Source organism: Schistocerca piceifrons, chromosome 4, assembly GCF_021461385.2.
Source record: "Schistocerca piceifrons isolate TAMUIC-IGC-003096 chromosome 4, iqSchPice1.1, whole genome shotgun sequence".
NCBI lineage: Eukaryota > Metazoa > Arthropoda > Insecta > Orthoptera > Acrididae > Schistocerca > Schistocerca piceifrons.
In genome coordinates, this window is record NC_060141.1 from 520,354,767 (window position 1) to 520,426,855 (window position 72,089).

General features: G+C 43.1%; 1 protein-coding gene across 1 annotated transcript; it reads left to right on the top strand.

The window, feature by feature from the left end:
* The first annotated feature begins 24,000 nt into the window (after positions 1 to 24,000).
* Positions 24,001 to 39,319, top strand: LOC124795973 (juvenile hormone acid O-methyltransferase-like). The gene is made up of 4 exons (XM_047260054.1): positions 24,001 to 24,371; positions 27,516 to 27,648; positions 27,899 to 28,046; positions 39,138 to 39,319. The coding sequence occupies exons 1-4, from the start codon at positions 24,001 to 24,003 to the stop codon at positions 39,317 to 39,319; spliced, it is 834 nt and encodes a 277-aa protein (XP_047116010.1).
* The last annotated feature ends 32,770 nt before the right edge of the window (positions 39,320 to 72,089 follow it).

Consider the following 72,089-nt stretch of genomic DNA (forward strand, 5'->3'; position numbering starts at 1 on the left):
TTTTTACGACTGTTCGAGAGGGGGATCTTAGGAATACATCGCAAAAATTTTACTCATTTTCTTTGCATAACCGTCTTGGAATCCGCATGCTTTTCGGGTATTTCTATATAACGGATAAAGGTTGTAGAAAGCGGGAGGATGGCACGGCCAGATTTTTTCAAAAATTGAGTAATATGCTGGAGTTGGTTATTTAGATATCCGATGCTCACGGCGAAATATGGTGAACTACGCTTTTTTCGGGTTTTCTCACGAACCACCTACGAAACTTATTGTGCCTCCGCAAGCCCCGTAAGGCGCACCATATACCATAGCTAATGCAAAGAGAACCAATCTATTTGCTCCATTTGCCAAGGCTGGAGGAAGTGTGTGATATTCAGATTTTGACTTTGTACTAAGAGATAGTACAGTAAGAGCATACAAATGGTCCGTAGCCAAAGAGCTCCAAAGTACCTGACACTACCTATCGCAGATAGGTTGTCATTTACCGTCTTGTAAAGTCATCAGATGATCAAAACGACTTGCAAAATGATTTAGATAAGATATCTGTATGGTGCGAAAAGTGGCAATTGACCCTGAATAAAGAAAAGTGTGAAGTTATTCACATGAGTACTAAAAGAAATCAGCTAAATTTCGATTACGTGATAAGTCACACAAATCTGAAGGCTGTAAATTCAGCTAAATAGTTAGGGATTACAATTACAAATAACCTAAAATCGAACGATCACAAAGATAATATTGTGGGTAGAGCAAACCAAAGACTGCGATTCATTGTCAGAACACTTAAAAGGTGCAACAGGTCTACTAAAGAGACTGCTTACTCCACGCTTGTCCGCCCTTTTCTAGAGTATTGCTGTGCGGTGTGGGATCCGCATCAGGTGGGACTGACGGATGACATCGAAAAAGTACAAAGAAGGGCAGCTCGTTTTGTATTATAGCGAAATAGGGGAGATAGTGTCACCGACATGAAACGTGAATTGGTGTGGCAATCATTAAAACAAAGGCGTTTTTCGTTGCGAGAGGATCTTATCATGAAACTTTAATCACCAGTTTTGTCCTCCGATTACGAAAACATTGTTGCCACCCACCTACATATGGAGAAATGATCATCACGATAAAATAAGAGAAATCAGGGCCCACACAGAAAAATTTAAGTGCTCGTTTTTCCCGCGTTCCTTTAGAGAGTGAAACGGTAGAGAGACAGCTTGAAGGAGGTTTATTGAACCCTATGCCAGGCACTTCATTGTGAACAGCAGAGTAATCACGTAGACGTAGATAGAATCCGGAAAAATCCCGTTTTTATGTACGGCGTTTTGGAGTTCATTGCTTGGAAGTACGTCGGGCACACTTCCCTAGTTACAAGTTTCCACCTAAGACGAACTAGCAACGATATTCTCGAAGTCCGATAAGAGTCCTACTTTGGTCGAGGCTAGCGAAATAAACTGAGTCCAGCCCAGACTGATGAGCGTCATGCAGACGGCGTCATCTGCTCGTTGCTCCTACCGCTCTCTCTCTCTCTCCAGTATTGTAGATGGGCTCTATTTACACGGCTCCATTTGTATGCCGCCCTGCTAGAAGGTTCGGTGAAGCTGCCCTGGGTGTAACGATTGATGAGACATTCACTCGTCGTGACAGCGGTCGGATGAAAACCATATACTCTTAAAGGACCTTGTTATTTGTACATTTTGAAAACGAGCTACCAGCATTGTTAGAAGAGGTTTCTTTAGCAAAAGGATGGCTATGTTCTTCCAGCACGATGGTGCCCTCGTACATACACACTTCGTTGCCAGGTGACATCTCCTAAACCTCTTCCCGGAAGATGTGTTGGTGGAAATAGTCAGGTTTCTCAGCTAACAAGGTCCCCGGAAATTGCCCCTTTACGTTTTTTTCCTGTGGCATGGTTGAAAGGCAAAGTCTAAAAAGAATAAGAAAACACATTAGACAAATATTGATCGTTTTGATTATGAATAATCCTGTCCCCATGAACATCGTGGTACAACTAACAGATTCCCCCTTTTTTGTTCCACTCGCGGATGACGCGTGAGACAAACGATCGTTTGTAAGTCTCTGTATGAGCTCTAATTTATCGAATTTCCTCGTCGTGGTCATTACGCGAGGTGTGTGTAGGAGGAAGTATTATGTTGTCAGACTATTCCCTTGAAAGTACTCTCTAGAAATTTCGATAGTAAACCTCTCCGTAATGTGCGAGGCTTCTCTTGTAGCATCTGCCACTTGAGTTTGTTCAGCATCTGTGTAACGCTACTGCGCCATCTAAATGATCCCGTGACGTCATAAGAGAACCAAAAGAGCACCTTGTAAGAGCTACTCTTGATACTGTCAAGGGAATTCGAAAGTACTTGGTCGGAAGTGAAATTTACGAAAATCACTTTTGAACTTAATCATTTACTTTGGTATTTATTTGGGCTACATTCTGATAACTGTTGGGGAAAGTCGGGAAAGAGTTCGCACTTAATATTTAACCGCTCATACTTAGTAGCTGAGAAGATTAAAATAAACTTTTCTTATAACTGATTATTGCTGGTTTATTTGGGAACAACATGTATCAGTTACAGCTGCTTAAATTTTAACATGAATCTCAAATGTCAACATATGTAAGATACTGATCGTTGTTCTCCTAGACGCATCGTCTGGTAAGAGTACGCGGAGTGTAGTCAAAGATTATGCTCTAATATAAATCAGAAGAAAATTCAAGTCCTTCAAAACCTGTGCATTCTTCATGCCACCACTGAGAGCAATTATCACAATTAATCCAGTCTTCCGTGATAGGCTTCTTGTAGACGTCACCACACCCTGGGCAATTCAAAATATCAGACCTCTTCTTGGATGTGGACTTGCGTGTTCCTGAAGATGATGGCGCGGTTAAGTCCAGATTAGCCCTAGAGATTCTCCTTTGTTTGTACTGGTATTTTGTCTCTTGTTGGTTTTGTCTGGTTTAGCTTTTTATGTAAGAATCCATTTTCTCAATTTTTTTTTACATTTTCTTCTTTGTTGTGGGTCGATCATATTTTGGCAGTGGATAAATACTGGATAAGCCTACACCTGTTCGTACACCAGCTCTCTGAACTTCATTTGTGTTACGTTCTTGGTTTTTCCTGGCGACTCCACAGACAAATCATCAGTCACTGAGGAGCAGCGTTTGTCCGTGGGTTCCTGTTAAACTCCTTTGCCTTCTTGAGTTGTTGAAAATTCGGCTCTCTGTGATTTCTGATGGAGCAAGGTCTTCTGCTGCGAAGACATCTGGATTAATGGAATCATTCCCGTTCACTCGAAGGATTCCTCAGCCGTTTGGATTGCGACTACTCTAGAATATGCAGTTAGAAATAAAGCACCAACATATAGTTTTCTTCCTGGATCACTAACAGAAACAGAGGGTGGGTGGGGGTGGGGGGGGGGTGGAGGGAAGGGTTAAGAGTATGCGCTTACTCTTTCCCGGTATCTTACAGCGTACTCTTAAGCGATGCGCCACACAGTTCAAAAAATACCACAAATGGCAGTCTCTGCATGGTTCTGCTGTTTATCGTGCCATGGTTTGTTCCTCACGGAACGATTCTTTTGACAAATAATTTTATTTTCTAGTGCATACTAAGAAAGTGCTTACTGCTTATGATATACACTTTAAAGATCACATAATTTGAAACAAAAACTTATATTTACCTAGTACAACAAATAAACTTGGTGGAGCTCTTCAAGATTACATCTGATGGTGTCAGAATAGAACCAACAGCTGAATTTAGTTTTTCGTTGTCGGTCAGTGCTGTAAATGTAGATAAAATTCCACAACAGACTCTTACCACACGCGTACTCTTACCCGACCTTACCCTACCTGTTGTTGTAGTCATCATCTTCAGTCCAGAGACTGGTTTGATGCAGCTCTCCATGTTACTCTAGCCTGTGCAAGCTTCTTCATCTCCGAATAACTACTGGAAGCTACATCCTTCTGAATCTGCTTAATGTATTCATCTCTTGGCCTCCCTCTACGATTTTTACCCTCCACGCTTCTCTCCGTTACTAAATTGGTGATCCCTTGAAGCCTCATAACGTGTCCTACCAATAGATCCCTTCTTTTAGTCAGGATGTTCAACAAATTCCTCTTCGCCCCAATTCTGTTCAGTACCTTCTCATTAGTTACGCGATCTACCCATCTAATCATCATTCTTCTGTAGCACCACATTTCGAAAGCTTGTGTTCTCTTCTTGTCTACATTATTTGTCGTCCATCTTTCACTTCCATACATGGCTATTCTCAATACAAATACTTTCAAAAAAGACTTCCTGACACTTAAATCTATACTGCATGTTAACAAATTTCTCTTCTTCAGAAATGCTTTCCTTGCCATAGCCAGCCTACATTTATATCCTATCTACCATGAGAATCATCAGTTATTTTGCTCCCCAAATAACAAAACTCATATACTACTTTGAGTGTTACATTTCCTAATCTGATTCCCTCAGCATCGCCTGATTTAATTAGACTACATTGCGTTATCCTCGTTTTGCTTTTGTTGATGTTCATCATACATCCTCCTTTCAAGACATTGTCCATTCCGTTCAAGTGTTCTTCCTGTCATCGGCAAACCGCAAAGTTTATATTTCTTCTCCATGGATTTTAATGCCTACTCCGAACTTTTCTTTTGTTTCCTTTACTGCTTGCTTAATATACAGATTGAATAACTTCGGGGAAAGGCTACAGCACTGTCTCACTCCCTTCCCAACCACTGCAACCCTTTCATGCGCCTCGATTCTTATAACTGCAGTCTGGCTTCTGTACAACTTGTAAATAGCCTTTCGCTCCTTTTATTTTACCCCTGACACCTTCAGAATTAGGAAGAGAGTATTCAGTCAACATTGTCAAAAGCTTTCTCTAAGTCTACAAATGCGAGAAATGTAGGTTTGCTTTTCCTTAATCTATCTTCAAAGATAAAACATAGGGACAGTATTTCCTCGTGTGTCCCAACATTTCTACGGAATCCAAACTGATATTGCCCAAGGTCAGATTCTACCAGTTTTTCCATTCGTCTGCAAGGAATTCGTGTTGGTATTTTGCAGCCATGACTTCTTAACACTGATATTTCGATAATTTTCGCACTTGTCGACACCTGGTTTGTTTGTGATTGGAATTATTACATTCTTCTTGAAGTCTGAGGGTATTTCGCATGTTTCAGACATCTTGTTCACCAGATGGTAGAGTTTTGTCATGGCTGGCGCTCCCAAGGCTATCAGTAGTTCTAATGGAATGTTGTTTACTGCCGGTGCCTTTTATTGTCTTTCAGTGCTCTATCAAATTCGTCAAGCAGTATCATATCTCCCATTTCATCTTCATCTACGCCCTCTTCCATTTGCATAATATTGCCCTCAAATACATCGCCCCTGTATAGACCCTCTACATACTCCTTCCACCTTTCTGCTTTCAAAAAATGGTTCAAATGGCTCTGAGCCCTATGGGACTTAACTTCTGAGGTCATCAGTCCCCTAGAACCTAGAACTACTTAAACCTAACTAACCTAAGGACATCACACACATCCATTCCCGAGGCAGGATTCGAACCTGCGACCGTAGCGGTCACGCGGTTCCAGACTGTAACGCCTAGAACCGCTCCGGTCCCCCGACCGGTTTCTGCTTTCCCTTGTATGCTTAGGACTAGTTTTCCCTCTGAGCTCTTGATATTCATGCAAGTGGGTCTCTTACCTCCAAAGTCTCTCTAATTTGTCTTTAGGCAGTATCTATCTTATCTCTAGTTATAGATGCCTGTTTATCCTTACATTTGTCCTCTACTCATCGTTGCTTAGCCATTTTGCACTTCCTGTCGATCTCATTTTTGAGACGTTTGTATTCCTTTTCGCCTACTTCATTTACTGCATTTTTATATTTTCTCCTTTTATCAATTAAATTCAATATCTCTTTTGTTACTCAAGCATTTCTGCTAGACTTCATTTTTTTACCTACTTGATCCTCTGCTGTCTTCCCTATTTCATCTCTCGAAGCTACACACGCTTCTTCTACTGTATTTCTTTCCCATATATTTGTCGATCGCTCGCTAATGGTGTCTCTGAAACTCTCTACAACCTTTAGTTCTTTCAGTTTATCAAGGTCCCATCTCCTTAAAGTTAAGCCTTTTCGCAGTTTCTTCAGTTTTAATCTACAGTTCATAACCAATAAATTGTGGTCGGAGTCCTCATGTGCCCCTGGAAACGTCTTACTATTTAAAGACTGGTTTCTAAGTCTCTGTCTTACCATTATATAATCTGTCTGAAATCTTCCAGAGTCTCCAGGACTCTTTCACGTACACAATCTTCTTTCATGGTTCTTAAAGCAAGTGTTAGCTATAATTAAGTTATGCTCTGCGCCCAAATTCACCAGACGGCTTCCTATTTCATTTTACCCCCGTTTTGTAATCACCTACTACTTTTCCGTCTCTTCCTTTTCCTGCTATCGAATTCCAGTCCCCCATGAATATCAAATTTTTTCTCCCTTCACCATCTGAATAATTTCTTTTATTTCCTCATACACATCTTCAATCTCTTTGTCATCTGCGGAGTTAGTTGGCGTATAAACTTGTACTACTGCGGTAGGCGTAGGCTTCGCGTCTATCTTGGCCACAATAATGTGTTCAAAATGCTGTACATAGTAGCTTAAATTTAACCTACCTGCCCGATTAGGGGATCTGACATTCCACGCTCCGATTCGTAGAACGCCTGTTTTCTTTCTCCTGATAACGACGTCTTTCTGAGTAGACCCCGCCCGGAGATCCGAATGGGGGACTATTTTACCTCCGGAATGTTTTACCTTAGACGACGCAGTAATCATTTAACCATACAGCAAAGCTGAATGCTCTTGGGAAAAATTACGGCTGAGGTTTCCCCTTACTTTCAGCCGTTAGCAGTACCAGTTCAGCAAGGCCGTTTTTTTTAATGTTACAATGCCAGATCAGTCAATCATCCAAACTATTGCCCCTGCAACTGCTGAAAAGGCTGCAGCCCCTCTTCCGGAACCACACACTTGTCTGGTCTCTCAACAGATAACTCTCCGTTGTGGTTGCGCCTGCGGTACGGGTACCTGTATCGCTGAGGCACGCAAGCCTCCCCACCAACGGCAAGGTCCATGGTTCATTGGTTGACGACGCTATCTGTATAACTAATAAAAACCACGTGTTAAACGCATTTCTTTTTTTTTCGAATTAGTCAATACCTCCACCTAAAATGTTTACTATTCCTCCTGAAACACCCTGTTTATCCCGAGAACAGTCAAGGTCTCACAAAACAGGTTAGGGACACGTCAAGAGCTGCTCCCATATCTAACAGTTACTCGCGTTGGGAAAGACGTACAGAGTCCTGCAACATATTGAACTTATGGGTTGTTCACATAAACTGTGGTAGTTGTGGAACCAAAGAGTGGTCATCTGTAATGGCGGTATCTCAAGACACACTCTACACCAGATCATCTGTGTTTTTTACATCATCACTATCAGATTGCTAGTAAAAAAGAGATGTTCTATCTAGGAAATGTGTACGCAGAGCTATTTAAATCTTCATTTCCAGGTTTCGTAAATATTTTTTTTAGAATAACTTTTCTAGACCCTGTGAAAGCAGCACGCTAAATATGCATCTGGTCTGGGAGACGTTAGCGACTGGAACTGTTTCGTGAATTACTACGTATACGTAAGTACTCTCAGATGTGTAAATTCGAAGCGGTTAGTCACAGTGGGTTTAAGTGGAGCTGTAAGAAGGTTCCTTTACAATGAACTGCGCGCGCTAAACTTATACACACAAAACGGAAGACAAGCGGGGGGAATAACACAGCCGATCCATCCACTGGCTATCAACGGCCTTTGGCGTAACGGAGCGGGTCTCATGACGTCACGCGGTCGACGGCCGTCACGGATTCGGTAAGCTGTGTGGCCACTCCGTTTCTGGTCACCGTTATCTAAAACCTCCGACTCTGGGGGGAACCACAACATGACACAATGTAGACGCCGTCGACCTGAATATTTCGTCAACGCACCGTCACTGCTTGTTCGTGAGAAAAAGTAGGAAACTGGAAACAGCGACGGGAAACCACTGGCAGGTGTAGACTGTGACACAGATAAATATATGAGGCAGCATACTCGCAATAACAGTTGCAGAGTATGTTCCAATTACGAGTAATTAGCGAGTGTACTCACTAAAACTGTTCAGTGCACAAAGACTGTGAGCTATGTTGCGGTAACGCAAAAATGAGTTAAACAATATGGAAAATTTGTTTTAGCAGAGAAAGGCCAAATACAAGTGTTAATCAATTATTTATGAATGTGTCGGGCTGGACAGTGCTGACATCACTTTAATATAAATGAATGTTTGCAGTTATGCACCACCACGATCAGTCTGTAAGGAAATCTAGTTGGGAAGCTACATTCTTGGCACACTACTTAAACCGTACACAGTTTTCCGTATGTTCTACGATTGTATTTCCAAAACATGCTGTTCAACGACAATAATTTCCAGAAAATGTCCGTAACGACTGAGAGAATGGTTTTGGAGGATAAATGTGACCACAAATTCTACAGCGCTGCTAGTACACTGAGTTGCCCATGTAAATAATGAAAATTAGTTACCATAATTACAAAGCTCTTACTGTGGCTCTTCGAATCACCTTTGTTTGAGGTATCGGTATGGAAAACAATAACACCTGATTCAATGCACACGAAGTAAAATGCTGAAGTTGAATGTCCGTTTCTGCCTCACACAGCGTTCTACGTGACAGAGTGAGAACATTTAGCATCGATATTGTTATCTACGGCACCGTTCTTCTTATCGATGTTCTGCTTTTATTCGGTTGTGAGAAATTGCGCTCACTGCGTAACAAAGAATTTGTGAAAAATAAAGAACGTGAAGCTCACTATGTGGTGTAAGCTTTTCCGTTTTGACACTTTCAAAACTTCTGTATCAGGATCTCCACTTATTACTTTCTGGTTTGGCCTAAGTGAGCTGAGCACACAACGTTCAAAAGCCTATCAGAAAAAAAAAAATAAAAGAACCTGCTCATCTGCCGGTATCTAGCCTTTTCCAGCATCTAGACCATGCAGGCAGTAGGAAAACTTGGGTAGGTTTGATTCATAGAAATAAATACACTCCAAAAGTGATGAAGTATGTGGTTCGGACAATGTGACTTCACATGACATCTCATCCACCGGAGTATTACAGTAAGGCGGCCTGCGTGGCGTTTGGGGGCTGGAGTTGTGAATAACAAAGTACTTAACGACTGGAACATGATGGTCGTCTCCACAGGTCTTTAGGACAGAGCACTGCGTTGTGATACATAGCAATCGTATAGAGATGAACGAGGTATCGTTAGAAAGTTTTTTTAAACTGTCTTCTGACATTACATAATGACTTTTCGCTAAAACTTACTATTTGTGGAAAATTTTAACATAAGAGACTTTTCACTACCCTATCATTTGCATAGGGGCAGCATGGATGCCCAGCTTCATACCTATATTTTACGAAGATAACTTATTAATCATGAATAAGAGACTCTCTTCATATAATCTTATTACAAGTACAATTTATTTCTGTTACCTACTAAGACTCGGGGCAAGTAAGGCTAGCAACCTGCTTCCCTGGTACTTTAAAATGATGCTGGCAACAATCAGAGCAAAATGCCTCGGACGTTTGGAGATGACGGAGTCCCACCTCTAACTGACAAACCAAGGACTCCTAAGATACGACTTGGCAAACAAATTGTAATGAGATGGGAAGCTATTAATATCAATGGGGCTACTCTGGGAAGAAGGTAGAGCTGGCAGAGGCTGCAAGTAAGATGGGGCTGGACGTTTTAGCTGTTAGTGACATTCGGGTAAGGGGTGAGAAAGAAGAGGAAGTGGGAGAATACAAGGTCTACCTGTCAGGAGTCAAAGCAGGAATAGCACAATGGGGTGTAGGGCTTTACATCAGGAAAGAAATGGAACCCAGCGTACTTGCAATAAGGTATGTAAACGAACGACTGATGTGGGTAGATTTGACAGTGTCTAGCAAGAAAATTAGGATTGTGTCAGTATATTCGCATAGTGAAGGGACAGATCAAGATAAGATGGATAGTTTCTATGAGGCACTCAGTGATGTAGTTGTTAGAGTAAAGGACAAGGACAGTATTCTGCTCATGGGTGATTGGAAATCGAACAGAAGGGTATGAAAAGGTTATGGGTAAATTTGGAGAGGATATGGAGGTCAACAGAAACGGGAAACAACTCTTGGATTTCTGTGCCAGTATGGGTTTAGTAATCACAAACTCCTTTTTTAAACATAAGAACATTCACCAGTATACTTGGGAAGGCAGGGGAACCAGATCTGTCACTAACTATATAATAACAGATCAGGAATTCAGGAAGGCTGTGAGGGACACACGTGTATTCAGGGGATTCTTTGATGACACTGATCATTATTTAATCTGCAGTTAAATTGGGATTGTGAGGCCGAAAGTGCAGGAGGTCAGGTCCATATGTAGGAGGATAAGAGTGGAGAAACTTCAGGATAAGGAAATCAGGCACAAGTACATAACAGCGATCTCAGAAAGGTACCAGTTAGTTGAATGTAGTCAATTACAGTCATTCGAAAAGGAATGGACAAGGTACAGGGAGACAGTACTAGAAGTGGCTAAAGAATGTCTTGGAACAGTAGTGCGTAAAAGTAGGATGAAGCAAACAGCTTGGTGGAATGACACAGTCAAGGCAGCCTGTAAAAGGAAAAAGAAGGCCTATCAAAAATGGCTACATACTAGAACTCAGGTAGACAGAGAAAGTTATGTTGAAGAAAGAAACAAAGCCAAACAGATAATTGCAGCATCCAAGAAGAAATCTTGGGAAGACTTTGGAAACAGGTTGGAGACTATGGGTCAAGCTGCTGGAAAACCATTCTGGAGTGTAATTAGCAGTCTTCGAACGGGAGGTAAGAAGGAAATGACAAGTATTTCGGACAGGTCAGGAAAACTGCTGGTGAATCCTGTGGATGCCTTGGGCAGAATATTTTGAAGAGTTGCTCAATATAGGTGAAAATACGATCAGTAATGTTTCAGATTTCGAGGTAGAATGGGATAGGAATGATGATGGAAGTAGGATCACATTTGAGGAAGTGGAGAAAATGGTCAATAGATTGCAGTGCAATAAAGCAGCTGGGGTGGATGAAATTAAGTCGGAACTCATCAAATACAGTGGAATGTCAGGTCTTAAATGGCTACACAGGATAATTGAAATGGCCTGGGAGTCGGGACAGGTTCCATCAGACTGGACAAAAGCAGTAATCACACCAATCTTTAAACATGGAAACAGAAAAGATCGTAACAACTACAGAGGTATCTCTTTAATCAGCGTTGTGGGTAAAATCTTCTCAGGTATTGTTGAAAGGAAAGTGCGAGTATTAGTTGAGGACCAATTGGATGAAAATCAGTGTGGGTTTAGGCCTCTTACAGGTTGTCAGGACCAGATCTTTAGCTTACGGCAAATAATGGAGAAGTGTTCTACGAGATTATGGAATAGGAGGCAAACTTTTGCAAGCAATTAAAGGTCTTTACATGGATGGTAAGGCAGCAGTTAGAGTTGACGGTAAATTGAGTTCATGGTTCAGAGTAGTTTCAGGAGTAAGACAAGGCTGCAACCTGTCTCCACTGTTGTTCATATTATTTATGGATCATATGTTGAAAACAATAGACTCACTAGGTGAGATTAAGATATGTGAACACAAAATAAGCAGTCTTGCATATGCGGATGACTTAGTTGTGATGGCAGATTCGATTGAAAATTTGCAAAGTAATATTTCAGAGCTAGATCAGAAATGTAAGGACTATGGTATGAAGATTAGCACCTCCAAAACGAAAGTAATGTCAGTGGGAAAGAGATATAAACGGATTGAGTGCCAAATAGGAGGAACAAAGTTAGAACAGGTGGACGGTTTCAAGTACTTAGGATGCATATTCTCACAGGATGGCAACATAGTGAAAGAACTGGATGCGAAGTGTAGCAAAGCTAATGCAGTGAGCGCTCAGCTACGATCTACTCTCTTCTGCAAGAAGGAAGTCAGTATCAAGACTAAGTTACCTGTGCACCGTTCAATCTTTCGACCAACTTTGTTGTATGGGAGCGAAAGCTGGGTGGATTCAGATTACCTTTATCAACAAGGTTGAGGTTATGGATATGAAAGTAGCTAGGATGGTTGTAGGTACTAGTAGATGGGAACAATGGCAGGAGGGTGTCCACAATTAGGAAATCAAAGAAAAATTGGGAATGAACTCTATACATGGAGCAGTCAGGGCGAACCGGCTGAGATGGTGGGGTCATGTTACATGCATGGGAGAAGTAAGGTTACCCAAGAGACTCATGGGTTCAGCAGCAGAGGGTAGGAGGAGTCGGGGCAGACCAAGGAGAAGGTACCTGGATTCGGTTAAGAATGATTTTGAGGTAATAGGCTTAACATCAGAAGAGGCACCAATGTTAGCACTGAATAGGGGATCATGGTGGAATTTTATAAGGGGGCTATGCTCCGGACTGAACGCTGAAAGGCATAATCAGTCGATGATGATGATGATGATGATGATGATGATGATGATGATCTACTAAGTGGATAATTTGTATACGGCGTTGTCATAGATCATAACTGTGACCAGTGCGATACTCCATTATCTCTACCCGTTGTACAAGCTGACTTTTTACACGAATACACATTCCACAACGACAAACATATGTCATTGTCGCCTTGCATTGTGATTTACCTATTGCTACAACGGCCTAACGTGCTTACTGGAATGGAAAATGTTTGTCAAGATAGTTTTAGTTTATATGGCCCCACTGATAGTTCCTGAACTCTGTACAGACATTCCGAATGCAAAATCCATTTTTGGACACATGGAAAAGCATATACAACTATGTATAATAGATTCATGATTGTTTCTTCTCGTTCGGTAAATTTTTAAAGATGTTTTCTCTTCATCCTTACAACTACCCCAACGACTATATTTATCCCAAATACTGTCGTTATTTAAAACTATAAAAGTGAGAAAGTCTCTCACGTGTCCGCTGATAGTATTAATATGTAACATGATTACAAAGATAGCGTTCGTAGCGTAATAAGTTGTAACAAAAAGGAAGATTCCATATCTGCCATCCCTAAGCACCACAAGAGGTATAAATCAGTTTTACGAAAGAATAAAGTTAATTTTCAAGAACAAGAAATAGATTACGAACAACGGAAAAAGTGACTAATGGCGGGAGACGTCGCATAGGTACACAATAACGTGAAGTTTTGAGTACAAACTAGTTTATGAATGTGTAGATAGAAAACTCGTATGGAATACAGTACCTACATTATTTAACGTAGTACCAGATAAGCCACCGTAACTGTTGCTGAAGAGAAACATGCCACATGATAAAAATAATAAAATTGTTTCCCGGCTTCAAAGAAACTAATTTCGTAATTGTTGGTGCATCAGTGCCACAAACGTCAGAATTTTTCCCTACGGACATCTTTTAAGCAAATATTCGTGAACTGGAAGCTCCAGTTTGTGCGACGATGAGACAATCTTCAGATTTCGCGTCAAACTCTTGTAAATCAAAGTGGCAATACAAAGAAGAGTAGGTAACTGAAATATATGCTTCTTATGGACGAAATACTGTGTTTATATTGTTTTGCATTCAACAATTTCGAAAGTATTTCATAATGAAGGTATTAAAGCTCATGTCATTTCTCTGATGAGTTTTGGCTCAGTTTACATTTATTTTACCATTATTCAGGTTTCTTTATATTATGTTGATGCTTGGAAGGCAAAGATAATGAAGTATTTCTTAATCTACGTAGAAAAGAATTAAAAACCAACATTAATCTTATGGCAAACATGATGTTAACCGTCTCTTTTGCGCTAGGTGCGCTGTGAGATTTCAACTGTCAGACGGTAACAACTTGCATAGGAGGAGTGTAACGACTGTATGTATTAGACTGTGGTAAAAGAACAAAGCGTTATTTGCATTTTTTAACCGTGACTGACTGTATGTAATGACTGTTGATTTTACAGTGGCCAGCTTATTGTATTTTTTAGGATCCATGGCGCTTTCACCAGAACTATCGGTTCACTTATCTACTTCGGAAAATCTGGAGCTCCTTCTTCCATATAAACTTATACAATATTGTAACAAAATTTTCACATTAATTCACAGTATGCAAGAATACACAGGTCACTTAATTAAACCAACTAAATTTATCACTCTATCATTTACTTGTACACGAGGTACCTTTCGTACGTGACGCATTTGGACCCGTCATAATAGGTAGTAAGTATATCAAGGAAATTATTTGCTTCTTTACACAACATAGGAAAGACCGAGATAGCGACACATTGGATGGTGGTAATACGAAATTAGGAGACATGTTAGAGCTTCGTGGATGCATGTACCTAAAGCCCGTAAGGCATCGAAATGTCTAGAGGCGGCTTTTGTCAAGCAGTGGATTTGAAATAGCTGATGATATTAGGAGTTGGAGGCGAAGCAAAACTGATCCAATTCCGCGAAAGATCTTTCCTCAAACTTAAATTCCCACATTCATACAGTACAGAAATTTGTGTAATTCAATCTCGTCTTTTTCATACATGAAGAACTGCAAATTACTTAAATGATTCAGAGCAACACTCACGACATAAGGTGCGGTGTGCCTGCACACATTTGCAGATTCAATATCCCAGGGAGCACTTACTTAAGAAATTAATTGAAAAAAAAACTTAGGTATGGTTATGTTAGCAAATAAAATGTGCAACTCAGGTTTTCTTACTTTGTTGCTCAACAATATGCAGCGCGGTAGCGGCTGAAAGCAGTATTGTTTAAGCTACACCCAGCAGTGACTGGCGAGCTTGATACAGCGTGAATAATGGCATAAGTGCCTTTGCAGGGGTCATGTTTATTAATGATGTTTAAAAAAATGGTGGAGGCTATTGTATTAATTTTTAGTTTATATGATAGGACTTGGCGAATTTTACGTTTGTTTTTATAAACAAATGTGTTAACCAATGACAGTAGTAAACATATGCAGTTATGACTGGGCATTTTCTGAAACTTGATGACAAGGTTCCCTCCAGACCTGTAGCATATTAATTCTTAAATATGCGACCGTGAGGATAGAACTACTAGACAATAGTTGGGACCTTAAAGCAAACAGTGTGATCTTTCTTGTAATAATGACACTTATTATCGAAACCTAAAGCTCAGTTCTTCTCACACAAAGGCTGCTAGAATTCGTCGCATGTCTATATCCCTTGTAACTTTAACTAATTACTAAAGAAAATATTCAATCAGCGTCTCGTTTCATCTAAAGATGCATCCAGTCGTCTGACATTACGAATGAGTCTTACTTGCACATGTACAAACATGAAGTAAAAACAGTATTATGTCTAGTCATTGTAAACACTCAGTGGAAGCAAATTTATGCTGAAGGGAGTCGAATATATATTGCCGTAGGCTCTAGCCAACTTGGAAAGAATTGTTGCAGCTGTCAGTCTAATGCAATAGACGATAAAACTTCCTTCGTGACGAGGAACGCTGGGTGATAACGCTTTGGACCGCCTCAAACTGGCGTTGTGTGATCTGGCCGAGAGAAAGTCCCGCGCGGGCGCGAGCGCGGTGAATCACCGCTGCAACGGATAGCTGGAATTTTGACTAGTCTCACCGTTACCAAACATCTTCGTTATAAGAACAAGCCGTAACTGCAGCAGCACCAGTAGAACTCTCCTCCGCGCAGCAGTAAGGAGCCTCAAAGGTGTGTACCCTGAGACTGTCATTGTGTTATTGCATGTTTTTTACATCTTAAAGACTAGCGATACGTAAAATATAACTGTCGTTGCCCGGTCCTTGATCACTGAGAGCAGCAGGTCCTTTTTAATTCTTATCGTTTTCGACACAATTACATGTGCGGTTCGCAATGCTGTTGCCAGTTTAGGCACGCAAATGGCCATCTTCAGACTGTCAGTCGATAAAAAGAGGAAAGAAAGAACTATCGCATAATCTACGAACTCTACGAAGTAGTTACCTACGAAATGATAAAAAGAATAAAATCATATCTAAATCCACCTGCTGCAAATGGTTTTCATTGTGTTGTCAACAGTACCTTGAGATCGGGGTTTTATGGGCGGAGTGAAACCTCCTTAGAATTATATTAATACCTTCAGCTGCTGACGGGCGTTGATATATATCAACGGGGAGAGGTGAAAATGTGTACCCCGGCCGGGACTCGAACCCGGGACATACAATGTGAGAATGTGGGTGTAACGGGAGGCATGTGCAAGATAGTCGCTGCAGTCGCACTATCCTCGGTGACTCAGATGCCTAGAACGTCTGCCATGCAAGCAGGAGATCCTACGTTCGAGTCCCGGTCGGGGCACATATTTTCACCTGTCCCCGTTGATATGTACCAACGCCCGTCAGCAGCTGAAGGTATTAATATAATTCTAATTTCGTTCTAGACGGCTGCAGATTATCAATGGTGTCTGTTCTTTCGGACATCTCCGAAAGAAGACACCAAATCCATATATGTATATGAAACCTCCTTGTCTGTATTCGCAAAAGGAATATCTACTACGACAGATTTTATACTTAAATTCAGTAATGTTGTACGATATTTTTAACAATATATAAGAACTTAAAAAATTCAAAACAGTTTTAATATCTGCAAAGAACTGTAGAAAAAGTAAAAAAAACAATCATTTTTGACCGTAGAAAATGTTAGAGATACTCACCGACATCTTGGTGGTGTTGCATTTGACATGATGTCCTCCGTCTACGCATCGCGAAAATAGTAGCGGCACCTATATGTCAATGTCTGTGCTCTAATTTTTACTAATGAAATGCGAAACTATATTTTTTTCTCTTTTCTGCATCCATATCTATAGTCTGCGAGCCATTTAAGGTGTTCGGCGGAGGGTAGTTTGTGTACCACATCACTTCCCTCTCTTCCTGTTCCAATCACGAATAGTTCGCGTGAAGATCGATTGCTGGTAAGCCTTCCGTGAGAGCGAATCTTTCTGATTTTACCTTCATGGTCTTTTGTTGACACATACGTAGGAAGAAGCAATATATTGGTCGACTCTTGTAGGAGTATACACTGTCGAAATTTTAACAGTAAATCACACCGTGGTACAGAACGCTACTCTTACAACGTCTTCCACTGGAGTTGACTGTGCGTCTGCGTGACTCTCCCGCGCTTACTAAACGAACCTGTAGAGACGGCGTGTTCTTCTTCGGATATGTCTATTCTCTCTATCAATCCTGTCTGGTACGGATGCCCGACTGACGAGCAATACTCAAACATTGGTCTAATGATTGTTTTGTAAGCTACCTGCTTTGTTAACTTACATTTTCTGAGGATCTTTGCAATGAACCATAGTCTGCCATCTACCTTTCCTGTAATTAGTTTGTGGTAGTTCCATCTTAAATCGATCCGTACGCATACTCCTAGATATCTTTATAGAAGTAACTGGTTCCAGTGTTTATTCTGCAATCGTGTTATCATACAATAACGCGCCTTTTCGTCTATGTTAATGTTGAGGTCAAGTATCCACGCGTGCATAAGGCGTCAACCCTCTGCAGGTCTTCCTGCATTTCGCCACCATTTCCTAGCGTTCAGACTTCTCTATATTCAGTACCATCACACGCGGAAAACGTCATGGAAGTTCCGACGTAGTGAACTATGTGATTTTTATATATTGTGAAAGCAAACAATCCTGTTGGAAGAACATCCGCAACTGAGCATTTTAACAGAGGTTGAAAATACCGCTTCAGTTGTAAATTTCTTTATTTTCACACGACCGGTTTCGGGCTGTTACAAGCCCATCTTCAGGTGTCTTAGCTGTGCTGTGGCCCCCGAGCGCCGCGTGTACCAGGCTCGGGGACCACAGCACAGCTACGACACCTGAAGAAAGGGCTTATAACAGTACAAAACTGGTAGTGTGAAAATAAAGAAATTTACAACTGAAGCGGTACTTTCAACCTCTGCTATATTGTGAAAGGTAATGGTCTTATAACACCCCCTCGAGGTACGGCCGAAGTTACTTTTATGCCTAAACATGTGTATTCCGTTGAGAATGACATGCTGTTCCCTCGATGCTAGAAGCTCTTCGGTCATGTACGAACGACTGTGTTGTAATTAGGTAACTGTTATGGCTGTCGGTCTAGTTTGTTACGCTCAGTAAGAGATTAATGCATACTCATATAACTCAACGCACAGTCTGCTAAGCTGTAGACTCGGATATTAGCAACAAACAGGATCTAATCCCTGCTGCTGATTGATGGCTATTGATCTGGTACATTAGCCAGACTACGTGTGGTTTTCACGCTGTCTTACACGCCCGTTTAGGAAAATTATGGGTGCTAGTTTCTAACCTTCGTCTTAGAAAGTTCGAGGTACAAACAGTTAAAATACGACAAAATATAGTACAAATTTTACAGTATTCAGATAGTTGGAGCACTCGAATTGCTTCCCCTAGATCAACTGACCACTGTAGCGATAGGAACGGAATCTTACCACGACAGTTAAAATAAAATACGAGTAAATTTGCCAAATCATTAAATAAACAAAAATGGTTCAAATGGCTCTGAGCACTATGGGACTTAACATCTACGGTCATCAGTCCACTAGAACTTAGAACTACTTAAACATAACTCACCTAAGGACATCACACAACACAGTCATCACGAGGCAGAAAAAAATCCGTAACCCCGCCGGGAATCGAACCCGGGAACCCGGGCGTGGGAAGCGAGAACGCTACCGCACGAGCACGAGCTGCGGACATTAAATAAACAGTGGAGCCAGTACGCTGGGATGGACGCAAGGTAAGAGGGACAGGCATTCTCTTCATACATAGCATTTCATATTAAAAGCAAGAGTGCACTAAACTTTGTATCTGACTTCTATCGTAATTCTCATCGTAATGCAACTGAAAAGTGTCTGTTGTCTCATAAGGCTATTCCGTCATAACAAAGTGAGTAGATCTACCAAAAGAACTGTAATGCAGCTAGAGACTTACAACACGGGCGTTGGTTTGTTTTGTCAAGCAGAGCAAGAAATTAATCATCATCATCATCATTTAAGACTGATTATGCCTTTCAGCGTTCAGTCTGGAGCATAGTTCCCCTTATAAAATTCCTCCATGATCCCCTATTCAGTGCTAACATTGGTGCCTCTTCTGATGTTAAGCCTATTACTTCAAAATCATTCTCAACCGAATAAAGGTACCATCTCCTTGGTCTACCCCGACTCCTCCTACCCTCTACTACTGAACCCATGAGTCTCTTGGGTAACCTTGCTTCTCCCATGTGTTTAACATGACCCCACCATCTCAGCCTGTTCGCCCTGACTGCTACATCTATAGAGTTCATTCCCAGTTTTTCTTTGATTTCCTCATTGTGGACACCCTCCTGCCATTGTTCCCATCTACTAGTACCCGCAATCATCCTAGCTACTTTCATATATGTAACCTTAACCTTATTGATAAGGTAACCTGAATCCACCCAGCTTTCGCTCCCATACAGCAAAGTTGGTCGAAAGATTGAACGTTGCACAGATAACTTAGTCTTGATACTGACTTCCTTCTTGCAGAAGAGAGTAGATCGTAGCTGAGCGCTCACTGCATTAGCTTTGCTACACCTCGCATCCAGTTCTTTCACTATGTTGCCATCCTGTGAGAATATGCATCCTAAGTACTTGAAACCGGCCACCTGTTCTAACTTTGTTCCTCCTATTTGGCACTCAATCCGAGATTAATGTTAACAGGAAAAGCAAACGAAAGTATGAGTTAATATAAAGGGTGTTACAAAAAGGTACTGCCAAACTTTCAGGAAACATTCCTCACACACAAAGAAAGAAAATATTATTTTAAACATAGCTGCGTAACAGCAACGGTTCCACGTAAGTAGATTTAAAACAGCCGACCCGTTGCAAAGGATAAAGTAATCTTTACCTAGGTTTCGATAAGTTTAAACCTATCTTCTTCAGAAGTCGGCCTGAGGAAAATGAACCTCGTGATTTATATGAAAGGTATACACGTAAGTCAAGTTTTTTTTTTTTTTTTCTTTATTGTGATTTTAACACCTTATACAAAGGCGGGCTGGCAGCAGCACAATACGCCGCTCTTCAGCCTTGAGTGTTACAACAAGTAGTACAGAAAGGTGGCACAGAGTAGACAGTAATAACGGTGGGCAAAAAAAAAAAAAAAAAAAAAATAAATGTAGACACTAAAAATCGAAAAAACATGTAGCCGTTCACGCTGGACGAGAAACATCACTAACACTGGGCGACACGATGCACAGAACATGGATGATGGCGACGGCACGTGAACGGTGGGGGCGTGACGGCGAACAACACTACACACAAACGAAGGCACACACACGAAACACTGACGGCGATGATCTCCGGCGCGCGAATGTTCACTGAGCGTGTACGAGTCCGGGGACCTGCCAAGAGAGGTGGTGGAGGAGGAGGAATGGGAAGGGGAATGGGAGAGGGGGGAGCAGAGATGCCATGGGCAAAGGAGAGAGGGGGAGGGAGGAAGGGGGAGGGGAAGCCCGGTGGAGAGGGGAGGAGGGAGGGGGGATAGGAAAGAGGAGGGAAGGGAAGGGAGGGAGGGAGGGTGCCTAAAGGAGAGGACATAGGAGGTAGGGGGGGAGGATCAAAGTTGATAAGAGGGGTAGATGGAGGGGACGAGGACATCATCAGGGAGGGGGAGCTGGCGGAAGCCACCTTGGGAGAGGGTAAGGAGGGTGGAGAGATGGAGACCGGGTGGGGCGTGGGAATACAGGCGCGGCAGCGGGCGGGGGTGGGAGAGGATCGGGGAAACGAGCGGGTGAGGAGGATCAAGTTTACGTGAGGTGTACAGGATACGTATCCTTTCAAGGAAAAGGAGGAGGTGGGGGAAGGGGATGAGATCATACAGGATCCGCGTGGGGGAGGGGAGACGGATGCGATAGGCAAGGCGGAGAGCATGGCGTTCAAGGATTTGGAGGGATTTATAGAAGGTAGGGGGGGCGGAGATCCAGGCTGGATGGGCGTAACAAAGGATAGGGCGGATGAGGGATTTATAGGTGTGGAGGCCATACGCCTAAACAGTTAGAAGACACGGTTATCCTACACAGACAAGTTAAAGGACGGAGACTAGATCTGTGGGAAGAGTTATTTATTTTTAAACATCTAGTGCTCAAAGACGGTAATATACTCAATGATCAGTTGAACCTTGCCTGTAGACAATTTTTTGAAGGCTTTAAACCCGTACTATTTAATTCATAACATTAATGTTGATAACCTCAGTTGTCTATTTCCTCAGGAAACTATAATGCATTTTTATATCTCTAAGCTCACTACCTTTTATGCAATGTGATTTACTTATGATGTATGGCTGCCACTACACTGGGCCTCATGTAATTCTCGCTTATCCTAAAACCTCGGATCCCAGTGAATATATATTAACTAGATTGTGGACCAGCTTCCATAATTCATGTCTTAAGATGCCATTACTGTTTATTTTAAAGTTTTGTATACGTTCTATGTGCTTCATTAATATGGTAATATAATTTTATTTTGGGCTGTATATGCCACTGCATGTAACTCATGGCGTATGCGCCACCTACCTTTTTGAAATATGTTCCTACGTTATTGTTTCTAAGGCTCCCACATTGTCATAATGGGAATGTTAAATGCTTTCCTCTTATTTACTGTCACTCTATCTAAGGACGTAATTAACATTTATATTTTACATGTTGCTTCAGTACCCTAATCGGCACATAGTACGCGACCTGAGCGCCACCTGCCCTGGTCGCAGTGCTACCACGCAGGCCGATTTTACTCAGTTGCTTATGCGCTCTTCAGCTTCCATGTACTTAATTTTATTTATCTGACATACCCTACTCTTAGGGCTATATTTGATTTTGACTAATGGAGCTACGGAGACGTTTGTAAAAATGGCAATGACGTATTACTCCATGTTAATATAATAGTGTAAGTACAAGAAATTCTTCTCATATTCTGTAACACAAGTTTCTCTTAATATATGTTAAACTCTAATCTTGACTTATGTGTATACCTTTCATATAAATCACGATGTTGATTTTCCTCAGGCTGACTTCTGAAGAAGATAGGTTTAAACTTATCGAAACCTAGGTAAAGATTACTTTATCCTTTGCAACGGGTCGGCTGTTTTAAATCTAAGAAAGAAAATATGTTACGTGCACACGTGTCCGGAAACGCTTATTTTCCATGTTAGAGCTCATTTTATTACTTCTCTTCAAATCACATTAATCATGGAATGGAAACACACAGCAACAGAACGTACCAGCGTGTCTTCAAACACTTTGTTACAGGAAATGTCCTCCATTAGCGAGGATACATGCATCCACCCTCCGTCGCATGGAATCCCTGATGCGCTGATGCAGCCCTGAAGAATGGCGTATTGTATCACAGCCATCCACAATACGAGCACGAAGAGTCTCTACATTTGGTACCGGGGTTGCGTAAACAAGAGCTTTCAAATGCCCCCATAAATGAAAGTCAAGAGGGTTGAGGTCAGGAGAGCGTGGAGGCCATGGAATTGGTCCGCCTCTACCAATCCATCGGTCACCGAATCTGTTGTTGAGAAGCGTACGAACACTTCGACTGAAATGTGCAGGAGCTCCATCGTGCATGAACCACATGTTGTGTCGTACTTGTAAAGGCACGTGTTCTAGCAGCACAGGTAGAGTATCCCGTATGAAATCATGATAACGTGCTCCATTGAGCGTAGGTGGAAGAACGTGGGGCCAAATCAAGACATCACCAACAATGCCTGCCCAAACGTTCACAGAAAATCTGTGTTGTTGACGTGATTGCACAATTGCGTGCGGATTCTCGTCAGCCCACACATGTTGATTGTGAAAATTTGCAATTTGATCACGTTGGAATGAAGCCTCATCCGTAAAGAGAACATTGGCACAGAAATGAGGATTGACACATTGTTGGATGAACCATTCGCAGAAGTGTACCCGTGGAGGCCAATCAGCTGATGATAGTGCCTGCACACGCTGTACATGGTACGGAAACAACTGGTTCTCCCGTAGCACTCTCCGTACAGTGACGTGGTCAACGTTACCTTGTACAACAGCAACTTCTTTGACGCTGACATTGGGTTTATCGTCAACTGCACGAAGAATTGCCTCGTCCATTGCAGGTGTCCTCGTCGTTCTAGGTCTTCCCCAGTCGCTAGTCATAGGCTGGAATGTTCCGTGTTCCCTAAGACGCCGATCAATTGCTTCGAACGTCTTCCTGTCGGGACACCTTCGTTCTGGAAATCTGTCTCGATACAAACGTACCGCGCCACGGCTATTGCCCCGTGCTAATCCATACATCAAATGGGCATCTGGCAACTTCGCATTTGTAAACATTGCACTGACTGCAAAACCACGTTCGTAATGAACACTAACCTGTTGATGCTACGTTCTGATGTGCTTGATGCTAGTACTGTAGAGCAATGAGTCGCATGTCAACACAAGCACCGAAGACAACATTATCTTCCTTCAGTTGGGCCAACTGGCGGTGAATCGAGGAAGTACAGTACATACTGACGAAACTAAAATGAGCTCTAACATGGAAATTAAGCGTTTCCGGACACATGTCCACATAACATCTTTTCTTTATTTGTGTGTGAGGAATATTTCCTGAAAGTCTGGCCGTACCTTTTCGTGACACCCTGTATAGGTCTGTCGGGCGATGTAAGATTTCCAGGTTGGATCGTCTGCGATCCTTTTCGTATTCCTTTGGTCACCGAGCGAAGTGACCAGAAGCTACGCACCATTTTGTAATCTTGTCCTATCCGAGGTTGAATTTATCTAGTCTCTAATGTCCCTGGGGGTACCAGCACAACAAACTCTGTCTCTTTTACTTGGTTTCTTCGTGTCCACATTGCCTACATACGCCCATCGCCTCATAATGACAACAGCTACGATGAGAATGACGTTACAGGTAAAATGAACGACGCAGATCTGTACGCCACATCTAGCACCCTTCAGCAGCAGTTCGTGAACAAGGTGCTACGGAAGCTGTGGCCGGCCCTGGACTGGCGTTGCGAGCAAGGCACTGTGTTGGACGTTGGCTGCGGTGCTGGCGACGTCACCAGGAACGAGCTGCTGCCGCGACTGCCACCAGCAGTCAGCGTCCACGCTGTAGACATCAGCCCCGCCATGGTAGCCAAGGCTGCAGACAGGTTCTCCGGACCACGTCTGCGTTTCTCTCAGCTGGACATTGGCACGCCGCGTATTGAAGAAACCGACGTCTGGAGTCTCGGACCGTTCCCAAAGGTGTTCTCCTTCTTCTGCCTGCACTGGGTCCAGGATCAGAGGTAAGCAGACTCATCACACACTGCACTAGCGACGTGACTGGTTGAAAAAGACACGTGAAGTACGTCCCGCTTGAAATTGTTTGATCTGTCACGAAAGAGTGCACTCTTATTTCTTTGGATCTTCTTTCTCTCTTGTATCAGTCCTATCTGATATGTCCCACAATAACAAGAATTACTGAAGCATCAGTCAAGAGTTTTGAGTTACCTCTTTTGCAGGAGATTAGCTTTTCTTTAGAATCATTCTAGTTAATCTCAATCAGGCATTTGTTTTCTCGGCAGTCAGTTTCAAGCCGTCATGTCGTTTTAAATCATTCTGAAAGCATAAAAGTAGGTATTTAACGACGCTGCTTGTGTGACATTCGTGTAACAAAATAAGAATGGGTCTTTATGCCTATAAAAGCAAAAATATACTACATTTGATTATGTACAGAGTTACTGTCGTCCCCTGCATCGACTGTCCATTGTCTGTGGGTCTTCATGTATTCGCTTACAATTTTCTGGTACAGCAACTTCCCTATATGAAGCGGCATTATCTGCGAATAGCCTCTCTCTGAGACTGCGATTGTTTGTTTGTTTGTTGTGGTCTTCAGTCCTGAGACTGGTTTGATGCAGCTCTCCATGCTACTCTATCCTGTGCAAGCTTCATCTCCCAGTACTTCTGCTACCTACATCCTTTTGAATCTGCTTAGTGTATTCATCTCTTGGTCTCCCTCTACGATTTTTACCCACCACGCTGCCCTCCAATGCTAAATTTGTGATCCCTTGATGCCTCAGAACATGTCCTACCAACCGGTCCCTTCTTCTTGTCAAGTTGTGCCACAAACTCCTCTTCTCCCCAATTCTATTCAATACCTCCTCATTAGTTACGTGATCTACCCATCTAATCTTCAGCATTCTTCTGTTGCACTACATTTCAAAAGCTTCTATTCTCTTCTTGTCCAAACTATTTATCGTCCATGTTTGACTTCCATACATGGCTACACTCCATACAAATACTTTCAGAAACGACTGCCTGACACTTAAATCTATACTCGATGTTAACAGATTTCTCTTCTTCAGAAACGCTTTCCTTCGAATGGCCAATCTAAATTTTATTACTCTCTACTTCGACCGTCATCAGTTATTTTGCTCCACAAATAGCAAAACTCCTTTACTACTTTAAGTGTCTCATTTCCTAATCTAATTCCTTCAGCATCACCCGACTCAATTCAACTACATTCCATTATCCTCGTTTTGCTTTTGTTGATGTTCATCTTATATCCTCCTTTCAAGACACTGTCCATTTCATTCAACTGCTCTTCCAAGTCCTTTGCTGTCTCTGACAGAATTACAATGTCATCGGCGAACCTCAAAGTTTTCATTTCTTCTCCATGAATTTTAATACCTACTCCGAATTTTTCTTTTGTTTCCTTTACTGCTTGCTCAATATACAGATTGAACAACATCGGGGAGAGGCTACAACCCTGTCTTACTCCCTTCCCAACCACTGCTTCCCTTTCATGTCCCTCGACTCTTATAACTGCCATCTGGTTTCTGTACAAATTGTAAATAGCCTTTCGCTCCCTGCATTTTATCCCTGCCACCTTCAGAATTTGAAAGAGAGTATTCCAGTCAGACTGCGATACTGCCTTGTTTTTTAATCACAGGGTGACAGTTCTGATCTTCTCAGTTTACAGAAGTCAAACTGCTGCTTTAACTCTTGCTTGTGGGAATATGGAATGTAATGGTTGTCGAAGGGGTTGCCTGCCCTAAGGCGCTGGATAAGCAGCGGTGCGCCACTCTCTTGAATGGGTGTCGAAATCTCTGTACAGGTACAGTTTTGTAGTACTCAAGAAATGTGTGCGTGCGTCATGTGACGATGTTTCGGAACTGCGGGTCTTTGAGGCTGCCTACCGGTTGCACCCTGTATACAAGGGCAAAAATTGCGATGGCACTACACTCTAAGTTAGGAAGACCACGTTCAATGACGTTGCAGAAGCATGATTTCCCTAGAGAAGAGATGAATCGGTTGCTAGCAGTGTCAGGACGTTGTCCAGAGCGTTGTTCCACTCCTCACCGTACTGCGAACTTTCGTTTTCGACCTCGAAGTTTGTGGGAATCAATGCCCCAAGTGAAGGAGTATTTTAATCGGACGGTCTTTGTGCCACTGCCGGAGGCGTTTTAGCGTCGATTCTGAGCGGCGGTGCATTTGAAAAAGTATGCCTGGTCACTCAGGCCACTTGATTTTAACGCTAGGCGTCCCGGTTCTGACCGCCGTTGCAGGGGCTTGAAAATAAGGATTGAAATTTATGTAAGATCGGGTGTGGGGAGCATCCCAGCATGTGACACGATTTTGCGCATCTGTCGCCTTGTTGTTTGAAGCGTTGCTGCGCTCGAGCGTAACATCGCAGGGTGCCACACATTTGCACCATTACAGAAGGAGGTTGTAGGCACGTCTGTGTGAAGTTTCGAACTTCTGATTCGTAGTGGAAGACAGCACGAGGTTTTAAAAAAGTGACCCTTTAATTGTGTTGCATATTGTATATTCGCGTTATTATGGTATAACAGGAAATGTAGTAAAATGTTTTCAGTCGCAGGTCTCTGATATGAAACAGGGGTGTCTATAAGAAAGTCCTGTATTAAGCTGTAAGGCATTGTACAGTGGGGAAATAATTACATATGGTGTCACACAAGGTTCCATCTTAGGGCCGTTACTTTTTCTTGTACACGTTAACAACGTTCCGTCAGCAACACTATCAGATGCCAAATCTGTTTTGTTCTCAGATAATACAAACATTGCAATAAATGACAAATCTAACATAGATCAGCTGATAAAAGATTCATGCACAGCAATAAATGGTTCCTAGCCAATTCTTTGCTGCTAAACTTCTAAAAAATACATTATCTGCAGCTCGGAACTTATAAGAGGTTTACTCCCAGCACGTAGCTAAAATACAAGTTTCACAACACTAAAATCATCGGATTACAGCTTGAAAATAAATATAACTGGATCGAGCATACCACAGAGGTGCTGAAGAGACAAATTCTTATTTGCAATGAACATGTTGTTAAGCATAGGTGATACACAAGTAGTTATTCTGCTACCTCTGTTCAGCTGACTGTTTAGAAACCAGGGTCATGCTGATATGAAGCTCTTCATTACAGAGTTGCCATTCAGAACATCAGCAAACTTCTGTCCCCCGGGGGTGAAACTGTTCTGATCATCGTGACCGGCGGTCCCATCTATATGATGTTCGAAACACTGGCCAGGTCTTCTCGTTGGAGTGCCTACATGACGGTGAGCTGTAATTTATGTTTTATTAGAGCAGTCTCGATAAGTTTTAATACTTACGTCTAGTGGATCATGGAGCTATGGAACTCCATCAAACTTTAACGGCTGTCTAACGTAATCAGTCACAGCAAACAAAATGTCGACTATTCCAACTTGAAATAAAGCATTACTGTGTGTGTGTGTGTGTGTGTGTGTGTGTGTGTGTGTGTGTATGTGTTGATCACATTTAAGAGTAAGTATGCTTGGTCCGTTGCAGGATTACCGTCAGTTCGAGCCACCCTACCTACGCACGCAGAATCCAAAGGCCGACCTGAGGAAATACCTGCGTGAAGTTGGGTTATCTGTAAAGACATGCTGCAGTGAGGACGTCAGCTACTGTTCTGTGGATGAACAAAATGTTATAAGTAAGTGATATACAGTTCACGGACGATTTGAGGGATGTATGAAAATAAAATGAGGATATAGTAGGGTAGTTCATTAACCGTTCATATGTTTCTGCTATCTAAATTCACTTATTTTGAAGTAGTGTATGGTACTACAAATAGCTACCTGCAAATAATTGCAAATAAAATAAATAATAGTAAAACGTATATTGGGTTAAAAGCTATATTGGACTTTAATGAAATGCGTATTGGATTTGGGGATAACTTGTGAATGTTATACATTAAATTACGTATCATCCACAAGCATTATTTTATTTTGTGGGCTATGCGAAAAGTAATCTCTGTTTGGCTATAAATAAAATACGGCAATAACTGCAGAATATTTATACCACAAAACTTCGCTCTCTCCTTTGTACCATGTTTCTCTACTATCGCCGCCCGGACTGAAATCGTCACAGAGTCCTCTAAGTAGTTGACAAATACCCTCTTCATCAATATACAATCCCCGATGTCACAGCCATCCCTTGATGACAAGCCGTATTTTTCTTCTCTATGGCCGCGCGGGATTAGCCGAGCGTTCTAAGGCGCTGCAGTCTTGGCCTGTTCGGCTGGTCCCGGCGGAGGTTCGAGTCCTCTCTCTGGCATGGGTGTGTGTGTTTGTCCTTAGGATAATTTAGGTTAAGTAGTGTGTAAGCCTAGGGACTGATGACCTTAGCAGTTAAATCCCATAAGATTTCACACACATGTGAACATTTTCCTCCTCTCTATGAAGAAAGTGTGCATTTAGAGACAATTCATCCTACAATGCGGATGTTGAAGGCGTCCTTCTGGAACTGGGAAGACAGTTTGTATTCACAGGGTGCAAAATCACGGCACTTATATTGCAGAGACCGCAACAGTTGCTGTGTATGCCTCGCCTCAGTTCTCGTAACGGTCGACAGCATGTTTCAGAAGTTCCGTTCCTCGTTCCATACGATTAACAAGCAAACTTCCTTTAACGTAACAGAAGCGGTGGTCTTAAATTTTATTACACAGTTTTGTTTATTTTATGCTGGAAGTATTACTCCGCAGCTGTCTGTCGATGCCGGCCGGAGTGGCCGAGCGATTCTGGGCGCTACAGTCTGGAACCGCGCGGCCGCTACGGTCGCAGGTTCGAATCCTGCCTAGGGCATGGATGTGTGTGATGTCCTTAGGTTAGTTAGGTTTAAGTAGTTCTAAGTTCTAGATGACTGATGACCTCAGAAGTTAAGTCCCATAGTGCTCAGAGCCATTTGAACCATTTGTTAGCTGTCGGTAGACCCGATTCGGTTGTGTAGGCCTTCTCATTGCATATTGCAGCGCAATAACAGAAAGTCTCAAGAAGCATTTGGGGTTCTCAGAAACGAGTTTTACATCCCGAACGAGAAGAAAACCTGCCGTGCATTAGTTGTTTAGTGACGACCTGCCGCAGGATACTCACTGAAAGTTGTGGAAAGTAGTCTGTTCGTTGAAATATCGTGTACCGCTAATTTTCGTTAATTTTTTCATCAGTGTTCTGCCCTTGGACGACCACTTCTGAAATCATCATGAAGATTTCACCTTTACTCTTAAACAATCAATACTACTGATATCCAACCATTTCACTCATATCATCTGATACACAGGTGTAAAAAAAATGACGATCAATACCAACCGATTTGAGGATTTTGCTGCTGAAAACCGCATTACAAAGCGGAATTTGCAATTACACTGCTGAATTTCAACAACTCCTACATTGTCTATGCCTGTATAATAAGATGCTTCAGCCTGAACAGCAGAGTAAGATAAAATTTATATTTAAGATTTTTCTTTAAGTATTTCATTTGTAGCCTCGTGAAAATCGCCATGTCAATAGCGTTTGTGAGTTATGTTCTCGTGTATATGTTACCGAAATGTCAGTGCTGTGGATTTCGTTTGTCTTTTTCGGAGGCTCAAACGCAGCATCTTACACGCAACACCTCAGGCGTACAGTTTGAGTCGCCGGCCGAGCGGTTCTAGGCGCTGCAGTTTGGAACTGCGCGACCGCTACGGTCGCAGGTTCGAATCCTGCCTCGGGCGTGGGTGTGTGTGATGTCCTTAGGTTAGTTAGGTTTAAGTAGTTCTACGTTATAGGGGACTGATGACCTCAGAAGTCCCATAGTGCTCAGAGCCATTTTGACCCCCCAGGGGATCCACAACTCTTTTGTGGATACGTGCGTAGCGAGCACGGGGCCCCGAGCTAATGTGGCCTTCCTTCCTTTCCGGGCTGCATACCTTCCCTTTCCGCATCCTTCCCCATCCCCTGTCTTCACCCCCCCCCCCCTCACCTCTGGCTCTTTCCTTCACTTTCTCCCCCTCTGGGAGTATGGTTTGCGCCTACGTCCGGAGACGGACGCTTGTAAATGTACCGCATTCTTCTTCTTCCTTGCTTGTATGTCTTCTTCCTCCCTTTGTCCTTCTCCTTTTCTTACCTCTTCTCTTTACCCTTTTCTCCGCTGCGGCGTTTGAGACCCCTTCTTCTTTCCTTTCCCTTTCTCTTTCTTCCTCCCTGTGCGTGTCTGAAGGCCGACCCACGCACTTCCATGCGTAGCCGGTGACGGGGTAACGCGTAATTCCCCGCCCCGGGTAGACAGGTAGGACACGTACGTACCCCCTGGTGAAGGCCAGGCCCAGGGAGGGGTGATTACCCGAGCTGATACCTTCCGAAAGTGCCGATTGGTCCCTCCGTCCGTTTGTCGGGAGGTGTGACCTGAGGTGTGAACATTCACCTAAGGCGGGAGTGCCCTCAGAGAGGGCCCCCACAAGGGAGGAGCGCGCCATCGGAGACGCCGGTAATCATGGGGGATTCTTCCGCAATGGTTTCCTCACCTTCCACTAAGTCTAGTCACAAACGTAAGCATACTGAGTCTCAGCCACAGACGATTCTTCCATCGTTGCCACAGTTCCTTGTTGTTTCTCGGTCTGATGAAGGTCACGACTTCTCCACGGTCAACCCTTTCATTATCCAGAAAGGAGTCGATGCAATAGCAGGTCCTGTAAAGTCTTGTTCCCGATTACGGAATGGCACCCTGTTGTTAGAAACACACAGTGCCCTCCAGTCACAAAAATTGCTGCGTACTACTCTGCTCCACACCTTCCCTGTCCGGGTGGAACCGCACCGTACCTTGAATTCCTCGCGTGGAGTCGTTTATACACGCTCCCTCGATGGATTGTCTGACGAAGAAATTCAGCACTATCTGTCTGACCAGGGCGTAACGGCAGTTCATAGAGTAATGAAACGGGTTGACACGAACATCATTCCCACCCGCACTGTCTTCTTGACATTTGACACAGTTCAACTCCCATCGAAAATCAAAGCAGGCTATGAGATAATTTCCGTTCGCCCTTACGTCCCAAACCCTACGCGTTGCTATCGATGTCAGCGGTTCAATCACACCAGCCAGTCCTGTTCCAATCCAGCCAAATGTGTTACGTGTGGCACGGATGCCCATGAGGGTGCTTGTCCACCTCCATCCCCTCGCTGCATCAACTGTATGGGTGACCACGCTGCTTCCTCTCGAGATTGCCCCGTTTTTAAGGATGAGAAGCTCATCCAGGAAATAAGGGTGAAGGAAAAGGTGTCGACCTTTGCTGCTCGAAAATTATTCGCCAGTCGCAAGCCCACCGTGCCTCAGACAGGAAAATACAGCACTGTCCTTGCTTCTCCTCGGCCAACAAAGGAGGCGGCCACGCAGACTTGCGACCTCACCTTTAGTACCACGGTCGTCAGATCGGCCAGCGCAAAGATCGCTCGTTCAACCTCACCACTTTCGCCTGCCCACTCTCTGGCTCACCCTTCGTCGGGTTCTGCTACATCTCGAGCCCAAAAGTCGGACGCCAAGTCTTCCAAAAAAGAGCATACTCGTGAAGAGTTTTTACGGACTGCAGCTTCACAACCATCGGTTCCTCCTTCCTCTAAACAACATTCTTCCAAGAAGGCTACAAAGAAACCCAGTTCCTCTCCTTCTCCGCCAAGGCGTGCCCCCTCTACAGCACCACCTGGCGGAAATCGCCCTCGGCCATCTTCTGTGTCGCCGAGGCGCACTGCTGGTGGCCGGTCAACCGGCCGATCGCTGGTGGCAGGGACTGATCCTGACCAACTTATGGATCAGGATCTTCTGCCTTCGGCTGAATGCCATTCCATGCTGTCGGTTGCTAGCTCCGAGCAGTCTTTGAGTTGACAGCAACTTTGGTCACATTCCTCCATTCTCTTTTCACCCCATGTCCATTATCCACTGGAATATCCGCGGCATTCGAGCCAATCGGGATGAATTGTCGGTCCTCTTACGCTCCTACTCGCCGGTCATCTTCTGTCTTCAGGAAACAAAGCTGCGTCCCCATGACCGCTTTGTTCTCCCTCATTTTCAGTCTGTCCGATATGATCTCCCCTCTGTTGCAGGCTCTCCAGCCCATGGAGGACTCATGATTCTTCTCCGTGATACTCTCCATTATCACCCAATCCCCTTAAACACTTCCTTCCAAGCTGTCGCCGTCCGTCTTTCACTTTCCGGATACACGTTCTCTCTTTGTACTGTATACATTCCATCGTCCACACCACTGGCACGAGCTGATCTCCTTCATCTTCTTGGTCAGCTTCCACCCCCCTATTTGCTGGTTGGGGACTTCAATGCCCACCACCCGCTTTGGGGATCTCCACACCCTTGTCCACGTGGCTCCGTATTGCTAGACGTCTTCCACCAAGCGGATCTAGTTTGCCTCAACACTGGGGTCCCCACATTTTTGTCTGCCTCCACGACAACCTTATCTCATTTGGACCTTGCGGTCGGTACTGTTCCGCTAGCTCGGCGCTTCGAATGGTTCGCCCTTGATGATACACACTCGAGTGACCACTTTCCATGTGTCCTCAGACTGCAGCCTCAACTGCCATATATGCGCCCGCGACGCTGGAAGTTTGCCCAAGCCGATTGGACACTTTTTTCGTCTCTCGCGACATTCGATGACCGTCGCTTTCCCAGCGTCGACGATGAGGTCACACACATTACCGACGTTATCCTTACAGCTGCGGAACGTTCAATACCACGCACCTCCGAATTGCCCCGGCGCCACCCAGTTCCTTGGTGGAACGAGGCATGCCGTGACGCAATACGTGAGCGGCGACGTGCTCTTCGCATTTTCCGTCACCATCCTACTTTGGCCAACTGTATCCGCTATAAGCAGCTCCGTGCGCGATGCCGTCGTGTCATCCGCGATAGCAAGAAGGCAAGCTGGAAATTCTTTATTAGCTCATTTAACGCCTTCACTCCCTCCTCGGCAGTTTGGAGTCGGCTTCGACGGTTCTCAGGCGCGCCTAGTTTCTCCCCGGTTTCTGGGCTCACTGTCGCGCATGATACCTTAGTGGACCCCGTCGCAATTTCTAACTCGTTGGGTCAGCACTTTGCTGAGATTTCGAGCTCTTCAAATTACCCGCCAGCGTTTCTCCCGAAGAAACGTGCAGCGGAAGTGCGACCTCTTGCTTTCTCCTCCCAAAATCACGAAAGCTACAATACTGTTTTCTCCATGCGGGAACTCAAACATGCCCTCTCATCTTCTCGCTCCTCCGCCCCAGGACCGGATGGTATCCATGTCCAAATGTTGCTGCATTTATCCACCCATAGTCTGCGTTACCTCCTTCGCCTTTATAATCGAATTTGGACCGGCAGCACCTTTCCAAGACGGTGGCGGGAAGCTATTGTCGTTCCCGTTCCGAAACCTGGAAAGGACAAACATCTCCCCTCTAGCTATCGCCCCATTTCTCTCACGAGTAGTGTCTGTAAGGTTTTGGAGCGTATGGTGAATTACCGTTTAGCTTGGTGGCTGGAATCCCGCAGCCTTTTAACACCAGCCCAATGCGGATTTCGGAAGCATCGTTCTGCAGTTGACCATCTTGTCGCTCTCTCCACTTATATCATGAACAATTTTCTCCGGCAACGCCAAACGGTAGCAATATTTTTTGATCTGGAGCGAGCATACGATACCTGTTGGAGGACAGGCATCCTCCGCACACTGTTCTCTTGGGGCTTTCGAGGCCGGCTGCCCCTTTTTCTTCGCGAATTTATGGCAGAGCGCACTTTTCGGGTACGGGTGAACACTACTCTCTCCCGTACTTTCTCCCAAGAAAACGGGGTACCCCAGGGATCCGTGCTGAGTGTTGTACTGTTTGCCATCGCCATAAATCCAATTATGGATTGTCTCCCTCCTGATGTCTCGGGCTCCCTCTTTGTGGACGATTTTGCGATCTACTACAGCTCTCAACGGACCAGCCTTCTTGAACGACGTCTTCAAGGATGTCTCGATCGCCTCCACTCGTGGAGCATCGAAACTGGCTTCCGTTTTTCACCCAGTAAGACCGTTTGTGTCAATTTTTGGCGACGTACGGAGTTTCTTCCGCCCTCCTTACATCTCGGTCCTGTCAACCTTCCGTTTTCAGACGTCGCTAAATTCTTGGGTCTTATGTTTGACAGAAAACTATGCTGGTCCTCCCACGTTTCCTATCTTTCGGCTCGCTGTTTGCGATCACTTAACACCCTCCGTGTCCTGAATGGTACCTCCTGGGGAGCGGACCGAGTGGTCCTTCTCCGCCTCTATCGCGCCTTAGTGCGCTCGAAATTGGATTATGGAAGCATAGTCTACTCCTCTGCTCGGCCGTCTATTCTTCGGCGTCTCGACTCTATCCACCACCGTGGATTACGTTTAGTGTCTGGAGCTTTTTACACTAGCCCTGTGGAAAGCCTTTATGCTGAGACTGCTGAACCTCCGCTGTCCAATCGGCGAGCAGTCCTCCTGAGTCGTTACGCTAGCCGCCTGTCTTCCATGCCTGCTAATCCAGCCCACGACCTTTTTTTCGACGCCTCCTTTGATGTAGGGTATGCAGGCCGCCCCTCCTCCCTACTACCCCCGGGAGTCCGCTTCCGTCAACTGCTCCATTCTCTTTCCTTCCGCTTTCCTACAACCTTCCTGACCACTTGGGGTACAGCACCGCCTTGGCTCCGTCCCCGGATCTGCCTGCTCCGTGACCTTTGTCAATTTCCCAAAGATGGTACCCCTACACTTGTTTATCGTCGGGCATTTGCTGCTCTATGTGCAGAAATGACGGACGCCACATTTATTTACACCGACGGCTCGAAAACATCGTTAGGTGTAGGGAGTGCCTATATTGTTGGCGACACCCCAAATCGCTTTCGGCTTCCCGGCCAGTATTCGGTTTATACTGCGGAGCTTTACGCTGTTCTCCAGGCTGTCCACTACATCCGCCGCCATCAGCGGATACAGTACGTTATCTGCTCAGATTCTCTCAGCTCTCTCCTCAGTCTCCAAACTCTTTACCCTGTGCACCCTCTGGTCCACCGGATTCAGGACTGTCTGCGCTTGCTTCACCTGAGGGGCGTCTCGGTGGCGTTCCTCTGGCTCCCGGGACACGCTGGTATCTGTGGGAATGAGGCGGCCGATGTAGCGGCCAAGGCCGCAGTCTCTCTTCCTCGGCCAGCTATTCAGTCGCTTCCCTTCACCGATCTTCGGAACGATTTATGTCGCCATGTTGCTCAATTATGGCATGCCCATTGGTCGGCACTTTCCTGTAATAAATTGCGGGAAGTGAAAGCCCTTCCTTGCGCTTGGACCTCTTCCTCCCGAACGCGTCGTCGGGAGGAGGTAATTTTAGCTAGACTCCGGATAGGGCACTGTCGTTTTAGCCATCGACATCTTTTAAGCGGCGATCCTCCCCCACTCTGTCCCCACTGCTCTCAGCTGTGGACGGTAAGACACCTTTTAATTGAATGCCCCTATTTTAATCCATTACGCTCCCGTCTACAGCTATCGCCTGATCTATCGTCGATTTTAGCAGATGACACGCGCTCCGCCGACCGCGTTCTCCAGTTTATTAGTGACAGTGAAATGACGTCAGTCATTTGAAGCTTTTTTGGGGACAATCACCCCCTTTCTGTAGTGGATTTTTAAGCAGTCTTCTATTTTTAGTTTCTCCAATTTTCTGACTTTGTTCCCCTTGCTGCTGGTTTTAAATTTCGGTTTCTTACTGTCTTAAGTCACGGGCTGGGCGCTAATGACCATAGAAGTTTTGCGCCCTAAAACCACAAAAAAAAAAAAAAAAAAAAAAAAAAAAAAAGAGCCATTTTGAACAGTTTGAGTCAGGAGGAAAGAATCATGTTTTAAGCGGTGACAGTATCGGTTGTTCTGAACAGAAAGCTTGACATAAGAATTATTTTTACGTGCAACATTTATCTCGAACGTAGACCATCGTACCGCGATAACGGATAAAGATCACTTGATAAAAAACTTTCGTTTGGAGTTTATCTATTTATCAACTTAAGTGCAGAGTTTCAACTACGACTTTAAAGACTCCCAGAAAAGCGTGTTTTTTCGCACGTAAAATCCTGACGGTGCACTTACGAGTACAAATATTGCCATCACCGAACAATAATTTCAGCCAAATTAAAATCTTTTCCAAAAGAAATGAATAGATTCGCAGAATTGGCCTGTACGTCAGATCCGGTTCATCATCCAAATATTGCTTAACATAATTCAACGTACTACAGTAGGAAAAATGATCGAATGGCTATACAAAATGGCACGGGTCCGGGCTAAACCAAAAAGTTTTCACCAAATGTTTCTACCTCAAATAGGAACCGAGCACCAAGACCCTCCTTCAAACCGCGATTCTGCTCGTCGCCTTCTCGAATATATTTATTACAGCTCTTACTCACTGTAGCAATTATTATTGTTATTATTATAATTGTTATAATTACTTTATCATTATCTATAATAGGTACCTGATGCTTATTCCAATGTTTCTTTAGAAGAGAGTCTTAGAGAATGTCTGGTATGATGTAAGGATTTGAAGGCCTCAGTCTCACAAGGAAAATTAAATAAACTGGTAAACAAAATAAGTGCTATAACGCTGTAGCTCATTTTAAAGTCTACAGAATGAACACAGATTCGTTTTTAAAAATCTTCAGTATATCCCTAGGTTAAATGGTAACGAACATTGATGCTTTAGAAAAATATTCCTCCCTTAAATAGCAATACTTATGAAGCTTCCTGGCAGATTACAAAGTGCCCTACCGACTGAACTACCCAAATACGACTCACGATCCGTCCTAACAGCTTTATTTACAACCTTGCAAGACTAGCACTTCTGGAAGGGATACTACGGAGACATGCCTTAGCCTCAGTCGGGGTGATGTTTCCACTCTGCAGCGGCGTGTGCGCTGATATGAAATTTGCTGCAGATTGAAACTGTGTGCCGGACCGAGACTCGAACTCGGGACCGTTGCTAGCCTTGCAAGGCTCGCGGGAGAGCTTCTGTGAAGTTTGGAAGATAGGAGACGAGGTACTGGCGGAAGTACAGCTGTGAGGACAGACAGTGAGTCGAGCTTCAGTAGCTCAGTCGGACGCCGGCACGGTAGTTCAGCTCCGAACAAATTCAACGAACAATACACACTACTGGCTATTAAAATTGCTACGTCAAGAAGAAATGCAGATGATAAACGGGTATTCATTGGACAAATATATTATACTATAACTGACATGTGATTACATTTTCACGCAACTTGGGAGCACAGATCCTGAGAAATCAGTACCCAGAAAAACCACCCCTCGCCGTAATAACGGCCTTGATACACCTGGGCATTGAGTCAAACAGAGCTTGGATGACGTGTACAGGTACAGCTGCCCATGCAAATGTAACACGATACCACAGTTCATCAAGAGTAGTGACTGGCGTATTGTGACGAGCCAATTGCTCGGCCACTATCGACCAGACGTTTTCAGTTGGTGAGAGATCTGGAGAATGTGCTGGCCATGGTAGCAGTCGAACATTTTCTGTATCCAGACAGGCCCGTACAGGACCTGCAACATGCGGTCGTGCATTATCCTGCTGAAATGTAGTTTTTCACAGGGATCGAATGAAGGCTAGAGGCACGGTTCGCAACACATCTGAAATGTAACGTCCACAGTTCAAAGTGCCGTCAATATGAACAAGAGGTGACCGAGACGTGTAACCAATGGCACCGCATACCATCACGCCGGGTGATATGCCAGTATGGCGATGACGAATACACGCTTCCAATGTGCGTAGACCGCGATGTCGCCAAACACGGATGCAACTGTCATGATGCTGTAAACAGAATCTGGATTCATCCGAAAAAATGACGTTTTGCTATCCGTGCACGCAGGTTCGTCGTTGAGTACACCATCGCAGGCGCTCCTGTCTGTGATGCAGCGTCAAGGTTAACCGCAGCCCTGGTCACCGTGCTGATAGTCCATGCTGCTGCAAACGTCGTGGAACTGTTCGTGCAGATGGTTGTTAGCTTGCAAACGTCCCCACCTGTTGACTCAGGGATCGAGACGTGGCTGCACGATCCGGTACAGCCATACCGGTAAGATGCCTGTCATCTCGACTGCTAGTGATACGAGGCCGTTGGGATCCAGCACCCTCCTGAACCCACCGATTCCATATCCTGCTAGCAGTCATTGGGTCTCGACGCGAGCAGCAATGTCGCGATACAATAAACCGCAATCGCGATAGGCTATAATCCGACCTTTATCTAAGTCGCAAACGTGGTGGTACGCATTTCTCCTCCTTCCACGAGGCATCACAAAAACGTTTCACCAGGCAACGCCAGTCAACTGCTGTTTGTGTATGAGAAATGGGTTGGAAACTTTCCTCATGTGAGCACGGTGTAGGTGTCGTCACCGGTGCCAGCCTTGTGTGTATGCTCTGAGAAGCTAATCATTTGTGTATCACAGTACCTTTTTCCTGTAGGTTAAAATTCCCGTCTGTAGCACGTCATCTTCGTGGTGTAGCAATTTTAATGGCCGGTAGTGTAGAACAAAATGAGATACACAAAAAAGGTCGGTAGAGCACGTGCCCGCGAAAAGCAAAGATCCCGAGTTCGAGTCTCGGGTCGGTACATAGTTTTAATCTGTTAGAAAATTTCATATCAGTGCACACTCCACTACAGAGAGAAAATTTCATTTTGCAATATCAAATATATTTAAGATCAACATTTATAGATGGTTCACGCTGTATCTCATCCTCTTGCATTGCTTTGTGTGTTGCAGACACGATAACTGCGATAAACCCGTTCGTCGGCAGGATCCCGCAGCAGCAGCGGGAGGCCTTCATACAGGACTGCGTGGCAGAGGCCTACAGTAACGGCACGATACGAGCTGACACTCTGCCGGGCGGCACCGTCTACTCCTTCCCGTACAGCGCCATGTTCGCCCACGCAGTCAAGGCCTGAGCTTGGTGGCCTCTGCAGTAATGATCTCTGATGATTCGCAAAAGCTCATGTTTTGAAACTTTTTTCTCCTATCACGCAAGGATGGCTGGTCTAGCTAGTCTGCTGTTGCAAAACGTCGCTTGCTAAATGTTTATTATTATTGTAATTATTATTTTAATGACTACAGGTACTATATTTAGAGTGTGATTCCGAAAATCAGAAAGATCAATAATAGAAAAAGTGATGTTCTATAAGCAATGGGTGGGTGAGAATGCACAAACTTGGACTGTAATGTAATTGAGAAGGAAATAGGTTGTGGTACTGTGTGAAGAATCATCCCCACATCCTCTTAAAGTAGTTCAGAGAAATGCCAGAAAAAGCCAAAGGACGACGAATAGACAAGATTTGGATCATCAAGTTTCCCCTGTGTACGAGTCTACTTTCGTAATCACTCTAGTACCACACTTGGCTTCTACAACTGATGATACTAAACTACACAGTTACATGCCACTATGACATTAGTGTTCTCATCTTAACAACAGATATTTTCTGCGTCTTCATTGCAATGCGGGACTAATGCCCACACATTTCTTAGATTGCACGTTCTTGAATCGTGTTCCAGACGCATGAAAACGCTGGTGAGTTGTTTGAATTCAAATGGTTTACCAACCAGACCGAAATAACGAAGTTCCAGGAAACTGAACGAGACAGTGGCGCCTGAGGTAACCTCAGTCATAGTGTTGTAGTCTGTCAGGAATACGAGAGTTTGCCGAAGCACGTGAACAATAATGAAACTCGGCGGAGCTATGCTCACAGCAGTGTCAACCAAGAATCGGGTGCTTCTGAGTTTGATTGCCTGGGGTCATCAGTCCCGTTTTTCAAGCTGACCACGTGTTAGCAGAGCCATTATCTCAGCCATTATTCATTCGATCACGAGTGTTCCAAGCTATGACTCAGCACGCTGGCTATAGTGTGGGTTGCTGAGCTGCCCATCCGTACTTATCGACTGATCAAGGCCTGATCACACAGAGAGACTGACTCGAAATCAAAATATTTTTGCTATGTAATGTTCTGGGCAAACACGTAATATTTTGAAACACGTAATTTTCTGAAACGTGCAACAGCTACGAGAGTACCCAAGAAAGTAACGCCCCACATTTTTTCTTCTCATCCGACAACCGTCTCGCGAATGTGAAACGTTAGATATGAACGGTTCGTGCTTGGGAGCGCAAAATTTCTATTTTCTCGGAGAGACAGCGCAGCTGCAGCGACGTTTCGAAACGGCGTTCGTAGGTAATAAACGGCACAAGCATCATCATTGAGCTTCATTTAGCGAAGAAATAAACTATGGGGAATATTATGAACCGTTAGTGTGAAGTCTATGGAGCACCTAAAGTCGACAGGAGTAACAAATAGTTGTTGAAGAAAAGAATACGGAGCAACACTTCCTAGGTGACCCTTGTACAATTTGTTTTATAAATTAGTTAAGTAAGAATAGAACTGTAACGACACGTGTTAAAAACTGATAGTCTCACGAACTGAAGTATTCAGCTTCACATATACGGCGGTAAAGGTGATTTTAGTGTACGTCATAGCGAGTGTAGAAAATAATCTAGTCATAGAGGGATTGGAGTTATTTCCACTTTTATTATGTAATTCACGTAAAGGCTGAACGTAGGAAGTCATCTTAACAGTGCTCAGGAAAGTGCTACAGACAAAGAACTATAATAGTCACAGAATAATACACATAAGGATTGATATTATGAGAGGTACTGAATTAAACAGCAAGTAAGGATACGTTTTAAGACTGAATAATTGTTAACTATTTTCAACTCAGCTTGTATTTAAAAATTTTCTTGTCGCTATAAATACCAAATAACGATACAAGATGAATTGTTTGTTTTTTTATATACTGTTCTGACTTGCAGCTACTGAAAACGTATTTTAAATCTTGACATGTCTGTTTTATGAAAACAAAATATTTTAATATTGTGTTGATAACTGGATTTATTTATTGTACTCGTTAATTGCTTACTGAAAACAATAAATTTTTCTGTAGGTAAATTCTGAAATATATATGTACAGTTTTCTAATGCTAACCTTCTTCCCACACACACACATAAGTAAGCGAAGAAGGAGCTCCGTCTTGGAGTCGAAGCAATTTCGTTCTTGTCCAAATAAAGTGAGTTCGAAATTGACGCTTGAAATTCAAAGAATAGTAAGTCGCACAAGCCACTTCAACACGTCACATCGGTCATTCCCTTTGTGGTTGTTAGTTCACACTTTATTCGGGATAACAAACGAGTAAAAGCTGGTTGTTTACGAGAGAACTGCCACAGCAACGAAGAATCACAGAATGGACTTGGATTCGTATTGCATTCTCTTCACCATTGCCATATCGCCTTCATTAGTCAACTGATACTTACTGCAGTTATTTGCTGTCAAATTCGGCAGGTAGCGTATATATTGTTTTGTTTCCGCAGTGTGTGTTATTTTTTGTGTATGATGTCTTTATTTTAAATTTATGAACAACTGCAGCTTCATATAGTGGATAATTTTTGTATAAAGTATCAAGTAAAGCTTTCCATTCTATTAATGAAATTTTAAAGCATTTAGGTAAGGGTTTTTGAACAGACGGCCAATACGTTCGCTTTAAGAGGCTGAGCTAAAAAAACTAAATTCTTGTTCGACGTAAGAATTGCACCAAAGTTTATAATGAAAGATATTGGTGAAACGGAAGAGTTTAGAGTTCAAGTAGAGAGAATTCAAGAAAATGTTAGAAAAATCTTCCATGCATAAGGATACACAAAACAGGACATGCACTTGCAATTACTATGAATATTTTCAATGGATATGTAAGTTTAGAAATGAAAATAAAAAAAATGCATTACAACAAGATATTTTAACCAAAATAAGTCAGTCCAGGTGCTTGCACAGCACTGAATTATAAATTAGAAGAACAAGAAGTATTACAGAGGACAAAATTTCTCGGTCAATAAGAAGCACAGAAACCTGCAAGTTAAAAAATACTGACAAAATATGTACAAATATATCAAAACAGCGCAAATAATGTGGAAAAGAATACTATTTTTGAATATTTGGTAACATCGAATGGTAATAGCTAACAGAATAGATCTTTAGGTATGCCTGGGAAAAATAATTAACAAGTTGAAATTTAGGAGTTGAAAAGATTCAGAAATGTACAACATGGAGGAACAAGCCTGAGATGGGAGGTGTCTTAATTAGGTTTCGTTGGTAAAAGCAGTAGAGGACAGTTGTGAAGTACACTGCCTGACATAAAATGTGAATCACCCAGGAGACATGGCCTGATCTCAATGCAACATTGAACACGTACACACCATCCGTGGGTATGTAAATGATTAGAGTTGTGTTCCTCTGTGATAAGAAGGTATTTGTCTCATCTACGTTTAGTTTTGTTGCCAGGACTGCCCGGGTATAAGTAAGGGGCGTGGACAGCGTCTGATGAGTGATTTCTGCGAAGGACAAAGGAATGCTGTGGACTTGGGTGAGAGAGGGTTATCAGTGCCTGACACAATTTGAAAGTGGCCTCGTTGTGGGCCTCCATTACACGGTCTGGTCGAATTGTGTAATATAGAGATTTGGGGGCATTCGTATGTGATAGTGGCCCGATGTTGGACTACCTGGGTACGAGAGGACAGGCACATTCGATGTCAAGATTCCGGTCGGTAACATCTCACCACAGTACCAGGCACTTCGTCACCCCTTCACTTCTGTATCTGCCATCCGAGGACAGGTAATGGGCTCCCTGCAACATTGTGCATCATCCTGAACAGTTAGTCCAAGACTACCAGGAGTTAGGAATTACCCTCCGTAGACTGTCTTTAACGCTACAACACACGTGGCTACGTTTGCTATGGTCCAGTGATCGGGAAGCGTTGAACGTTAGTGAGCAGTGTCGCATTGTTTTCAGTGATGACTTACGTTTCTGCCCTAACCTATCTGATCATCGTCTGTGAGCATGGAGGCGACATGGGGGAGATTTCATTTTTTTTAATATTCTGGAGAAGCTCAGCGGTGTTACTCTTGCCGTCATGTAGTCATGAGTCTTCGGTTATGACTTCAGGTCACGGTAGGTAATGACCGACTAAACTCTGACACCACAACGTTTCGACGCGGACATCCTGTGTCGTTGTGTGTTACCTCTCATGTTGCGGTATCGTGATCTGATTTATCAACATGACAGATCTCGTCCACTCATGGCACGTGTATCTATGAAAGGCCTGCATAATGTTGAGATAATGCCATGAGCATTGATCAAAGAGAGGAAGGGAAACAAATTAAAGCTCATGGTGTAGCCTGATAGCCCACCCATGCCTCCGAGGCAATGCTCGAGGTACATACAAGGCCACTATGTAACCTGATAACCCGGCCACACCTGCAGGTCAGTTGTGTGCGCTACATTAATGGCCACGATATAATCTAGTAACTGTCACGTGGCCTCGCTTTCCACCGCCCGTGTGTCTCGGTCAGATGCTGCGGGTTCCGGCTGAGATAATGATACAAAGGCCAACGGCGTTGCCGAAGTGGTAACACGGTTCCCGTCAGAACACCGAAATTAAGTGCTGCCGGGCTGGGATAGCACGTGGATGGGTGACCATTCGGTCTGTCAAGCGCTATTGGAAGGGGTGCCCTCAGCCCTCGTGAGGCAGGAGCTACTTGATTGAGAAGTAGAGGCTCCGGTCTAGGAAACTGACATACGGCCGGGAGAGCGGTGCGCTGACCACATGCCCTCCATATCCGCATCCAGTGCCGCCTGTGGTCTGAAGACGACACGGCGGCCGGTCGGTCCCCTTGGGGCTTCATGGCCTGTTCGGGAGGAGTTTAGTTTAGTTTATAATGATCTAAAGCGAGGTCACTCTCCCACCGCTTATCTTCTCCATTAGGACAGCTCTCTCGAGACCGTAAGGAATCAAGCTCCCCCTCCCTTCACCCCCTCGTGACATGAGACACTTTGAAATAGCAGTGTACGGCCGAAATACTAAAAGTCTCCGGTCTAGGAAACTGACATACGGCCGGGAGAGCGGTGCGCTGACCACATGCCCTCCATATCCGCATCCAGTGCCGCCTGTGGTCTGAAGACGACACGGCGGCCGGTCGGTCCCCTTGGGGCTTCATGGCCTGTTCGGGAGGAGTTTAGTTTAGTTTATAATGATCTAAAGCAAGGTCACTCTCCCACCGCTTATCTTCTCCATTAGGACAGCTCTCTCGAGACCGTAAGGAATCAAGCTCCCCCTCCCTTCACCCCCTCGTGACATGAGACACTTTGAAATAGCAGTGTACGGCCGAAATACTAAAAGTCAGTGACCTCATTAAATACTGTGCAAAATGGTGGTAAATATGAGGGTCTCTGAGAAAGTAATGCACCGTTTTTTTTTCTGTCAAAAACAATGCTAGGATTGCGAAACGTTACATATGTATTATTTGAAGTCTCCTGAATGAGCGCGGCAAGTTTCTGTCACTTACGACAGATAGCGTAGATGCAACACAGTCCCAAAATGGCGTCTGTAGGTGATATTCTTTACAAGTAATGTGCCATCATTGATTTTATTACTGCCGAGAAAGAAACTGTGGGGAATACAAACGCTTGTGCAAAGTCTGCAGAGCATCTGCTGACGGCAGAAGTACAGTCAGTCTCTGGGCACGGAGGGTGAGGTCGTCGGTAGGCTGTTCGGAGGAGCTCCACGATTTGCAGTGGTCGGGGAGACCATCCACGGCTGTCACAACCGACATTTTGCAGCGAGTTGATGTTGTCATTCGCGAGGACAGACGCATTACGACTCAGCAGTTGGCACTGCATCTGTCAATCAGCAAAGGAAGTGTGGATGCAATTATCCGTACTCTTGGATATTCAAACGTGTGTGCAGGATGGGGTCCCGCGGTGTCTAACAGTGGATCGTAAATCCAACAGAAAAAGCATTTGTCTTGATTTGTTGCAACGTTTTGAAGCTGAAGTCCCGGACTGTGACAGGTGATGAAACCCGGGTTCACCATTTTGAGCCCGAAACAAAACGACAGTGGATGGAATGGTGACTTTCCCACTCCGCACAGAAGAAAAAGTCAAACCAACTGCTTCCGCCGGTAAGGTCATGATCACCGTGTTCTGGGACTCTGAAGGTGTCTTTGCTGTGACGCCAAGAGGCGGTACCATTAATTCAGAAGCATACGTCAACACATTAACAAAACTCAAGACGCGCTTCTGACGACTTTGGCGCCACAGCAACCCAGGAGACGTTTTGCTGCAACACTATAGAGCTCGGCCCCACACAAGTCTGAGTACAGCTGAACACATCGCAAAACAGGGTTGGACAGTATTACCCCATCCATCCTACAGCCCTGACCTAGCCCCCTCGGACTTCTACTTGTTTGGGCCATTAAAGGATGCCATTCGTGGAAGAAATTTTGAGGAAGATGAGGTGATTCACACATTGAAGCACTGGCTCCGCTACATGGGCAAGGATTGGTATCGACAGGACATACACGCCCTTGTTTCGTGCTGCAAAAGGCCATACAACGGGATGGAGATTACGTGGAAAAATAAGGTGTGTCGATCAAACACCATTCTTTCGTGTAATTCTCAGTATGTTCAATAAAGAATTGTTGAAGAAAAAAATGCGGTGCATTACTTTCTGGGCAATCCTCGTATTAACATAATTTGTCATATAACACGCTTTGACATTACAGTGTATAACTGGATTGTTGCTTGACTACTGTAATTTAATAATTTCATATCTTATTCTCTAAACATTGCAATGTAAGAGACTGCTCCATTGATATTTAAAACTCTTGGCTAATTACTTCCAAATACAACGTTTCCATTCTAACATATACAGAAATACATGATTTTTTAAAAAAATGGCTCTGAGCACTATGGGACTCTACTTCTGAGGTCATTAGTCCCCTAGAACTTAGAACTAGTTAAACCTAACTGACCTAAGGACATCACACACATCCATGCCCGAGGCAGGATTCGAACCTGCGACCGTAGCGGTCTCGCGGTTCCAGGCTGCAGCGCCTAGAACTGCATGATTTAAAAGTTCAACAATTAGTACGGCTCGATATTTAAACAAATAAACCGATAACCCACATTAAACAATTAGCACAGTGTCATATTTAAACAAACACATAATTATCGTGTATTAAACAATTATCACAGCATGGCATTTCAACAAATACAGGGTGTTCTTAACTAAGGTTCCAGTTTCAAAACGCAGTAGAATCACTCCTCAGAATGACATCAAATTTGAACAGCATATTATTGACGCAGGGGGAAACGTCACGGAACAGAAGAAAAAGAAAATTTTAGCAATATATGACGCAAGTGCCTTGAAGTAAATGGGGTCGGCTACAAACGACAGATAAATTGCAATACGAGGACTATGGTCTGAGTTGCACATCACACCATCCACACTGCTCAGTGTTCATGACTGCAAATGTTCGGCAGTTAACAGCTGTGGCGCTTTTAGGTAAGCCAATCCAGCACGGCGAGGTCGTACCACATCCAAGGGATTTTGATTCTCCTGGGGTCAAAAACCACATAGAAAGCAAAATGACATCTGTTTTTAATTGTCCTGGTGCCAAAAATCGCATAGAAAGTGAAATGACATCGGTTTCTAATTGTCGTGAGATTGGGGCAAGACATTCTATGTACTGCCCACCGTTTTCTGCCACAATCTGAAATCGACAAACAGCACGTTTCACAACAGATCGGAGTGTCTCGGGAGTCATATTCAGAATGCCTTGCGCTATGTGCGCCTTTAATGCACCTACGTTCGTAAATGGAGCGTTGAACACATCTTTCAGATAACCCCACAGCCAGATGTCACACGTCAGGTGATCTGTACAGCCAGGTTGTAGGGAAACGACGTCTGATAGTTCCTTTATTTACGAAATTCCTCTGCAGCAGCCGCTTCACTGGCTTGCAACGTGCGGAGGTACACCATCTTGCATAAAAATGATCCTACCCACACATCTATGCTACTGACGGCATGGAATGATTTTGGTGCGCAAAAGACCCTCATAACGTTAACCATGGTGGTAAAGGTAAACGATGGTGTCAACCCGCAATACACAGTCTCCTTTCAAGAATAAAGTGGGGCCGGCTGAAGAGCGTAAAGCCGTCGGCACACGGACCGTGCTGTCGAACGTTAACGTTGAGCTTGCAAAGTTCAACGTGCTGCTGAACGCTCAGGAACGATGCGACTTGTGCATACGGTACGTGGGGCCCCAACGTGGTATACGCGATCGCAACGCACTGCAGCGGCAGTTGAGGGATGTTTCTAGTTCGTAAATCACACTATTTACTCAACAGGCGTGCGTAAAATTCCCACGTTAGCTCTATTAAAACGCACATTTCCTCCATCGTCCACGAAAAGGAAAGTACCACGTCCAATCAATAAGGACACAGGCCTGCAAAAGTTCCATTACAAACAGTGCGGTACAAATTTGGAATACTTCTCCGCATAAGATAAACATTATTTCATCATTTACACATTTTAGTAAAACCCCAAGGTCAGTCTTACTTGATTATTGTTCCTACCCAGTAGCAGAATCTTTGCAACATGTGAATTATGAAGCGTAACAGAAAAAGGAGCAAAATATCTTTATACAAGTAGCGCAAGCTGTCCTGTAGATTAAGCCAATCGAATAAAGTCACCCCTCAAAAAAAGGTGAACTTATATTTACATAACATTAAATATTATAGCATATACTTATATTAAACTAATAGTAAAGTATCCGGACCTAATAAAAACGCGAATGTTAGGGAAAAAAATTGGTAGTGTTAAGACGCGAACCACCACTACAACAAAAACTCATCATTGGACAGAGACGCTGCTCATTCCGCTAACCCATAACACACGCCTTACCATAAATCATGATTTCTTATCTCTTGCTAAAAACGTTAATCATAGATAATTATGTAACTAATTGAAATTTAATTGTAACAAATTGTACGAAGAACAATGCGTTTTGGGTGGATCTTCAGTGTGTCGCTGCCTTTAAATAGCCTATTCTCATAATACGCAAGTTACAATAATACTTTTGCCACGAATATGATGTTTCTCATTATTTTACTGGAACGAATCACACAACTAACAACGGGTTTTCCAGTGATTCTCAGTTTGCTGGTGCTCAGAAACGGCATATATACATATAGGCTTGAAATGAACGCCAGTATGGCGCCTCGCAACTCTCTACTGAAGGGAGACGGCTTGCGTGTGACGTAGGTGGCGTTGTGCCATCTCATTGGTCAACGCTCAGACGCACGCTCAGAATATCTGACATGCCAGATATTGCTCTGCACGTTCGGAAAGACTCCCGAACGTGCTATTCCACGCTATGACGTCAGAAACTCGGCACGCTCAACGCTCAACGTTCGGATGCACGGTCCGTGTGCTGACGGCTTAAGAATTTTCTGTTATCAACATTCTGTAATGCTGGGTATTGGCACGTCCTTGGAGACGGATGTGGAACTGGTCTGTCCACAGAATGTCCCATGGTCTGTTCACAGAGATAGTGCAGCACCGCGTGTCATTTATCATGTCAAGCACTGCTGCTATCTATTTGTCTGTTTTATCTTAAAATGTCGTTGTTTCATGCACTTTCTATTGCTGACAATCATATTATAGAAATGATGAGAGCATAGGATAATTTCTGAAGCACATATAGACATGTACAGTGGGCGCTACATTTCTTGCATTGGAGTATTAACAGCGTTGCATTCCACGACTAATATATTGGAAACCACACTGATTTAGCATTACAGCATGTTTAAGTGCAGAACGATGTAAAAGTGTGTGTTTATATTCTATTATCATTTCTCTCTCTCCAACATCTTCCTGTTATGGAATCCAAACACTGCAGCAGTATTACAGAATTTATAACACAAGTGATTTAAGGAAAATGTTTCAAACTCCTTCCATCCGGAGTTCCATCATGCATAAACTGTATGTTTTTCATCTTATTAACCATCTGTTATATTATCACAACACTCTCACATATATCAGGCTCATATCCACTATACACCAATAAGGAGTGATAACCTCCTCAGCCTGCGTGCATCTAGAGAGATTGTGTGTACTTCGATGGGTGACGTGAGTAAGATTAGTACGATTCAGTCTTCACAGGATGGCAGTTGTAATACTGATATGGGAATACCGGTCCGTATCACTAACATTGATCGGTTGTGCAATTTTCGAAAACGTGTTTTGATCTTTCTGAAAGAAATATATGGAAGTTTATTGATTACATGGAACTCAATTCTTTCTTTCCATTCACAAGACATCGAATGTGCGTGTATAGTGCCCTCCTACTTCCGGTAAGTACCATTTTAAATCAGAGATAATGTTGCAGGGAAGGTTGGTCAAAGACAGAGGAACAGTTACAAGATGTGTAGAGAGATCATGGAGAATTTTGTTCAGTATCCTTTGCCGACAGGTTCAACGAAGGGGCCTCCAATCGGGCAGCTCATTCCGAAATAGAGGGCAGAGTGCTGTTATGAATATGATTCATCTATCAGGGAGGTAATCATCAAATATCGTAGGATCTCCGACTTTATGCTATGAATGCGAGAATACTTTGTGACTCCCAGTGACATAGGGAGATATGACAAACCGAAATAAGATCTTGCCGAATTTATGAAATGTTTCGGTGAAGAAATTTAGTTGTTGTACCTCCTTTCTTTTGATTATTTTCCACACTAATAAACAGTATTTGTGTCATGTGATGTACGCAGGGTAACAGCACTCGTAGAATAATGGAGGAATGATTTAGCAATGATACAGAAATTGAGAACCACGCTGCAATATCATTGGCTGCTAGCATTACCAGATCGACGTGAGGAGACGTTTTATTGACGTGACAAGGCGTCGAAAACAGTGGCTTGGAAATCGAGTAATTGGGTAAAATACGTTGAAATCACCGAAAATCTTGTGAAATTGTGAAAAATGGTGTAAAATACAAAAAAACTGAGGAAAATAAGTCAATAATGTGGAGGAATGAGGATACTTACATGCTCAGCTGACTATATGAAAATCATTCCATTCCTCTACCAGAGCTAATGACAATTGATGGTGCATACTATCCATGCTCCGCAGGGTCCTGCGGAATACCCCTACTTCCATATTCGGTTGTGCATTGTAAGCCATTAAGGGGGGTTTGACTTGAAACGGGCCGACTTGGAGCAGGAGAGGCACCACAGGATATTTTAATTTACACTGTCTGTACTTTTACAAATAAATTCAGAAAACTTTGTTAGCATGACCAGGAAGGATTCAGGATTCACACTCATAGCAGAGGAAGTTCAAAAACATAACAAAAATTTTTTGTACATGTGAAATTTCATCTTTTTTTCGCTTGGTATTGGCTGCGTTTGTTGCTGTAGGTACACTTTTCTTTATAAGTAAGAGAGATTCTTCGATGAATTTTGCACAGCATACAAACCATACTTACAGGTTTACAAAACTCTAGAATTTTCCAAATCTGTTAAAAGCTGTGGTAAAAATTGAGATAATTAACTATAAAATTCGAGTTTTCTCTAAACACGAAGTTTAAAACGTAAGAGCCCATTCATTTATCCACAGATAAAATAAATTCTAGAGTTTCATACACCTGTAAGTATGGTTTGTAAGCTGTGCAAAATTCATCGAAGAATCTCTCTTACTTATGAAGAAAAGTGTAACTATAGCAACAAATGCAGCCAACAGTAAGTGCAAAAAAATCACGAAATTTCACATTTAAAAATATTATTTTTTCGTGTTTTTGAACTTCCACTGCTATGAGTGTGAATCCTGAATCCTTCCTGCTCATGCCGACAACGTTTTATGAATTTATTTGTAAAAGTATAGACCGTGCAAATTAAAATGTCCTGTGGTGCCTCTCCTTCTCGAAGTCGGTCAGTTTGACGTCCTACCCCCCTTAAAAGGAAAGACGCATTGTCCAAACATTTGTAGGTCAGGATGACCACCGCCTAGGACACCGAAACGATGATCATGTACCTGGGTGCAATATGCACCACCAGTTTTTGGTCTCTTCGGAATGGAACACTGAAACATTTGCTACACTGTCACTGTGCATTAGATTAAATGTTGAAACTTCCCCTTAGAACAACTATACATGACTGTGCTTAAACTGACACACAATATTTTGTTAGCGCAACGCAATCTGACTTTCAAAGATCCCAGCAAAAGAATGGCCCTGACTAACATTAAACTATACCTTTCACAAATCACTTATCTCACAAAAATCTTCGCTACTCAAGCTACTGCAATACAGCGAGCGCCACTACTGCCAGCTAAATAAAAGATTCAAACTACTGAAGGCACTAACTACCGATAGGGATAGTTAGCAAATGAAAGATATTAATAGAGAACAAACAATGTATTTACCTTAATATCATCACAATTCATAATATACTCGTATATATCAGTTCATGACAAATTACAAACCTCCGCCATCTCTCTCCCCACATCCACCACTGCTGGCGGCTCACCTTCAACTGTGCAACGCTACGCGCTGTTCACAGCCAGCTGCCTAACACTACAATGGCGAGTATTACAACAATGCAAAGCAGCCACAGACTGCACACAGCACAGCCAGTCATTTTCATATTGAGCGCTACGTAACGTTGCCAATAAGAAAACATAAACAGCCTACTTACATAAGAACCTAAACAGCCTACTTACATAGAGAAAACATAAACAACCTACTTACATAGCCCCCATGCTCCCCACAAAAAATTTTTACAAATGGTGTTGGGCACTGGCCAATACAGATTTGACAAAAATTTTTCACAATTACACTAACAAAGATATCCAATGCACACACTTATTGATACAATGTTGGTCAAAAGCTAAAATTTTCTCACAGTCCATAAAGATAGTCCTGATCATTCATCATAATAGTAATTACAGTTTCTCATTAGTAAAAGAAATTGTACAGAGAAGTAGTGGATTTCCATACAGTCTTGAAGAAGTAGTGTTGTCCTTCCAACGGAAAGACAGTGCTGACTCTTGACATGCTGACAGGTAATGGGCCACAATGGAGCAAACCCACAGCAGAGTCATTCGAAGTTTTCAAGAATATTGGTAGGCAGGTCATCACAGAGTAGACCCACTGTAGTCCTGGTAGAGATTACGGTATTGGTGGGCCACCAGAGGTGCTGACCCACTGCAGGCCTTGTAGAAATAATGGTATTGTTGGATCATCAAAGATGTAGACCCACTGTAGTCCTTGTAGAGATAGCCAGCAGCCATCTGTTGTGACTGTGTAGGTGCACAATCACCATTGAAGAGTCTTGCGGATAATATAGCAAGTCCATAAACCACCACTTGTGCACTCACAAAGTTTTCGGAACTGTCCTTAGAACCAACAATGCTGTTATCCAGTCCCTTGCTGAATTATTAACACACGTGCAAACACTAACAGTCCCTACTTCTCACATATTGTCCATATACTATGACCAACAGAAACGTGTGCAGTGAAATGGAACTGACAAGTTACTTAATTTGATGAACTGGTGTCAATTACAATATTATAACATAAGAATACAATTACAAAGGTACAAAATACATCATTAAAGAACATAACAATACAGATAACATTTGTAGTAATAGGGGCTTTACAAAAGAATAGAAATAAACATATACATCAGTGTTACAGGAATTATGATATAAGTAAATACATAAAAGATCAGAATAATTATTGAAACATCAACTTCACACATGAGCATTAAAACAAAACAGAATAAATAATGTGTAAACATCTTTACAAAGTAAATAACATATTATTAATGCAAATTATATTCGAGAATAACAGTATTCCTCATCATAGTGAATGTAACTTAGTATTAGAAAAATTCTACAACATAAGTCTTATCAGATAAACATATAAATACAGGAAAAACATAAATACCCAAGGGTACACAAACATATAGCGGAATAATACAAGGAAAGGACAGGGTTTGTTTTACTGCAGTATTTTGCAAACAAAACTTTCTTTACTTCTCGGAGATCTCCCTTCGTTCTTCATTATTTTCAAAAGTCCTATCTATACCTGCTTTCTGCAGTTTTCTCGTATAGCCTCTCAGTGCATTTCTTCAAATTCATCCAACTCATTCTCTTATAGGCTACCCCCTCTTAAGCTAACTTAAATCTACTGAGCTCAGATGCTAAACTAAGGAACAAGGCAATACAGCAGCACAAAACAATTAACACAAACAGCAATGACAAAAAAATGCCAATTTGCAAAGCAAGCAGCAGTAAATCTAAATTAACAAAAAAAAAGCAAAATTACAACTAATATAAGGCACTGTGCAGGAAACAAGAAAAACTAGCTTAGAAGAGTAACACAAAGTCAAATTCAGTAACACTATGTCTGGCAAACAGCAGCAGCAAATGCTATGACGTATACCTAAGCATGACAAAGCTCAAGCATAAAAAATATTTCAGGAAAAACAACAATAAGGGAAATGTATATTCACATCTTAATGTCTATGTAATTAAAGTGGTGCACCACAAGAAGTTATTCTACCAAAAAGTTACCAATTACTTGAAAAGAAAATTATGAATGCAGTTCCTGTGAAGGTAAATGTCATTTTGTGCTCCCTCATTTTTTAAAAAAAATTATTATTTACTCGATCTGTAGACAGAAAATATTTATATCAGTACATCTATAAAATTTTATTTTAACCAATGCTGCAGTGCAGCTAGAAACTAGATATCAAATGAAATAAGCAACTATGTACAAAGCAAAGCATAAGAACATCGTTCAATAGTCATGTGGCATTTCATAAGTAGTAAAAAAATCTCTCATCTAGAAAGACAGTAGTCATAGTCAGGTGTGTAGACAAACTATTTCTTGTCATTTCATTAGGCATTTGAGTAAATATCAGAAAGTACGATATGTTTCCAAGTAATCAGCGTGTCGGATTTGCGATGCTTTCTGTGCTTCCTGTGCTCTGAAAGGCACGCGCTAATGGCTTTTTCTCCAGGCGTCTGACACAGCTGGGTGCCCACGACGCATTACGTGCAGGTGGTCACTTAATTTTCTTACGGAAATATTTACGACAACAGTGTCCGCTACAGTGGCAGTCTCATATAAAAAATTTCACAGGTCGAGAATTTGCGTTACAAATGTGTAGAAACAAAATCCTATAAATACAACAGTGTCCAAAAAATTTTCAGTGGCATTGTGATACATTCACACATGTACACAGATTTCATAATTCTAAAGTACGATTCTTGGTTTCCAACATCCTTTTCCACAAATCAGAGTCCCTAACCACTACTCATTATTCCTTACCTTATAATACATATATATATTCGTCGACACGTCAATCTTGCGACGTCACTTCAATATTTCATCATAATAAATACATAGCATAACCAAATTCCTCATATAGCACCAGCTTATTAATCATAAACATACCTCAGCAGCATAATACACATCGTCGTCGTAAAAAATAACATCATAACACCTCAGTCAAATCTCAAAAACGTCGTAGCTTTCTGCAATAATGTCAAAACCTAAAAAAATTCTCTGCTCATGTCAAAAGTGTCATCTGCCTCAAACGTACTTTAAAATCATGAATCCATACCACCGCCATCTCTCTCCCCACATCCACCACTGCTGGCGGCTCACCTTCAACTGTGCAACGCTACGTGCTGTTCACAGCCAGCTGCCTAACACTACAATGGCGAGTATTACAACAATGCAAAGCAGCCACAGACTGCACACAGCACAGCCAGTGATTTTCATATTGAGTGCTACGTAACGTTGCCAATAAGAAAACATAAACAGCCTACTTACATAGAGAAAACATAAACAGCCTACTTACAATGTGGAGGTTATCACCTTAGGGCAGCTGGTTGAAAACGTTCCACAATGCTCCAGACTCTTCCATTTTCCATATGTTGCGATGTCTTCTACATTTTTGCCAATAAGAAACGCACCTCTGTCTTTTATTTCCTGTACACAGCGGGAGGAGCTTACCTTAGATCATGCAATGTTCAGCTTTCTGTGAGAGGTAATGGATCAAAACGTATTAGTGTGGTTTAGCGCCTGACACAGACCACTAAGCCATGGTGGAAAAACAGAACGGGTGGCGGTGCACTGTCTGTAGTGATAAACTGCTTGGTCGTGTTACAGCAAGAAAATTAAAAAAATAAATCAATAAAGGGGAAGAGAGAGAGAAAGCACCAAACTGGTTATGAAACAACAAGATGAGGACCTTCTGTTGTGATTGATAGTCTGTGGGATATCATCTTCCAGTACAGACGACAATCGTCAATCGAGCATCTGAATGTATGCGGGGGTGGTCGATGCCTGCGTATGGAATAGCGACCGCCCACACCGCCGTCAGTAGCCTTCCTCTTTGGCGAATGCAGCCCTGGAGCTGCCTCTTCCTACCGCAAGATACAGACAAGGGCCGTAGCATGATGTTGGCCATTCTTCTTCTGAAGAGTAATCCGTGAGGAATAGTCAAGTATTTCGCTATTGCTGCAGGTGTCGGTAGTTCCTAGAATTATGCAGACCTGAAACAGTATATCATTGTTAACCCAACACTGACCAAGTCAGAACACCGTCGGCAGATGGATCTCTTTGTGTACCATCAGCAAGAGGTTATAACAGGCCTCGGAAATCAGTATCCCTATGTGTGGATGGAGGGCAGGGAGGAAGGATGGGAGGTAGGAACGGAGGTAACATTGGTTCTAAGCTGCTTAGTGTACTTCCACACTTGAAGGTGAAGACACGCGAACAGTTCTGTTGGAATATTTTTTTATGATAGTTGTGTGTTATTATTACAACGTTTCGACTTCCTGTAGAACCAAAGCTGGAGTGCACTCATAGCGTAACATAGTCACTGCCGTTGCGTTTTTCAAAATACGCTACTGGCCATTAAAATTGCTACACCAAGAAGAAATGCAGATGATAAACGGGTATTCACTGGACAAATATATTACACTAGAACTGACATGTGATTACATTTTCACGCAATTTGGGTGCATAGATCCTGAGAAATCAGTACCCAGAACAACCACCCCTGGCCGTAATAACGGCCTTGATACGCCTGGGAATTGAGTCAAACAGAGCTTGGATGGCGTGTACAGGTACAGCTGCCCATGCAGATTCAACACGATACCACAGATCATCAAGAGTAGTGACTGGCGTATTGTGACAAGCCAGGTGCTCGGCCACCATTGACCAGACGTTTTCAATTGATGAGAGATCTGGAGAATGTGCTGGTCAGGGCTGCAGTCGAATATTTTCTGTATCCAGAAAGGCCCGTACAGGACCTGCAACATGCGGTCGTGCATTATCCTGCTGAATTGTAGTGTTTAGCAGGGATCGAATGAAGGGTAGACCAACGGGTTGTAACACATCTGATATGTAACGTCCACTATTCAAAGTGCCGTCAATGCGAACAAGAGGTGACCGAGACGTGTAACCAATGGCACCCCATACCATCACGCCGGGTGATACGCCAGTATAGCGATGACGAATACATGCTTCCAATGTGCATTCACCGCGATGTCGCCAAACACGGATGCGACCATCATGATGCTGTAAAAAGAACCTGGATTCATCCGAAAAAATGACGTTTTGCCATTCGTTCACCCAGGTTCGTCGTTGAATACACCATAGTAGGTGCTCCTGTCTGTGATGCAGCGTCAAGGGTAACCGCAGCCATGGTCTACGAGCTGATAGTCCATGGTGCTGCAAACTTCGTCGAACTGTTCGTGCAGATGGTTGTTGTCTTCGAAACGTCCCCATCTGTTGACTCATGGATCGAGACGTGGCTGCACGATCCGTTACAGCCATACGGATAAGATGCCTGTCATCTCGACTGCTAGTGATAGGAGGCCGTTGAGATCCAGCACGGCGTTCCGTATTACCCTCCTGAACCCACCGATTCCATATTCTGCTAACAGTCATTTGATCTCTTCCAACGCGAGCAGCAATGTCGCGATACGATAAACCGCAATCGCGATAGGCTACAATCCGACCTTCATCAAAGTCGGAAACGTGATGGTACGCATTTCTCCTCCTAACACGAGGCATCACAACAACGTTTCACCTGGCAACGCCGGTCAACTGCTGTTTGTGTATAAGAAATGGGTTGGAAACTTTCCTCATGTCAGCACGTTGTAGGTGTCGCCACCGGCGCCAACCTTGTGTGAATGCTCTGAAAAGCTAATCATTTGCATATCACAGCATCTTCTTCCTGTCGGTTAAGTTTCACGTCTGTAACACGTCATCTTCGTGGTGTAGCAATTTTAATGGCCAGTAGTGTAGTTGCCTGCTTATAAGAGTATTACAAATTGCAATATCACGTTGTCGCCGTTGTCGGAGTTTTGTGCAGCAAATGCGTATCAACTCAGGTGCATCACTCGGAGCCTCCAGAAACTCATTACGTTGTATAAAGACTTTATAATAATAAAGGGGGCTTTGACGGCTTGTTTGCACAAACCGTTTGGACGTCATGATACCCAGTTTGACACAATCGTGATCACTCTTCGGCCAGAAATCCGTAAGAATGGCTTCTCGAAGTTCACTTTAAGATCGGCAGCCCCACACTGAGATACGCATGCGTGCTGCTCCCTCGTTCCTGAAGTGCCCACAGACGAAATTAATCCTGAGAGCAGGGCTTCACTACGATAGAAAAAACGCACGGAAATTGGTCAATAAAGGTATGCGGATGTATCTCGACAGCCGAATTAGGAACGTGCATTATTTCTGGACTGAGAGGAAGTGCCTCTGGTTATCATCTTCCTCAACTTCATCGAACAGCTCATCGCGTCTCTGATCGTCTGGCGGATTGCATTTTCACAATCTACGTAGTCTCTCCTCAAAGTCCTTAAATTCATTTACAATTATACCCCTAGACTGGTGATCATTATTGCCTTCTGGGTTAGCATTCACAATCCTTTCCAGTGCAGTGTATACAAGGCGGAAGGACGTGCTCACGGGGACGAAGGAGGAAAACACGCGGGCTCGCCCAGCAGCGGCGTGGCCGGTCTACCTTGCAACACGGTCGCGAGTTTGTGGTGGACCTGCCTGACGCCAACTCCGGGCGCTGTTCGTCGCATTGCTTTGAATACTGTTTTCTCGGAGAGACCCATCCCTCGAGACCATCCATCTCTAACAACGTAAGTGATTTTGGTGCCTTCGTTTCGTTGAAGATTTGCGTTGCAGCGAGTGTACTTGTTGGTTGGTTGCCCTAGCGTACATGTGCTGAAGTAAGAACAGCCGGCAAGGTGTGTGATCGCATGGAGACCAGCAATCACTGCTTTCTTTAAAAAATCAGTGTTCCCAAATGATGTAGTAACTGTAAGGTATTGAAGATATTAGGTCATAGTCTAGTTGTAATTTTCTGCATGCCAAGCTAACAAAATTGGCAGCTACATTGCAGACCTATGCAACGAAATTGAAGTGCACAGAACCTAGTATCGTTGTGAAGTTGTGCATTTGAATAACGTGATATTATCTTGAAAATTTTTCCATTTCATCTTTGTACACATTGTCGGCCTTAATCATATGTCGAAATATAGTTTGGCAAACTATGGGAGTGTAAAAGTCTGATTTTCAGCATTGGATTTCTGTACAGTTCCTAGTTTAAATGTTTTACAGCATTTATATTGCTGGAAAACTTCAGTCACTTCTATTGAAAGCATTTATTGGCTCTTCATTTACATGGTTTTTATTGATCTCTTATATTAATTGATGTTTGCTTGGTGTTTGTCGTGTTTTCTGCCGTCTGTTTGTGTTCCAGTTTTCTGCGAGCTGGGGTGTGTGGAAGCGGCGCCACGCACCGCTTTGGTGCACAGAAGCTGTGACGTGTCGTCTAATGGGAAGTGACTACCGGTTGGGCCCCGGCGTTTAGGTGTTGTTTTGGACGGCTGGTCTGCTGCTTCCTGCATTTTAAGTTTCGTCACTGCCCGTTCTGTGGACAACCTTTTTTTAAAAAAAAGGAGTTTTTAATGTACTTGTGAATCAGTTGTATTAATTAACTTTTTGTGCTCCTTGTGTTATATATTGATGATTATTGCCACCCCCCCCCCCTCCCCGCAAAAAAACCTCTCTGTGCCATCTTTTAAAATCACCTTCAGATTGTAATGTATGTTTCTTAAGTATTGAAATTTCCGTGGCTCATCTTTTAAGTCACTTGTTGTGATTGTAAATTTGATATTGTCTTAAACACGGCCGCATGTTGGTTGCCTCTTATCTGTTTTATACAGGCTTGATTCGAATAAATTGTTAATTATTGATTTGCTAGTTGCTGTGTTAAGGAATGACATAGCTGGTAGCCGTGACCTTCCATGCTACGTGTACCCCTCATTCCGACTTCCTAAGTCACATTAATATCTCCCAAAAGAAACACACGAAGAAACTCACAGAAGAAATCGAGCAATGTCTTATCAGCAGCACAGGTACACCAGATGCAAACAGAATAGCGAAACAACTTGTGGAAATGAAAAAGTACAGGCTAAAAGAAAAATATTCCGACTGTGTATGGTTCCAGGATTCCTGTCAGTACGATCCTAAGGCAAGATCGCCAAATAAAAGCGGTGCCTTGTTCGTTTAAAGTACTGTTCTATTGGAATTGTGGACAGATTCCTCAAAAAATAAATTTAGTAAATAGGTGATAGTTGTTTAATCCAAACTCTCTATAGCCTCTTCAGTAAATTTAGTAAATAGGTGATAATTATATAATCGAAACTCTCTATCACCTCTTCAGGATAAGGCAACCAACTTTCACCACATCAAGTGGAATTTTCTTCATAACTCGCAGTGAGCCTTGACTTTCCCTTATTCGGAACTAAAAAAAATTGATTTAATTATCAGCGGCTTCGTAAGTGCAATGGTCGCAACGGGTCTGCGAACACACTCGGCCCCAACATAAAACAGTGCGAGATCCGCACATACTTACGAAAACCGACTAAGCAACGTATTTATTCATTAGTTAATTTTCTGATCATAATGGTTAATGGGGGGGGGGGTTGAAAACTGCTCTTATGTGGGAGGGGAGTTTCATAGAATTAATGAATATCGATAGACATCAGTATGAAATCTTTATTACAAAGGCAATAATGTCGTTAATTTCGCTCATTCAAATGCTATGGAAAATAACTTTCCGGGGGTGAAGGAAAGACTGATTTAGCAGTCTGCCCTCTCCACGATGGCGAAGAATGAAAGGAGTGGTGGGAAGAAGAATAAGGGGTCTGATTGTTGCGACTAAATAATTGCACTGCCATTTTTACAAGAGAATGGAGTTATCAAGATGCGCTCGCCACTACCATAGACCAAACATAGTAAAGAGTAAAAGTCAGAATAAAAAAGCGTCAAACTGGCCTCCCCACCGAAAATCAAGAAACTCAAGTGAATATGTATCATAGCGACACTCGTTTACATGAACAAAATAAAAACACTGCAAGGCTGAGAAGTTGCTATAGAACTGGAAATACGCAAGACCAACCGCTCACCAGGTGGTCGCGTGTCCCAGCACATAGGACCATGAGTTCATTTCACGAAGTTACAATCTAGAAACCTAACTCCACACGCGCGTCACGAGAAAAAGATTAAATAAAAGAGTCTGCAGGCGATACTGCAACTCTGAGAACAAGAATATTTACCCTGGTATGAGCCACAGATGACCTCGCGCTCGTAGCGGCAAAGGTCAGACTCACGAATCATCGAATTTACGAAGCGAAATTCATGAGGAACGAAAAGAAAATAGTGCTTTCTCACTAACGAATGCCTAGCTCTGTAAGTGCATTGTAACCAACTAAGTTGGCATTCATTGAGTTCACAGATGCCTACCAGCGTCGTGACCTCAGGCCTCCACCAGCGAGCAGGAAAACAACTGAACTGACCTAGGTTCCACGTCTCCAGAGGATAGCTGGGAGCGATGGGTCGCGAGCAATGGCGCGCCCCTGTCCCAGACAATCAGAGGGCACGGGATTGGCGCGGAACACGACGCCATTACGGCTAGCCACACAAACTCTGGGTAATGGCTCGAGATTCGTCAGAAGACACAGTTTCGTCAGAGAGGATATCTCCACCGATAAAATGGTCGGTACTACATCTTGTGAGACTAGGAAAGCGGAACAACTTTGGCCACTGTATAGCATTCAGACTGGTCCCACAGGCTCAGAACAGCAATGATCAGCGAGTGAAAAGGTAACCCATTATGGCTACTGCAGGAGACTGCTAAATTGGGCCTACAAATATCGAAAAATACCCTGCACTCATCCTCTCTCACTGAATCAGCGTAATATTGCTACATAAAATTGTCTAGACATATAGGCATCCTACTGCAATTGTAAAACGATGTAAGAATTGCAAAAAGAATAAAATACGAAAGGCACGCATAGTGAATGGTAATAAAATGCACGTGTTTCAACGTTATTAAAAAATCAAAGTACATGCACATAATAACCGAAATCAATAATTCTGACAACAGACTTAAGGCAACATGGAACGTAGTGAAGCGAGAGAAAGGAATACTAGCCACAGGACAACACAACAGCGCCATTGAACGAAATGGGAGTTCTATAAATGATGAGTAACAGGCAGCATATGCATTCAAAGATAATTCATTTCTTAGATGTAGTACAAAGCATAGGGAGCAACAGTTGAAGAGCAGAATCACAGCAATGTTTTGAAAATATAACTTCCATAAAATTCAGTCATCAGGTTACCTTCCATTAGGAAAGTTGGTGCACTCACAGACTGTGATTTTATTCATAAATTATTGAGCGCAGCAATCAGTCGTCCTTTTTTGTGTGTTTTATTTGGCAAATCCAGATTTCGGCTAGTGCCTAGCCATTATCAATTCACTATTTTCTAGTCTCGATACACGTCAGTTCCCTCTTGTTCGCCGGCCGGTGTGGCCGTGCGGTTCTAAGCGCGTCAATTTGGAACCGCGTGACCGCTACGGTCGCAGGTTCGAATCCTGCCTCGGGCATGGATGTCTGTGATGTCCTTAGGTTACTTAGGTTTAAGTAGTTCGAAGTTCTAGGGGACTGATGACCTCAGTAGTTAAGTCCCATAGTGCTCAGAGCCATTTGAACCAACCCTCTTGTTCGGGAGTCAGTCACAGTTCTTTGAATACTACTATATACTCTGAAATTAAGAAAGATTATAGATTCTCTCAAAGATAAAATCGCACCTGGTTTTGATGTTATTTCCAATAGAGTATTAAAAATTTGTTCCCATGTAATAAGCCCAGTCTTACCGAAATATGTAATGCATCACTGATTGAAGGCATTTCTCCAGAAAGACTGAAATATGCCATTGTTAAACCCCTCTTGAAGGAAGTGACTCGAGAGATGTCAATAACTACCGACCTGTCTCACTGCTGACATCATTCTCCAACATTTTTGAGAAGGTGATATATTCTAGAATAGTAACTCACCTTAGCAACTATAGTATTCTTAGCAAATCACAATTTGGGTTTCAGAAGGGTTGCTCTAATGATAATGCCATTTACACGTTCACTCACTTGATTTTTACAAGCATTAAATAACAAAATAGCACTGGTCGGTATTTTCTGCGGCCTCTTTAAGGTAATTGACTGTGTGAATCATTCTTCTAGATAAATTAACATTTTTTGGGAGTAACCAATGGATAATGTCATTCTAATCAATAGAATGCAAGCAGTTGTAATTAGTAATACAAGGAATATGGCCCAGGGACATAATTCTGACTGTGGGTTCCCCAAGGTTCAGTATTAGATCCACTACTGTTCCTCATATATGTAAACGACGTTCCGTGTAGTATACAACGGGCAGAATTAGTTCTTTTTGCAGATCCAACCATATCTACAGAAACGAAAGAAATGGTAAACATTCTTATAAGTATCACTGACTGGTTTTGCGTGATCGGTCTCACCCCCAATTTTAAAGAGACTCAACATATTCAGTTCTGCACAGCTAGAAGTACTACACCATTGATAAGAGTAACACATGGTGAGGAAATAACAAAGAGAGTGAAAACTTGGAAATACTTAGTGCTTCATATTGACGAGATTTTAAATTGGAGAAAACACATTTTGGAACTTTTAAAAAAACTTGGTTCAGCCACATTTGCGCTTAAAACCATTGCAAATCTCGGGGAGAGAAACATCAGTATGTTGACATATTTTACATATTTTCATTCAGTAATGTCATGTGGGGTAATTCATCTTCTTGAAAGAAAGTCTTCATTGCAGGAAAACGTGCTGCGAAAATAATATGTTGTGTTAATTCACGATCATCTTGTCGACATCTGTTTATGGAGTTGGGCACTCTGACTACTGCTTCACAGTATATTTATTCCCTCAGGAAGTTTGTTGTACATAATCCACTGCAGCTCAAGAGGAACAATGATGTACATAACAATAACACCAGAAGGAAAAATGACATTCATTACTCCACATTAAGGTTGTCTTTAGCATAAAAAAGGTGCGCACAATGTTGTACGAAAAATGTTTGATCGTTTACGCAGTAATATAAAATGTCTCAGTGACAGCAAAGTAAAATTTGATAACAAACTGAGAAAGTTACACCTTGACAGCTCCTTCTATTCGGTAGAAGAATTTCTGTTATTGTAATGTGCAAAAGTTTGTGGGTAGGAATTACTATCTCACATCTGTATATCTTCTTTCCTTTTTGAAAAAAAAGAAAATGTTCAGAACGTAACTATATGTGCAAATTAATTTACAATGTGAACGTATAATGATTCGTTTCACATCTTTATCATCTATCTTGTAAAAGATCCATGGAACATGTTAGTAACTAACTAACTATCCCTCCCTACATCACCTCTGGCAAATGCCATGTCGATTCCTTTAAAATGGAGATGGCCGACTACGTGTCTATTCCACGCACGCTTCTAAAGTTTTTCATATTGTGGTTTCTTCGTTTGGAAGAAAGGTTCTGAAAGTGAAATAAATCCGTTGTTTAAATCACTGTCCAGGCGGCGGTCCTTAAGAAGAGGACGATGAAGGCTACAGTTGTACAATGCGGAGTGTGAGCTGTTAGAAGTGTCAGTATTGCAGGCAGACTGCTGAAATTAAAGAGTAATCTTTGAAATGACAAGGAAGTTTCGACAGAGACTTCTGGTGATTATAGGACAATGACAACAGCCTCTAGGAAATGGTGTTGCAAATGATAACCTTCTGAAAATGGGTGGTAAACTGACTTAATGAGACCAGCACAATGATGAAATTATTTTATTGGACCTACAAGGAACCACTGACACAATCTATTTGGTGATGTCCCTATAAACCTGGTCACAGAGCCTGACATATTTCAGACTCCAAAAATTGTAACGTACAACATCTGGCCCAGACATTTATTGTTTATGGGATTTCGTGCTGCACCTTGCTTCCGCCCTTCCTGTTGAAGTTGAAAGTCACTCAAGTTTCGTTGATTCAGGTCCTATACTGAAGAACTTATATAGTTTTCTGAGTTTAACGTTTACTGCACTGCAGCCGCATTACTGAAGCCTCTAACAAAAATCTTGATTTCGTAAGTACTTTGAAATTTATTCATATATCTGTCTTCAATATACTAACCTCAACTAAAATATTCAGTCAAGGAATATAATTTTGTATCCAGTGGTACACACAGAGAACGTACTATCTCGTTTTTCTTAGTGTTTTAGGATTATGACTACACAATTGATATTACGAAGGTAGTCTGGTGAATTTATTTGAAAAGGCAAGCAACTTACTTAAGAGACGTGATTCTTCCAGACTGCACGTAGTTATTGGTAGCTACACTGAAGCGCAAAAGAAACTGGTTTAGGCATTCGTATTCTAATACAGAGACACGCTATGTGACCAAAAATATCTGGACAGTCCCAAAAACTTACGTTTTTCGTATTAGGTGCATTGTGCTGCCACCTACTGCCAGGTACCCCGTATCAGCGACCTCAGCAGTCATTAGACGTCGTGAGAGACCAGAATTGGGCGCTCTGTGGAACTAACGGACTTCGAACGTGGTCAGGTGATGGGGTGTCACCTGTATCATATGTCTGTACGCGAGATTTCCAAACCGCTAAACATCCCTAGGTCCACTGTTTCCTATGTGGAAACGTGAAGGGACAGGTACAGCACAAAAGCGTACAGGCCGACCTCGTCTCTTTACTGGCAGGGATGACCGACAATTGAAGAGGGTCGTAATGCGTAATAGACGATCACACAGGAATTCCAAACTGCATCAGGATCCACTGCAAGTACTATGACAGTTAGGCAGGAGGTGAGAAAACTTGGATTTCATGGTCCAGCGGCTGCTCATAAGCCACACATCGCGCCGGTAAATGCCAAACGACGCCTCGTTCGGTGTAAAGAACGTAAACATTGGACGATGGAACAGTGGAAAAACGTTGTGTGGAGTGATGAATCATGGTACATTGCGTGGCGATCCGATGGCGGGGTGTGGGTTTGGCGAATGCTCGGTCAACGTCATCTGCCAGCGTGTGAAGTGCGAACTGTAAAAATCCGGAGGCGGTAGTGTTATGGTGTGGTCGTGTTTTTCATGGAGGGGGCACTATCACAGCACAGGCCTACATTGATGTTTTAAGCACCTGATTGCTTCCCATAGGTGAAGAGCAATTGGGGGATGGCCATTGCATCTTTCAACACGATCGGGCACCTGTTCATAATGCATAGCCTGTGGCTGAGTGGTTACACGACATTAACATCCCTGTAATGTACTGGCCTGCACAAAGTCCTGACGTGAAACCTATAGAAGACCTTTGGGATGTTTCGGAACGCCAACTTCGTGCTAGGCCTCACCGACCGACATCAATACCTCTCCTTAGTGCACCATTCCGTGAAGAATGGGCTGCTATTCCCCAAGAAACTTTCCAGCACCTGATTGAACGTATGCCTGCGAGAGCGGAAGCTGTCATCAAGCTAAGGGTGGGCCAACACCATATTGAATTTAAGCATTACCGATGGAGGGCGCCGCGAAGCTTTAAGTCATTTTCAGCCAGGTGTCAGGATACTTTTGATCACATAGTGTATGTAAACAGGCAAAATACGGCACTGCGGTCGTCAACGTCTATATGAGGCAACAAATGTCTGACGCAGTTGTCAGATTTGTTATAGCTGCTACAGTGGCAGGTTAGCAAGAATTAAGTGAGTTTGAGCGTGGTGTCATAGTCGGCGCACGATCGATGGGACACAGCACCTCTGAGGTAGCGATGAAGTCGGGGTTTTCCCGTATGACCATTTCACGAGTGTACTGTGAATATCAGGATCAGGTAAAACATCAAATCTCAGACATCGCTGCTGCTGGAAAAAGATCCTGCAAGAAATGGACCAACGACGACAGAAGAGACTCGTTCAACGTGACAGAAGTGCACCCCTTCCGCAAATTTCTGCAGATTGCTGGGCGATCAACAAGTGTCAGCGTACGATCCATTCAACAGAATATCATCAATATGGGCTTTCGGAGCCGAAGATCCACTTGTGTACCCTTGATGACTGTATGAGACAAAGCTTTACGCCTCGCCTGGGCCTGTCAACACCTACATTGGACTGTTGATTACTAGAAACATGTTATTATGTCGGACGAGTCTCGTTTCAAATTGTATTGGGCTGATGGACGTGTACGGGTATGGAGACACTCTCGTGAATCAATGGGCCCGTGTCAACGGGGAACTGTTCAGGCTGGTGAAAGCTCTGTAATGGTGTGAGGCGTGTGCGGTTGGAGTGATATGGGACACCTGATACGTCTCTGACAGGTGACACGTACGGAAGCATCCTGTCTGATCACCTGTATCTATTCATAACCATTGTGCATTCCGACGGAGTTGGGCAATTCCAGCAGGTCAATGCGATACCCCACACGTCCAGAATTGATATAGAATGTCTCCAGGAACACTCTTCTGAGTTTAAACACAAACTCTCCAGAAATGAACATTATTGAACATATCTGGGATGCCTTGCAACTTGCTGTTCAGAAGAGATCTCCACCCCCTCGTACTCTTTCGGATTTATGGACAGCCTGTCGGATTCATGGTGTCAGTTCCCTCCAGTACTACATCAGACACTAGCCGAGTCCATGCCAGGTCATGTTGCGGCACTTCTGCGTGTTCGCGGGGGCCCTACATGATATTAGGCAAGTATACCAGTTTCTTTGTCTCTTCAGCGTATTTTAAGTTGTTAGTACCACATGTTTCATAGACATGGGTAGAGACGACTATTACAGTCGGGTAATAACTAGAAAATAGGCAGGAACTGCAATGCAAACTGTGCAGACGATATTTCATGGGAATCATACTTTTAATTTCCAACCTAGCTATTTCTGGAATCTTAACGTCGTCACACTGGCAGTACAGATCTGATGTGTTCCCTATATCAGACTGCGATTTCTTCCGATGAAATGGGGTATAATACAAGGGGCGTTCAATAAATAATGCAAGAAATTCTTGTTCTCGGACAGTATCGGTTAAAAACGTACGGAATTTGTTTTGGGATGTCGTGGAATATTCTCGCTTCAGCTCCTATAGTTTGATGGATTTCCGACAGGTGGCGGCTCTGTACATAGTTTTGAGAATGGTGTATTTAATGGAGGGGCATTCCTAACAAAGAGCTGTTACTGAATTTATTTGATGGAGAACCAAAGCATCGCAGTAGGCACTTGAAGAATGTCTGCGAAGACTAGCAATCAACAAAAGTACGGTGAATCGTTGGGAAAGGCGACCGTCATCATTCGCAACAAGATAGCGCAAACCTCTCCAGTCTCCAGCGTGGCAGCCGGCCGGGCATAGCTGTAACTCCTGCATTGTTGGAAAGGTGATCGACTGATTCAAACAAAAACCTCATTGTCCAACTGGACGTCTCTGTCGATGGTGCTGATAAACTCGTTCACCAGTTGGGGTACTCAAAGGTGTGTGCCAGCTGGGTTTCTCACTGCCTAACAGAAGACCATAAAGAGCTTCCATCTGTTTAGCACAACGAAAGATGTACTCCACAGGAATCATTGCATGGATGATGGAGGCCTGTACAATGGTACCATGCAGGCAAATGGGAGTAGTAGGGCTATTGGGGCATCACTCCACTCTGCATTGTTGCCACATTTATTCAAGATGGCACGTTGAAGATGGTGGTCATATGTGGCAATGTCGCACTGAGATAATGGCACGAAATTCAAATTTTGGCAGGAAAATAGGTCATTTACGCTACCCCCAATAACCTAACTAATGACACCTATCCAGCTGCACAAAATATCTCCAGATAGGCGCTTGTAGAAAAAATTAGCACCTTTTAACAGTGTATACTCGGTATGAGAGTGCTGTGATAATATAACAGACTGGTTAACAAGAAAACATGTGGTTTTATGCATCATGGAGTTCCAGACAGTCGGAGTTTGAAGCATTTTACGTAAATCCATTGTGATATCAATTCTAAAGTATTGTTCTAGTGTATGGGTTCAGTACCAAGAAGGTATTAGGCAGAGAGAAATGATTATAGCACATAAACACATGCACTCTAATGCAGGACATAAATGTCCAACATCTGACATACATCCACCCTGCAAGTTTTCTGTCCCACTCACTACGGTGAAAAACTTTAAGAAGATAAAATTTCTTCCTTCCACACTAAAGAAAAAGAAACAAGAAAAAGAAAAAGAAATGTAGTCGTTGTGATACATGCACATGCGGAAGTAAAGCTGTGAAGACGGGACGTGAGTCATGCTTGCGTAGTTCAGTTGGTAGAGCACTTGCCTGCGAAAGGCAAAGGTCCCGAGTTCGAGTCTCGTCCAGCACACAGTTTTAATCTGTCAGGAAGTTTCGCATAGCAGCGGTGTTTGACACATGAAATTACACGCCATGCTGCCACTAATTCCGTAGATATGTCATCTGTGAAGCAGATGTATGCACAGGGATTGCAGTACCTCACAAATACCTGCCACTAAGAATCACCGTAGTCATGAAACTAAACACTCGATTTATGCCCAAGATGCGACAGGGGAATGGAAGACGCCGCATAAATGTCCATTCATCTAGAGGACGGTACTGAACCAGATCAATCGATATAGCAGCAATTGTTAAAATTAATTTGACAGGGTAGTGCAAATGGATTATTTAATTCTATTTTTGGTATCAGAATTGTGTCAGATTTCTCTTTGTCTTCAGCACTAGGCAACAGGAATACAGTATTCTGAGGAGAGATAGAAACCTCCAGCTTCGTGTCTGGTGACATTGGTTCACAAGGGCAAACAAGGAGTGGTCTCTTTAGAAAGACAGAGACAAAAAGCGAGCCTGGAATTTGCCAATCAACAGAATGCCTCCACTTGATGCTTTGCTTGGGGGGGCATGGAATCAAAGGAGGCCGATATCTGGTTCATGGTCGGTGGTGTTTAGTAATGTAATCTGTAATTAGGACAGTGGGCTGCTTCGACCTGACCTTCATGGCGGTGCCGGTGCACACACACACACACACACACACACACACACACACACACACACACGGGAGGTGTAATCTGTAGACCCCTTTTGTAGGGTTTAACTGTCAGTGCAATATGTATATATGTTTCTCGATCCGTAAATACTAGTAACATGTCAGTCTGCAGAAATTGGCGTTGAGTTTCGAAATATGTCATGAGCTCATTTTTCAGTCTGTGCTTAGACACTAGTGTGCTTAGAAAAGTGACGAAAATGAAAATTAGAGTCTGAACGTCCCTGACTCCAGTAGCAAATATAAATGAAGCCCACTCAGCGTTTCAGAAAAGTGATGAACACCACAGCAACTGTAGTACTCAAAAATGTTTTCTCTCTCTGGAATTGCCCTCAAACAAGCAGCTGAAACTCGTGAAGTGGTGAGTGTCCTGTCTACAGTTACAGAGATATTTATTTTTACATCCAAATGTCGCGGTTTTGGCATTGCTGCTGATATCGGTTTCGGTATCTGTTTCCCATAAAAACGTGCATGGAGGAAGGCTGCATGAAGACTGGGAGGATTTGCAACTGTGTGTCAGAACCCACCGCGATCTTTTTAGAATCTGTGTACAAGTGTAGCGGTATTCCCCGGAATAAAAACTATAATTACATCGCAAAATTGAAGCAAACTACTGTACAGATATCTGTTTGGAGGTGTATTTAGAACCTTATTCAATTGGATTTAATAACTCCTGAAGCAGCTCGTGCTCTTAGGCAAAGGAAGGACGTGGTATTTCCCACAAAAGCGCGCTAAGTGTCTCAGGGAGGAAGGCTGGGAGGTTTCAGAAATGTGCTGCGATCTTATTAGACTCAGTGTTCCAGTGTAACAGTATTCCTAGGAATAAAGGGTATAATTACATCGAAAATTGTTTAAATATTCTTGCATCATCTGCAAAGCTCTCTCTCTCTGTAGTGGTATATTTAGTTCCCTGTGATATCTTCAAGATAGGTACATGACAGTATTGTACACATTGCTTAAACACCAGATTTAATAACACCTGAAGCAGTTCATGTGTTCGACAAGGGGTATGCGTGTACCTCAGAGAATGAAAGTGCACCAGGGATGAGGAGAAGGAAGGCTGTGGGTATGTCCAGGATGACAGGAGGTGCTTGACGCGCAGCCGTGCTGTTGCCATTGACCGGTGGCCAGTGCTGCAAGTCCGGCCCATGGCTTCTCCCAATGAGCACTACTCAGTGCAAGAAGCGTGTTTGAGAACATTTTTAGATATGTATAGGGCGATCTGTGACAGTGTAATTACGTGTTTCCTTCATTGTCAGAATAAAGAAGAAGTACCACAACTGTTTAACATTGTCTAAATTGCTTAAAACACCGGTGTCAGTTTCGAGGTGTATTGTGATTTCGGAAATAAATAAACAATATTCTTGAACAAATTGTTTAAACAATGCCTTGTGTACGTTATATTAGCCTATCATCGTGACGTCTCTCAGTACAGCAGCTAGACACAGACTGAGCAAATTTCCAGTCAACTTTTTCCAGGTCGCTATCTTGGAAGGGGGAGAGGAGGGTCAACAGCGATCTTGGGGTGGTGATGTTGTGAACTAGGTCAGTTGGACTCCAGACCTCAAGATGAACACACTGGATGAAGCTACTGTTTGGTGCTCAGTCAATGGTAATTCAAATTTTTGAATAAACGATGTACCACACTGCATACAAAACACACAGACTTACATCCATCCTACCAAGCAGCCCTGCACAGACGAGTCCTTTACTCGCCAATTTCCAGAAGGGGGGAGGGTGGGGGGGAGGCAAGAGGAGGAGAGGTAAAGGGGAGGAAGTGGAGGGGTGAGGGGAGGCATGAGTGGGGAGAGGGAGGTTTAGTTAGTGTAGGTAGTCCAATTGACCTATTTTCGCGCCAAAATTTGAATTTCCCGCCTTGATGTCAGTGCGACTTTGCCACATCTATGGCCGCCACCTTGGATCCGCCATCTCGAATATATTTGCCAGCAATAGAGAGTGGCATGATGCCCCTGTTGCCCCACTACTAACAGGCCCTCCCAGTAAGGTGGCTAAGACCATCGCATTGTGCAGAGATCATGTTGAGAAATAGAATTTTGTAGCCAGAAGAGTGGAGAACAATATGGCGTATCGGAACCCTAAATAAAACCAACCTGCTTTCAGAAATAAACGTGTTGCATGACTTATTGAACGCCCTCTGTACTTCTGGTTCGTTTAACATCCTGCAGACAGTTGACTTCTTAGGCACCTCATAAGCTCACTGGCCGTATTATAAGTCGCTCCGTAAGAGAGCAGAGTGGTCACTTTGGAGCGCTGCATATGGTATAGAAGTTTTAGTAG

Bases quoted from the DNA above. Each gene is read 5' to 3' on its own strand.
- LOC124795973 (XM_047260054.1), top strand. From the start codon at position 24,001: ATGAACGACGCAGATCTGTACGCCACATCTAGCACCCTTCAGCAGCAG. The intron at 24,372-27,515 runs GTAAGCAGACTC...TCTTCATTACAG, and splicing joins CACTGGGTCCAGGATCAGAG to AGTTGCCATTCAGAACATCA. The intron at 27,649-27,898 runs GTGAGCTGTAAT...GGTCCGTTGCAG, and splicing joins GTTGGAGTGCCTACATGACG to GATTACCGTCAGTTCGAGCC.